Source organism: Phyllobates terribilis, unplaced genomic scaffold (genome assembly GCF_046119375.1).
Source record: "Phyllobates terribilis strain yellow unplaced genomic scaffold, ASM4611937v1 Scaffold_5__5_contigs__length_657084704, whole genome shotgun sequence".
Lineage (NCBI taxonomy): Eukaryota > Metazoa > Chordata > Amphibia > Anura > Dendrobatidae > Phyllobates > Phyllobates terribilis.
In genome coordinates, this window is record NW_027362765.1 from 96,823,800 (window position 1) to 96,895,888 (window position 72,089).

The 72,089-nt window shown below is 46.8% G+C and overlaps 2 protein-coding genes across 3 annotated transcripts in view; both read left to right on the forward strand.

The window, feature by feature from the left end:
• The first annotated feature begins 25,375 nt into the window (after positions 1-25,375).
• SLC38A10 (solute carrier family 38 member 10) lies at positions 25,376-60,104 on the forward strand. 2 transcript variants are annotated; one of them, XM_073682574.1, is made up of 17 exons: positions 25,376-26,662; positions 27,336-27,453; positions 28,126-28,171; positions 28,478-28,571; positions 28,830-28,973; positions 31,525-31,649; positions 35,385-35,487; positions 36,287-36,469; positions 37,960-38,071; positions 39,281-39,387; positions 42,381-42,534; positions 53,422-53,589; positions 53,845-54,297; positions 55,118-55,207; positions 56,930-56,953; positions 58,676-58,825; positions 59,075-60,104. In XM_073682574.1, the coding sequence occupies exons 1-17, from the start codon at positions 26,567-26,569 to the stop codon at positions 60,061-60,063; spliced, it is 3,156 nt and encodes a 1,051-aa protein (XP_073538675.1). In that variant the 5' UTR covers positions 25,376-26,566; the 3' UTR covers positions 60,064-60,104. The 2 variants fall into 2 exon arrangements, with proteins under 2 accessions (XP_073538675.1, XP_073538676.1); XM_073682575.1 differs by lacking the exon at positions 56,930-56,953 and having other exon boundaries at positions 25,377-26,662.
• Positions 60,105-64,493: 4,389 nt separating this feature from the next.
• TEPSIN (TEPSIN adaptor related protein complex 4 accessory protein) overlaps positions 64,494-72,089 on the forward strand; it is a 10,943-nt gene continuing 3,347 nt past the window's right edge. The window contains exons 1-9 of the mRNA XM_073680998.1: positions 64,494-64,601; positions 65,106-65,178; positions 65,878-65,969; positions 66,050-66,143; positions 69,495-69,562; positions 69,656-69,734; positions 69,822-69,884; positions 70,557-70,751; positions 70,821-70,998. Of these exons, the coding sequence (XP_073537099.1) occupies positions 64,494-64,601; positions 65,106-65,178; positions 65,878-65,969; positions 66,050-66,143; positions 69,495-69,562; positions 69,656-69,734; positions 69,822-69,884; positions 70,557-70,751; positions 70,821-70,998 (950 nt within the window). The remainder of the gene's footprint in view (positions 64,602-65,105; positions 65,179-65,877; positions 65,970-66,049; positions 66,144-69,494; positions 69,563-69,655; positions 69,735-69,821; positions 69,885-70,556; positions 70,752-70,820; positions 70,999-72,089) is intronic.

Sequence of the window (72,089 nt, forward strand, 5' to 3'; positions counted from 1 at the left end):
AATTATTAAAGTCAGGCATAGAGAACCAAAGGACTCTTTTCAAAAAACTGCGGGATCAGTTTAATCATGCATATAGTAAATTTTATTGAAAATATATACATTTGTGGCCTGCTGGAGGTCATTTTGCAGGGCTCTGGCAGTGCTCCTCCTGTTCCTCCTTGCACAAAGGAGGAGGTAGCGGTCCTGCTGATGGGTTGTTGCCCTCCTACGGCCCCCTCCACGTCTCCTAGTGTACTGACCTGTCTCCTGGTAACGCCTCCTTCCACTATGCTGACAGACACAGCAAACCTTCTTGCCACAGCTCGCATTGATGTGCCATCCTGGATGAGCTGTACTACCTGAGCAACTTCTGTGGGTTATAGAGTCTGTCTCATGCTACCAATAGTGTGAAAGCACAACCAAAGTGACCAAAACATCAGCCAGAAAGCATTGGTACTGAGATGTGGTCTGTGGTCCCCACCTGCAGAAACACTCCTTTATTGAGTGAGTCTTGATAATTGCCAATAATTTCCATCTATTGTCTATTCCATTTTTACAATTTTGTTTCCTCCAATTGGCCACATACAGTAATATTGTTTTACTATTAGCACCATATAGTAATTCTGGCAAACATCTAGTAATGTGCTCCATCCTGGTGGTCCCAATCTTGTAGTAATGTGCCCCATCCTGGTGCTCCCAATCTTGCAATAATGTGCCCCATCCTGGTGGTCCCCATCTTGCAGTAATGTGCCCCATCCTGGTGGTCCCCATCTTGCAGTAATGTGCCCCATCCTGGTGGTCCCCATCTTGCAGTAATGTGCCCCATCCTGGTGGTCCCAATCTTGCAGTAATAAGCCCCATCCTGGTGGTCCCCATCTTGGAGTGATGTGCCGCATCCTGGTGGTCCCCATCTTGTAGTAATGTGCTCCATCCTGGTCCCCACGTTGTAGTAATATGCCCCATCCTGGTGGTCCCCATCTTGTAGTAATGTGCCCCATCCTGGTCCTCGTCTTGGAGTAATGTCCCATCCAGGTCCCCATCCTGTAGAATTGTCCCCTGCGCTGTTCACATACATAAAAAGAAAAAAAAAAAAAAAAAAAGATTCCTCTCATCTGTCCTCCGTTCCCTCGGTATCCTTTGTGCACATGCGGTTCAGGAGGAGCCGCCGACAGCAGCGCTGCATTGCCTCGCAGAGACCGGCTCTCTGCACAGCATATCCAATGTCAGCCGCCAGCCAATCAGAAGCCAGCAGCTGATATCTGCGCATGGCAGTGACGTCATACGCCGCTGCGCTGGGACGCAGATATCAACTGCTGGCTTCTGATTGGCCGGCGGCTGGCATTGGAAATGCTGTGCAGAGAGCCGGTCTTTAAGCGGCAATGCAGCGCTGCTGTCGGCGGCTCCTCCTGGATCAGGTCGGGATCGTCAAGGGGTCTGTGCCTGCGGGCCGCATGCGGCCCACGTGTTTGAGACCTCTGCTTTAAATGATGCAGCTCTCTCTTCCCCTACCACAGCATCAAGTCACAGCAAAATATGCAGATGAAGTTTCACAATTTACAACATATTACTTAAAGCACCACTCTGGCGTATTTATTTTTTATTTCTCTAGCCCTAATAATATACTTACCAGCCACAGTCTTCTACTATTCCGGGAGCTGCTCTGTTCCCTCTCCATTTGTGACTGCAACTTCTGACTGACCAGGAATCCGAGGTAAAAGTCATAAGTAGTGATGACCGCAAGTGTCTGTTACTTGACTTTGCCTAGGGTGCTCGGGTATGCACCGAGTATCACGGGTGCTTGAATGACATGTTTGATTCCCCACGGCCGCATGTTTAGCGGCTTTGAGACAGCCACAAAACATGTGGGTTTGCCTGACAAACATGGGCAATTCCCGCATGTTTTCTGGCTGTTTAAGAATCAAACATATCACTCGAGCACCCGCGATACTTGGTGCGAACCCGAGGACCCTAGGCAAAGTCCAGTAACGAGCACTTGCACTCATCACTAGTAACAAGCTCTCAATGTAGGTCTATGAGACCCTCGTTGGAGCTCTCATACTGTAGGTTTATATTGAGAAGTGACCTCCGGTTCGCCCAGCAAACACTGGAGTGATGTGGCAGGTCACAACCAGCAGAAGACGACTGCAGCAGCACCGATAACAGCAGAAAATGGCGTATGGCAAGTATATTACTAATGGGCAGGAAACATGTATTAGTAATAGCAGTCAGAGTGTGAGATTAAAAAAAAATTGTGCCCAGCTGTTTTTATGTCTGAATTCAAATAGTCCCCCACCAGGCTAATCCATGTTATACAAGCCTTGTAAGCAGCATGTATTTTTACATTGAAAGGGGTCAGGGATTCCAATTTTGTATTGAATTATGTATTTGCAGAATTACAAAAGTTGTCATCTAGGGTCGTTGTAATATAACATTTTACCACAGGTAAGAAGCATACTACAATAACTTCCATATTATTTCACTGTATCTAGAACTTCCAATGCTGTCTCCCAAAAATCCAAATATTTTAAATACCTTCCCAAGAATCGAGATCAGATTGCTCCCCAAGCCCCTCTCACAGCTCCAGGGTCAGATGATCCTCAAGAGTTGTCAAGCACTACGAATTGGATCATCCATCATGTCTCCTACAAACCTTCTGAACATTCTCCATGTCCCCAGTCACCATCAAAACCAGATCGTCTTCCAAAAACAAATAATTTTCCAAGTCTTCTGCTGCCCCCAGGATTTATCATTCATCGTCCCCAGTACCAGGTCATTTTAGGTCTACACCGAGACCAAAAGATGACATTGTTCTTCAGATCTGCTAAAGCCTGGGGGTCACATCATTCAATAGAAACACTTATCTGACCATAGTAGGGGTAAAGGTAAACTCTGCAGCCATGGGACTGCTTACATGACCTATGTGTTGCCTATGAGAGGACATTTGTGCTTCGTCAGTAAATCCAAGCGGAATCATCCTACATTCTTTCGCCCTGTAGTTCACATTTTTTAATTTGAGCGTGCCTCAACATGTGGTCATATACTTAATAGATGTCCTGTCAAGGATTTGGCAGACATTCCTCACTGCCATAACATAAAAGCAGTATCCTTGATTCTGACCATGGATGGATTGAACTTCAGCTGTCTGTTTGTTCTTTCTGTAAAGGTCATACCTTTATAGATGAGAATGACACAGTAAACATAGAAATTTGCTACCAATAAGAAAAACCAAGACCTCATTGTATGACGTAGACACCTGAACATCCGATCAATATGTGTTTGTACTGACCAACCAATGCCAAAACAATGAGCAGCAATTTTAAATGGTGTCCACATACAATAACGAGGTCTACCAGAGATGTGGATTCCCTTGCTAGCAGAGCCCCAAGTCCGGTCTAATTAGTGCATACTGGAAGCCAACATTAGTACGTGACCTACAGCCAGATTGGATTGCTACAGCAGCAGAGTAGTGCCTGAAAGCAGGCGTCCATGCACCACCATAGAAGAGCCAGTGAAATGTTACATGTCCTTTTAAAGGTGTAGTAAGTGATGTGTTACGGGCTCAAGTGGTGAGGTGGATTCTTTAAGCAATAGGTCTGGATGAGCAGCATTGACTGAAGGAGATGGTGCAGTGAAACGGATCTTAATGGACGACATGGGGATCAACAAAACCCAGGACAATGGGGTATGGAGGATGGCAGACAAACAAAGCAGGTAGCTCAAATGAAGCAAAGCCATCTTTGAGGATACACATGGGTACAATACCTGTGTAGGAAAATTGGTATCTTCCAGCTGGGATACAGTTAATCACAGGAATCCAGTATAGAATCTTTCAGCTGCAAATTGGTGAATAGCAGCGATGCATGCAAACTTCAAATGAGGATATGGTTAACCTCAGGGACAACCGGATATGTATCACGGGAAACAAAAAAGCAAAGCAGGAAGCACAAATGAAGCAGAGCCAGGTTTGCGGATACACATGGTAACTGCGTAGGAAATTGGTATCTTCCAGCAGGAATGCTGTTAATCACAGGAATCTAGTCTGGAATCTTCCAGCAGGGAAATGGTGAATAAGAGCGATGCAAGTAAGCTTGAACTTGTAATGAGGAAATGGTAAACCTCAGGAGAGCAATGTAGTATAGGCTAACTGGAGTCTCCCTTGAAGAGATGTGCTACCTTGATTGCAGCGGCCACGTGTGAACAGCACTGAGAACAGTTGAGAGAAATTGGTAGATTGCGTGGTGAGAGGTTGGTGTGGACAAAACCTGGTAAGGTGGACTGAGCCTGGAAATAATGCTGGTTGTAGGATGGCAATCAGGAGTAGAAGTGATGATAGACTTCAGGCTGGAGCTCAGCCAAGTGATGTAGCAGCAAACTCCTGACCGACTTAAGGCAACTGTGGACAATGCTACCTAATACCCAAGCACTTAGTCTCTGCATGCTGTGGACTTAAAAGGGTTGTCCAGTACTTTTAAAAATATGCCAATGTGTTTTAATGATAAATAGAAGCTTCTTTCTAATTACCTCCTGGTGCTGTTTCTGCCTGTGAGAGGCGCTATCGGTGGCCCCCCGCTGACTGAGGCGTGACTCAGCGCTGGGGTCCCCGCGGTGGCTGCTGGGTTGTGGGCGAGGTTGTTCCCCGCGTCACACCCAGCATCCACAGTGCGCTTTCCCAATGAATGGGGCCACAGGGAGAGCGCGCGGTGGATGCCAGGTGTGACGCACGGGGTAACCCCACCCACAACCCAGCAGCCACCCGTGGAACGCGGAAGAGGGACCCTTGGCTGTTGCCTGGACTTGTTGTGACATCAGCGGATGTCAGAGCCGGCTGCAGCCGGGGGTCACGTGCTGACTGAGTGGCCACCGATAGCGCCGCTCACAGGCAGAAACAGCACCAGGAGGTAATTACAAAGAAGCTTCTATTTATCATTACAACACATTGGCATATTTTTAAAAGTACTGGACAACCCCTTTAAAAGATAAAGGGTGATGATGTCAGAGAAGTTTGCTGGGTTACCTTCCAATGACTACTGCAAAGGGAGGGGGGCATAGGAGATGGGAGCAGGACCCGGCGCTGAGTAACACAATGATTCAAAGAACCATTTGGTAGTTGCGTATGGTAGATTGGATAACGGGATTGAGGGACAAATACCCCTTTTACCTTTTCTTATTTTTCTATCATCCTTCTACTATACTGAAATTCTAATAATCCAGAACTAAGAAGGACCGGCCCTTTAGAGCTTCTGTTATAGAAATATAAGACTTACACAGAGGATGAAATGGCTGATGCAAAACTTAAAAAGGCAGTTCTTAAAGGTTTGCTATGTGAACCAGCATTTTCTAATTACATTTGTGACAGTGGTATATATCCCTTGGAAAATGGTTAGCCTTTTATGACCATTTAAGCGAGAAGAGGTAGAAATACGGAGATGGCAATTTGGCTCCTGTTCTCATACACTTCAGTGGATAGTTCCACCACCACCTCACCTATATGTGATTGCTATAGGGGTCATGGAAGGTCAGGGATGCCTGAGGTAGAGTAGGGGTCTCCACCACATTTTTTGCCCAGGAACTGTCTACCTTAACCTTAATCTAGCCCTGATTGTATGCAAGGGTTGACCAAGGGCGTCTGTGGCTGGTGTTAATGGGTGGTAAAAAAAAGTTACCAGGAAATGTCCTTCTGTTATTTTTTTGTGTGCTCCTACCCCCTGTGATATACAAATCCTTAGCTGACATTCTACAGATTTTAAAAATACCAGACGCGTTTTACTGGAGAATGACGCATAAACATTAATCCAAGCAAAACACTTTGCTAAATTTCACTTAAACTGAGTAAACATTGTTCTTACACAAAACACACAGGATTTTTTTTTCAGCCTGACTTTAATTGTGGGAAGGGAACAGCGTAGAAACCATGTCTCCAGTGTGGGCTGCGGCTTTCATACCAAGCTGCTGTATGAGTGATTTGTTCATTGCAATGAAATCAATCACGTGTTGCAAGGCTCAGCACATCACTGATGTCCTTGTGGACTCACTCCCTTCTTCTTATGAATCCTGAACACTGCTAGAATTAATGATTTCTCCACTGGCAAGGAACGGCTTAAAAGTGTTGATGTATTACACATGTGGAGCACACTTATCTGGATGTGGATAGTGAATACACAATTGGACTTGTATCCATCATACAGTTTGGCTTTTGTAGACCCCTATGGAATCTGTTTCGAGATCCAGTAGAATTCTCCTGGGAGGTGAAGGATGATTAGTAGAGGATTGATCATGGTGGATTTGTTCTCACACCAAAAAATGTAGTGCCAGCTTTCTATGGCTGTGATTATGCATTGTTTTTACAAGAGTTCGATCTTGGTGGTCTAGCCAAGAATTGTTTCTTGTATTTTTTCCATCCAACAGTTGACTCCAGATTGTTCCTCCAAGAACTAACTCCAGATGATCTTTCCAAGAGTTTAGTTTGGATGGTACCTCTGAATAGTATCAGCAATAGCTTCCTCTTGATGGTCTCTCCAAAGTAACCTTTGGATGGTCTCTCCTAGATTTGACTCTGGATGATCTCTCTAACAGCTCATTTTGCAAGTCTCTCCATGAGTCGCATCTTGATAATATCTCCTGAAGTGACTTCTGGATAGCCTCAGACTGATCAGCCTCTGACAAATCTGTCCAAAAGCTGCCTCTGTATGGTCTTTCTAAGAACAGCCTCTGGATAATCTTGCAAGGAGTTACCTTCATATAGTCTTACCAAAAGCGGCCTCTGAATAATCTCTTGAAGAGCTTCCTTTTGACGTTCTGTTTAAGAATTGCTTCTGAATAGTCTCTGGAAGAGTTGCCTCTAGATAGTCTGTCAAAGAGCTTCCTTTGGATAGTCTCTCCAAAAAATACCTCAAGATGGGTTTGTCCAAGAGTTACCTCTGCCGTTGTCTCTCCAATGAGCTGCCTCCAAATGGTGTCAGCAAGAGCTGCTTTTGGGCTATCTCTCCAAAAGCTGACACTGGATTTTCTCTCTAAGAGCTACCTCTAGGTTCTCCCTCCGAGAGGTGATTCTGTGTTACCTCTACAAAAACTACCACCTGATGATTTCCGAAAAATTTAACTCTGGGTTATCTCTTTGAGGCTTACTCTGGGTAACCGCTCCGATTACTGGATTGGATAAACTTGATATAATCAGGATATAAATGATCTTGCTTGTATAGAAGCAGTAAACCATGAAACACTATAGTATAAGCACAACTGACCATTGCATTGTACTTGTATGAATTTGTTGGACATCCTACTTTAAAACCAGTGGCCACTATTGCAATTCTACTTTTCTTTTGGAACAAGTCTGTGGGAATTCGTGACCATTTAGACAAAAGAATGTTTGCAAGGTCAGACCATTTAATTTGGATGAAAAGGTCTGTCTAGCAATTGGCATTTTAATTTAGCCCAAAGGGTTTGTGTTAGCCACTTTAGTTCCTCCATACCAAACCTATTGCCTCCTATCTTTATGAAGGTCTCTTGGTGCATAGTCACACTAGAAGTGACAATCGTATTAAAATGTCTTTGTAGGCTGATTTCTCCAGAAGTCGGTTGGCATTGTGCATGATGATTGCAGGCTTAACTAGACTTTCGTTAGCTGAACTTGTCAACAGGTTTCGCCTGTAGTCTTATGTGTTTGGTGGCCACAGACAGATGATTGTCGGGAGAGGTAAGGATCCAGCATGTCCAATTTCGGATTGCTGATCCTTTTGTTCTCCCTCAGATAGGCTGTTAGAGATATCCAACAGCGGAGAACACAGGATCGCTTGGAACAGAGAGTCGTTCTGTGTATGGGATAGGCAGTCGTGATAGCTGCCGGCCAAATAATGGGCTGAAGCATTGTTCGTCTGACAGCCATCAAAGGTGTATGAGGGCTTTAGTTGCAGCTGTTAAGCCATGTAGGCTGAGTTGTTACCGTAGGTTCTTCCACTTTACAATAATAGCACTTACAGGGGCAAGTCCAACAAGCCTTAAATTTAATTATACTTATGGTGCAACTTATCACAGTGCCATGTTTATCACTAAACTTTTCAGTGCAATCTATACTACTACTAATGTTTGTCTGCGGAGATTATAGGGCTGATCCAAATTTTAGATGCCCACCCAATCCTAACACCAGTCACGATTCACTGTACTCTGCCTACATCTCCACGACGCACTCTAAGTAACATGTACGCTCCAATGTTCACATCCTGATTCCTTCATCCAGATGGCATTTTCCTTAGCTCAATGATCCAAGTCTAATACGCACAGGTCCAGGGATGTCTCCTTATGCTCAACTTGCTAAACTATATCAGTCCTTCACAAAATATCTTTACTTGCAGTCTTATAAAAAGTTTAATCACTGTATAATAAAAAAAGTTATTACTTTGTACAAAAGTTTAACTTCCAGGTTAGTCTGTTATGGGGCCTCTCGATGTAGAACAAGCAGCCCAGTCAGCCAATGCAGTGAAGGAATTAATATCAATATCCCTGGGACAGAAAAATATTAATGGCAGTAATCCTGGTGGTCTAGGGCAGAGAAGGAATTAATTCCTGAAGTTCAGCAGACAGTAAGGGGTTCATGTCAGTATGTCTTGTGGCTTAGTACAGAGAAAAACCTATTAGTATCACTGGTAAACTAGGGTAGTGAAGGGGCAAATATAAGTATCCTTGTTGGTCTAGGGTAGTAAAAGGGTTAATGTCAGTATCCCTGCTGGTCTAGTGCAGAGAAATTGTTAAAGTTGCATTGCATACCTGGTGTCCACTGGGTTTACTTGCTGCTTTAGGCTCTAGTGTTGTCCCTGTAGCAGGAAGGGTATGACTAAAATGGGCGAACATAATTCCTTCTCCCACAGATGGCCCCTTATGCTCCCATTTCTTACACAGACAGCTCCTCGAACCTCCTTTTTCAAACAAAATACTTCCCAGGCCCCCACTGTCCCACAGACTGCTCCCTCCCCATGCCCCCTTCTTTCACAGATTGATCCCTTGGATTTATCTCTCCCAAGCTGACTGCTCTACATGACCTCTTTGTTGCATAGAATGCTCACTCCTCTATACAGACTTTTCCCCCTGCAAACAAATTTAGTTTCACAAGGATTGTTCCCTCCTCCTACACACAGACTGCCCCTCCTCCATGCACACTGCTCCTCCTCCATAGACTGCTCCTCCTCCATGCAGACTGCCCCTCCTCCATGCAGACTGCCCTTCCTCCATAGACTGCTCCTCCTCCACAGACTGCTCCTCCTCCACATTCATTCTGCCCCTCTACAAAAACCACTTTCCCTTTACATCAGAGGCCTCAAACACGTGGGCCGCATGCGGCCCCTGAGGCTGCTTTATGCGGCCCACAGGTACAGACCCATTGACGATCCCGACCTGGTCCAGGAGGAGCCGCCGATAGCAGCGCTGCATTGCCACGCAGAGACCGTCTCCCAGCACAGCATTTCCAATGCCAGCCGCCGGCCTATCAGACGCCAGCAGCTGATATCTGCGTTCCAGCGCAGCGGCGTATGACGTCACTGCCATGCGCAGATGTCAGCTGCTGGCCTCGGATAGGACATCCTGGTTCTTTCTTTCAGTCTGTCCATTCGACTCAGGATGATAACCAGACGAGAATGACAAATGGACTCCCAACCGGTCACAAAAAGCACGCCAAAAGAGAGCCACAAACTGAGGACCTCTATCAGAAACAATATCCGTGGGAACGCCATGAAGCTTGACAATCTCTTTAACAAACGCCTTAGCGAATGGAACCAAATGATACATCTTACTAAAATGGTCCACGACCACCCAGATGACAGTAAAACCCTCGGACACAGGAAGATCAGTAATAAAATCCATAGTGAGATGCGTCCAAGGCGCACTAGGAACCTCCAGAGGGCAAAGCAAAGCAACCAAGCAGCAGGAGTATGTGAAGCCTTTGACCTAGCACACACCGTACACTGATGCACCCACTTGATGACTTCCTTCTGCCATCCAGGCCACCAAAAACTGCGACTGATAAGTCTCTTAGTCTCCGAAACTCCTGGATGACCTACCAACTGAGATTCATCACACTCCACAAACAAATCTCTCCTAAAGGCTCTAGGCACAAACAACCTCCCATGGGGAGTGTTAGATGGAGCATCATCTTGAGCATTCAGAATCCCATTCTCCAAAACGGAGTCCAAAGCCGCCACCACAACTCCTTTCTGTAAAATGCTCTCCTCTTCCTCGGCACCGACCATAGGAGAGAAGCTGCGAGATAAAGCATCGGCTTTAACATTCTTAGTACCAGGGATATAGGTAACAGAAAAATTAAACCGAGAAAAAAAAGTGCCCACCTAGCTTGACAGGCATTCAAGCGCTTGCCAGCATCCAGATAGATCAAATTCTTATGATCTGTGAAAACCTGAATAGGAAATCTAGCGCCTTCCAAAAAATGACGCCAATGTTCAAATGCAAGTTTAATAGCCAGCAACTCCCGATTTCCAACATCATAATTCACTTCGGTTTCCGATTTTTTCTTTCGAAAAGAAGGCACAAGGATGTACTCCACCCTTGTTCTCCTGAGACAAAACTGCTCCGACCCCCACCGATGAAGCATCGACCTCGACCAAAAAAGGCTTGGTCTCATCAGGTTGCATAAGGATAGGGGCAGAACTGAACCTCTCTTTGAGATACTCAAACGCTTCAATGGCCTCAGTAGTCTACTGGGCCGTATTCGCACCTTTCCTAGTGAGATCGGTTAGAGGTTTAACAATTACAGAAAAATTCTTAATGAATTTCCTGTAATAATTGGCAAAACCCAAAAATCTCTGTATAGATTCAAACCAATAGGCCTAGGCCATTCCTGCACAGCCTGAACCTTCACAGGGTCCATCTCAAAGCCCTCGCTGGAGACAATGTAGCCCAAAAAACGAATTTTCTGCACAGCAAACTCACATTTCTCCAGCTTAGCAAAGAGTGAATTATCACTCAATGACTGCAAAACTTCACGTACACTCTGCCAATGGGACTCTAGATCTGGTGAATAAATCAAAATGTCACCCAAATACACAACCACATTCTTACCAATCAAAGGTCTCAGGATGTCATTAATAAGGTTCTGAAAAAATACAGGTGCACTGGTAAGACCAAAAGGCATCACCAAATTGTCAAAATGACCTACCGGAGTGTTAAAGGCAGTTTTCCATTCATCACCCTCCTTCACACGTAACAAATTGTATGCCCCCCGGAGATCAATTTTAGAGAACCACTTGGCTCCGTTTAACTGGTTAAACAAGTCAGGAATTAACGGCAATGGGTAAGAATTGCGTATGGTAATCTTATTAATTTCATGAAAATCCAGACATGGACGTAAACCGCCGTCCTTTTTTTTTAACAAAGAAGAATCCAACTGCCACAGGCGACTTAGAAGGTCTAATGTGACCAGAAGCCAGGCTAGTCTGTATGTACTCCTCCAAGGCCTTTCTTTCAGGGATAGTCAGATTAAACAAGCGACTCTTGGGAAGAGAAGCACCCGGAACAAACTCAATGGCGCAATCATAATCCCTATCAGAAGGTAAAACTTGCGACTCCTCCTCCGAAAAAAACCTCCAAAAATCTTGAATAGGTACAGGTAATTCCACTTTTTCCACAGCCGCAATGCGACCATTACAACATTTATCATAGCACTTCGGACTCCAAGACTTAATCATATTAATAGACCAGTCCAGAAAAGGATTGTGCAGTCTTAACCAAGGCAATCCTAGAACAACGGGAGAGGGCAAATTATCCAAAACAACCAAGTCCAAAATTTCTTGGTGAACTCCATTGATAGTGAGTGGAAATGCAGCAGTCTTGTGAGTAATACATTTCAAGGGAGTGTTATCAATTGCAACCACAGAAATAGGTGATGACAAAGGTTTGGATTTCAATTTAAGGTTTTCCAAAAACCCTTTATCAATCACATTAAGTGTTGAACCACAATCCACAAATACCTGAAATTCAATCAAATCTCCCTGCAGAGTTTTACTCCCAGAAAGAAACACTCCTGCATAGCGTAAACAAGCTATACGGGCGTAACTGACTTTTTTTTTTTTCTTTACTTAAACGACGCTCACAATACTTAATCAAATAGTCAGCTTTACCACAATAAAGACACAATCCCTCGGCGAATCTCCGATCTCTTTCTTGAGAGCGGAGTGACATCGTCCCAACCTCCATCGGTTCCCCGCCGTCAGAGCAGATTTTCTGGGGACTAGGACCTGACATTATAGGAGTCTTTACCTCATTGAGCCTGCACCTCAATCTCCTGTCTATACGAACAGCTAACTGCATAGCTTCCTGCAGAGTCTCAGGTGCAGGGAATGCAATTAGCAAATCCTTAACCCTTTCACTCAGACCAGCAAGAAATAAACATCTCAGCGCCGAATCATTCCACTTAACTTCTGAAGCCCATCTCCTGAAGTGTGTGCAAGAATTTTCAACATCATCTGACCCCTGATTCAAACGTCTAAGTTCTGATTCAGCAGATGAGACTCGATCAGGATGGTCATATAATAGCCCCATAGCAGAAAAAAATTCTTCAACAGACCTTAAACACAGATCATTAGGCTGGAGAGAAAAGGCCCAACCCTGTGGTTCATTGCGCAAAAGTGACATAATAAAACCAATGCGCTGTTGTAGCGCCGGCGTCCCTGACCTCTGCTAGGCAGGGACGCTGTTCCCCTCACCCCTCTGCTCCGAGCCCGGCGTCCTCCTCCCGCTCTGCTGGCAGCGCGCGCTCCTTCCCGGCCACTGTGCTTAGGGCGCGCGCGCGCTCCCTCCCTCTTAAAGGGGCCGCGCGCGCCGTCCTAAGGAGTCCCCGGCCAATGGCCGGAGGACTTCACCATATATAAGGCACCTCCTCCAAAATGGAGGTGCCCGAGCAATGTTGTTGCACTGTTCACTACTCTGCTTCAGCTCTCAGGTCCCGTTGCCAGTTACCTGCCAGAAACCTGCCAGTTTGCTGTCTGTTTCCTGCCTGACATTCCTCCTACCTGCTTGCTAGCCTGAGGTCCGACGGTCTGCCTTCCTACCCCTGTCAGTCTGTCTATGGACCAGCTTGCCCGCTCACCTGGGAGCGCTCATCTGCTACCTGTCTGCCTACCTGGAGGCTCCGCCGTCACATGCTGTGACCACCTGCTTATCCAGAGACTCTCGCCTGCTCACCTGGGAGCACTCATCTGCATCCGCCTGTTAGCCTACCTGGAGGCTCCGCCGTCACATGCTGTGACCACCTGCTTATCCAGAGACTCTCGCCTGCTCACCTGGGAGCACTCATCTGCATCCGCCTGTTAGCCTACCTGGAGGCTCCACCGTCACATGCTGTGACCACCTGCTTTTCCAGAGACTCTCGCCTGCTCACCTGGGAGCACTCATCTGTCATCCGCCTGCTAGCCTACCTGGAGGCTCAGCCGTCACAGGTCGTACCTACCCTATACCCAGAGACCGTCCCGGTCACTTGCTGTGACCTCCTGCCCGTTCACCCAGAGACTGCCCCGGTCACTTGCTGTGACCTCCTGCCCGTTTACCCAGAGACTGTCCCGGTCACTTGCCGTGACCACCTGCCCGTTTACCCAGAGACTGTCCCGGTCACCTGCTGTGACTACCTGCCCGTCTTCCCTGGTCACCACCCGCTTCCTTACAAGGACCGCCCCCTTGTATAGTAGCTCAGAGGTTCCGCCTCCCAGACCCGTTACAGTTTGCTCGGGCCATGGAACCCGGTGGTACCCAAGCTCCCTCGCTCTCGGACCTATGTCATGAACTGTCCCGTCAGAGGTCCCAACAGGAGTCCATCCTGGGTCACCTACGGAATGTCAACTCACGCCTGGACACTGACTGCTCCACCAGCAACCACCACTAGAGTCATGACTCGCAACCCGGCAGCGCCGATGCCCACCAATACCATGGTATCCTGCTCCGGACCCCGGCTTTCTGCACCTCCTCGCTTCGGAGGCGACTCCGCTCAGGCTCGGGGCTTCATAAACCAGTGCACCCTGCACTTTGAACTCCTGTCCCACCAGTTTAATTCCGACCGGGCCAAAGTAGCCTTCATCATGTCCCATCTCACGGGGGAGGCACTGGCTTGGCTGAATCCTCTATGGGAGAGAGGAGACCCCCTGGTGTCCGACTTGCCTGCCTTTCTCACGGCTTTCCGGAAAGTCTTCGACGAACCTGGACGGAAGACCTCATCCGCATCGTCTCTGATACGCCTCCGTCAGGGAAGTCTCACCGTGGGCCAATATGCCATACGGTTCCGTACCCTTGCCTTGGAGCTGGCCTGGGATAACGACGCTCTGGTATCTGTCTTCTGGGAGGGTCTGTCCGGCCGTATTAAAGATGAACTCGCCGGTCGGGACATTCCTACCACTCTCGATGATTTAATAACTCTTGCCACCCGGATTGACCTACGGTTCCAGGAGCGTGCCAAAGAGGTCACCCGTGAGAGGAGGTTTCCACGTCTAGCTCCTTCCTTCCAGAAACCGTCACTCCCTCCGTGTCTCCCCAGGAACACCCTCCTGAGCCTATGCAGATCGACCAGACCAAGATGGTCAAAACCCGTCAGGACTTACGCCGTGCCGAGGGGAGCTGCTTCTACTGTGGCAGTAAGGAGCACCGGATCCGTACCTGCCCGGAGAGGTCGGGAAACGCCTGTGTCTAGGTTCGCTCAGAGAGGTCGACCTAGACAAGAATAAATCCTCTCCATCTCTGCTGCTGTCAGTCTCAATCGTCTGCGGGGAGAACCGTTATTTCGTACTAGCCCAACTTGACTCTGGAGCAGCCGGGAATCTTATTTCACAGTCCCTGGTAGAGAAATACCGCATCCCCACCAAACCTCTGGCTGTACCCTTGTCTGTTGCTGCCGTGGATGGGGGCCTCTTACCACGTCCCATCCAACTCATCACCGAATCCATTACTCTACAGGTGGGAATGCTGCATTCTGAGAGTATCTCCTTTCATGTTCTGCCTGGACTCTCTCACGCCCTCTTGCTAGGCCTACCTTGGCTCCAGAGACATGCACCCGTGCTTGACTGGCAGACCGGAGAAGTCCTTCGCTGGGGGCAGGACAGTCATAAGTCTTGTCTGGTTCCCGTTCATCCCGTCCGTCCTTCTCCTACCCCAGCTAATCTACCTGGACTTCCGATTCCTTATTGGTCATATGCTGATGTCTTTAATAAAAAGGAGGCAGAGACACTACCCCCTCATAGACCATACGACTGCCCTATCGACCTGTTACCCGGTACTACTCCTCCCCGTGGGCGTATTTACCCATTATCCGCTGCTGAGACCCGGTCTATGTCCGAGTATATTGAGGAGAATTTGGCCCGGGGATTTATCCGGAAATCTACCTCCCCGGCGGGAGCAGGCTTCTTCTTTGTTAAAAAGAAGGACGGCTCTCTCCGTCCCTGCATAGACTATAGAGGCCTAAACCAGATCACGGTGAAGAATAAGTACCCCCTTCCGCTCATTCCGGAATTATTTGATCGTCTGAGGGGGGCTAGAATCTTCACCAAACTGGACCTTCGTGGGGCGTACAACCTGGTCCGTATCCGTCAGGGGGATGAATGGAAGACGGCATTCAACACCCGGGACGGCCACTACGAATATCTGGTAATGCCCTTCGGTCTCTGTAACGCTCCCGCCGTCTTTCAAGAGTTGGTCAATGACATCTTCCGGGACCTTCTCTACTCCTGCGTAGTGGTGTACCTGGATGACATCTTGGTCTTCTCTCCGGATCTCCAGACTCACCGGAGGGATGTTCGTCAGGTCCTGCTCAGGCTCAGGCAGAACCACCTCTTCGCTAAATATGAGAAGTGCCTCTTTGAGCAGACCTCGCTTCCGTTTTTGGGCTACATAATTTCTCAGACCGGCCTACGAATGGATCCTGAGAAACTGTCTGCCATCGAGAAGTGGCCTCGACCGGAGGGGTTGAAGGCCATTCAGCGGTTCCTGGGCTTCGCCAACTACTACCGCCTCTTCATACCGCACTTCTCTTCCCGGACTGCCCCAATTTCCGCGCTCACCCGTAAGGGCACTAATCCCAGAGAGTGGCCGCCCGAAGCAGAGGAGGCCTTTCTTTCCTTAAAACAGGCCTTCTCTTCCGCCCCGGTGCTGCATCGCCCTGATGGCAACAAGCAGTTCTTCCTGGAGGTTGACGCCTCCTCCTCTGGAGCCGGAGCGGTACTTACCCAAAAATCGTCCTCCGGGAGAATGGTAACTTGTGGCTTCTTCTCCAAACTCTTCTCCTCTTCTGAGCGCAACTATTCCATAGGAGATCGAGAGTTATTGGCCATCAAGCTGGCATTGGAGGAGTGGCGTTACCTGCTCGAAGGGGCTCTTCACCCGGTAATAATTTACACTGACCACAAGAACTTGGCTTACCTCCAGCATGCCCAGAGACTTAACCCGCGCCAAGCCCGGTGGTCCTTGTTTTTTGCTCGCTTTGATTTTGTTCTTCATTTTCGCCCGGCTGACAAAAACATCAAGGCGGACGCCTTATCCCGATCCTTTATGGTGTCTGATCTCGAGGAAGAACCGAAACACATCATCGATCCCGCCAGAGTAATGCAGGTGGCTCCCGTGAGTCTAAATAGTCTCCCTCCCGGTAAGACGTTCGTAGCAGTACCTGATCGGGAGAAGATCCTACACTGGGGTCACTCGTCTAAACTAGCTGGCCACGCCGGTCAGAAAAAGACCCTCCAGCTTATTACCCGGCACTACTGATGGCCTACCCTGCACAAGGACGTAATAGACTTTGTTTCTGCCTGTGTGTCCTGCGCCCGCAACAAGGTTCCGAGACATCTGCCAGCCGGTCGCCTCCTTCCGCTCCCAGTACCTGCTGCCCCCTGGCAGCATATAGCAATGGACTTTATAACTGATCTCCCCGTCTCTGCCGGTTGTACGGTCATTTGGGTGGTCGCTGACCGCTTTTCCAAGATGGCTCATTTCGTTCCCCTGCTAGGCCTCCCGTCTGCACCCGAGCTGGCTAAAGACTTTATCCGCCACATCTTCCGTCTTCATGGACTGCCCCTCCACATAGTGTCGGATCGTGGGGTACAGTTCACCTCACGCTTCTGGAGAGCCACTTGTAAACTGCTAGATGTCACCCTGGACTTCTCCTCCGCTTACCACCCACAGTCTAATGGTCAAGTGGAGCGGATCAATCAGAACCTGACCAGTTACCTCCGGCACTTCGTTAATGCCCACCATTCAGACTGGGTGGATCTCCTGCCATGGGCCGAATTTTCTTACAACAATCACGAGAGCGAATCTTCCTCCAAATCCCCGTTTTTTGTTGTCTTCGGTCAGCATCCTCGGATCCCATTTCCCGTCTCCACCTCGGTGGACAATCCGGCTGCGGAATCTCTTGTTAACAAATTTTCCTCCATATGGGAGAGCACCCGGTCCGCACTCCTTCTGTCATCCGAGCGTATGAAAAGACATGCTGACAAAAAACGTCTGGATCCTCCTCAATTCCGTCCAGGGGATAAGGTCTGGCTCTCGTCCAAATATGTCCGGCTCAAGATTCCTTCCTATAAGTTAGGGCCTCGGTTCATCGGTCCTCTGGAGGTCATCAGCCAGATCAACCCGGTGGCCTATAAATTGAAACTCCCGGCCAACTTGCGGATCCCTAACTCCTTCCATGTATCTCTCCTCAAACCTGTGGTACTTAACTCTTTTTCCAAGTCTACAGGTACGCCTCCTGCTCCGGTTTCCGCTGAAAACGAATTTGAGGTAGAGAACATTCTGGCCACCAAAAGGGTAAGAGGGAAGACCTTTTTTCTGGTAGATTGGAAGGGGTTTGGTCCTGAAGAGAGAACGTGGGAGCCCCGGGAGAACATCCATGCCCCTCTCATCCTAGCTAAATTTCTCTCTGGCCTAAAAAAGGGGGGGCCTAAAGGGGGGGGGGGTACTGTAGCGCCGGCGTCCCTGCCCTCTGCTAGGCAGGGACGCTGTTCCCCTCACCCCTGTGCTCCGAGCCCGGCGTCCTCCTCCGGCTCTGCTGGCAGCGCGCGCTCCTTCCCGGCCACTGTGCTTAGGGCGCACGCGCGCGCGCTCCCTCCCTCTTAAAGGGGCCGCGCGCGCCGTCCTAAGGAGTCCCCGGCCAATGGCCGGAGGACTTCACCATATATAAGGCACCTCCTCCAAAATGGAGGTGCCCGAGCAATGTTGTTGCACTGTTCACTACTCTGCTTCAGCTCTCAGGTCCCGTTGCCAGTTACCTGCCAGAAACCTGCCAGTTTGCTGTCTGTTTCCTGCCTGACATTCCTCCTACCTGCTTGCTAGCCTGAGGTCCGACGGTCTGCCTTCCTACCCCTGTCAGTCTGTCTATGGACCAGCTTGCCCGCTCACCTGGGAGCGCTCATCTGCTACCTGTCTGCCTACCTGGAGGCTCCGCCGTCACATGCTGTGACCACCTGCTTATCCAGAGACTCTCGCCTGCTCACCTGGGAGCACTCATCTGCATCCGTCTGTTAGCCTACCTGGAGGCTCTGCCGTCACATGCTGTGACCACCTGCTTATCCAGAGACTCTCGCCTGCTCACCTGGGAGCACTCATCTGCATCCGCCTGTTAGCCTACCTGGAGGCTCCGCCGTCACATGCTGTGACCACCTGCTTTTCCAGAGACTCTCGCCTGCTCACCTGGGAGCACTCATCTGTCATCCGCCTGCTAGCCTACCTGGAGGCTCAGCCGTCACAGGTCGTACCTACCCTATACCCAGAGACTGTCCCGGTCACTTGCTGTGACCTCCTGCCCGTTCACCCAGAGACTGCCCCGGTCACTTGCTGTGACCTCCTGCCCGTTTACCCAGAGACTGTCCCGGTCACTTGCCGTGACCACCTGCCCGTTTACCCAGAGACTGTCCCGGTCACCTGCTGTGACTACCTGCCCGTCTTCCCTGGTCACCACCCGCTTCCTTACAAGGACCGCCCCCTTGTATAGTAGCTCAGAGGTTCCGCCTCCCAGACCCGTTACAGCTGTGATTCATTCCCAGAGGACCTTGGTCTCAAACGAAAATATAACAAACAAGCATTTTTAAAGGAAAAAAAATCTTGCTGTTTACCATAAAAAACATCAGGCAGTCCTACCTTGGGTTCGACAAAATGCGCTCCAGGACAGCTACTCACGTGTTGCTGAAGCTCGGCCACCTTCAGAGACAATCCCTGCAGGCGTTGAGCCAAATCCTGGACGGAAACCATACTGATCCCCGAATTTCTTTCCTTTTAGTTTTTTGGGCTGGACTTCCTGTTATGATCTGCAACATGTACTAAGGAAAGATAGGGGAAAGCTGTCCCTACAGTAAGACTAAGCTGAATGCCTACGATGTAGCGGGCTGCCTGTTCCTAGTGAACAGACCCACCTTAGTCCTCGGCTAGTCTGAACGAAGACCTATAGAATTAAGGGGAGGGGTCCCTAAAAGAACTAAGGACTGGGACAAAAAGGAACACCTCCTAAACAGAAGTTGTTGCAGAACACAAAAAGACAAACTGACAAAAAGTACTAGAGGTCCCAGAGGACCAAGCGAACTTGACAGAGAAAGGCACAGAAGCACCAGGCTAGAGAGACAGTAGAACACTGAAGTCCAGCACAGCCAGAAGGGCGGAGCTGGAATATAAAGGCAGATGGTCACGTGACCGCAAAACACAAGATAGAAAAAACTAACAGGAGGGTTCTAACACTGTCCTCTTCCATGGAGACTGCTCCATCTCTATGCAGACTGCTCCTCCTCCATTCAGACTGCTCCTCCTCCACCAGACAGATTGCTTCTACTCAACCCAGGCTGCTCTTCCACTATAGAGACTGCTCCTCCTCCACGCAGACTGCTCCTTCTCCACACAGACTGCTCCTCCTCCACGCAGACTGCTCCTCCTCCACGCAGACTGCTCCTCCTCCACGCAGACTGCTCCTCCTCCATGCAGACAGCTCCTCCTCCATGCAGACAGCTCCTTCTCCATGCAGACAGCTCCTTCTCCATGCAGACAGACTGCTTCTACTCAACCCAGGCTGCTCTTCCACTATAGAGACTGCTCCTCCTCCATGCAGACTGCTCCTTCTCCACACAGACTGCTCCTCCTCCACGCAGACTGCTCCTCCTCCATGCAGACTGCTCCTCCTCCATGCAGACTGCTCCTCCTCCATGCAGACTGCTCCTCCTCCATGCAGACTGCTCCTCCTCCATCTAAGCTGCTCCTTCTCTATGTCGACTACTCCTCCTCCATACAAACTACCCCTCCTCTACATATACTGTTCCAAGGACCTTCAGAAAATCTGCTCCTCCACCACACAAACCTCATTCCCCCATCACAATACCTTCCAGTTTAGCAGAAAGCCGAACACCGATTTCTCAGCTTCCTCAGCTCTCTCCAATCATTAGGGAAGAGTTCAGAGACATGACTTTCCCTCAATTGGGGGAGGTTTCTAAGCTAAGAAACCATGCTGCCATGACACTTAAAAGGGGACACTGGTGGTGTTTTAATATCTGACTAGATCTCGGCTTGCTGTCAGTCAGTTGGGACTTTCCAGTTTACCTCTAGATGCTGAAAACCTGTACTGACTTAATACATCTCATAGCTGAGAGTTTGTTCCACCTGTATCTAGTCTACACAATCATCTGTGAGCTAAACAGCCCGGACAGATGCATTTTACAAGCACTGACACATTCACCCTTAGGATAGGAGATAGATTTATGCTACTGATGTATTTAGGTCACAGACAATCCCTTTCTATCTGAAGGGTCCCTTCGCAATCAAATCTGAGATCTCCAGCGATCAGCTATAATTTGTAAAAATGCCTGGGAGCAAGTGTTTAATTATTCGGCAGCACCTCCGCAGGGGAAGCTAAGCATTACACGGTTTTTATGTAAATAAATGGGCTATGGATGCAATTAATGCATGTACTTGGTCCTCCAGATCAAGACCTGGTCAGTCTTCTCTGGGTCTCCATCCTGGAGGGCCATTACCAATCTCAATATGGTCTGAGTGATGCTTCGAGGGGAGGCCACTTGTCTCTAGACTTTCTAGCTTGGAGGATTGGGGAATTGGTCTCTTTTTGGAAAGGCTTTACCATATGGGAATTTCCCACCAAACCTCATGGGCCCCATCCAGTATTCCTGGCCCTCCAGAAGGCCGATACAGCCCTAAGGCACGGTGGCGTCCCATCCCTTGTACGATTGCCCTCCGCCGGCTCGGCTATACACCGGGGGGACCCAAGAGACTGGATTTCCCGCAGAATCTGGGAAATTCAGGGAGAGGCCCTGAGCGCGCCATTAGCAGGAGCTCAATTTCACACTGAACAAATAATTTTATGCAGGGAAATAGCTGCAAGTTGATGTCGGAGCGATGTGAAGTGAAATCTTTGGGGGAGAGAAAGCCTTTTGAGAAACATAATTGAGTAAATGAAGTCTAAGTGTTCATTATACAGATGACTGCTTTTGTCACCGTGTCATTTGCATACATGCAATTTCAGTCTCCTATTGATTTCTCCTCTGAAGTCGGATCATTCCGAGGCAATTTCTGAAAGCACCGATGATTAATAATAAAACTGTGTTATCTGGCTCATTAGAGATCAGGAATTTGGAAAACTTGCAGGACTGGTGATCTGCTTGACCCCTCCCGTGCCAACTAAACCTGGGAAAAAAGAAGATTATTACGGTCACTGGAGCAAGAGGCGATTGTAAAATGCACCTTAGAGAACCAGAAAAATCAGATATGACATGAATACTGAGATATGGGAAGCTGTGGGGGTCAGAAAAGGGAACATATTTTTAAATATATACATTTAAAGGGGTTGTCCATTTTTTTTTATTTTGAAAAAAAATAAATAAAAATTTAACCCATGGTGGTCTTAAAAAAAAAGAATACTCAGTTCCCGGACACTGCTGTTTCTCCCACTGGGCTCCTTATTTCATCTTCAGCACAGAGGCCATGTAGTCAAGGACATAACATGACCGCTGTAGTCAATCAGTGGCCAATAATTGGCTGCAGCAGTCACAAGACATCTGAGACCAAAGAACCAGTCTGTTAGTTGTCACTTTTGGCTCAGAATGGACGTGACCGATCAGTGCAGCATTCAAGTGACATCCCCTGCCAGAAGAGGAAGAGACCGGCAGGTGGAGAGGGGAAAAGATGGGCCGGAGGAAAGGGTAAAAGATCGGCTGAGGAAGGAGAAGAGATCGGCGGGGAGAGAAAAGAGATCGGCGGGGAGAGAAAAGAGATCGGCGGGGAGAGAAAAGAGATCGGCGGGGAGAGAAAAGAGGCCGGCGGGGAGAGAAAAGAGGCCGGCGGGGAGAGAAAAGAGGCCGGCGGGGAGAGAAAAGAGGCCGGCGGGGAGAGAAAAGAGGCCGGCGGGGAGAGAAAAGAGACCGGCGGGGAGAGAAAAGAGACCGGCGGGGAGAGAAAAGAGACCGGCGGGGAGAGAGAAGAGACGATCGGTGCAACTGAACGGCAGGAGTCCAGGAAGTTGCTATGTGTGCTTTTTTCTTTTTTTAGACCACCGTATTTTTTTTAAATAGAAAATGGAGTGGATACCCCTTTAAGGCTGGGGTTACACGGCGACTGTCTACGACACAGCTTGAGAGGACAAAGATTGCTCTGTGCTGTTACATCACAGTGTAACGCAGATGCATGGGGCCACACTGACAGCGCAACATACCGTGACAATGCAAGTCGGAACCAGTTGGATAATTTCGTGACTTGCTTGTCACATGTAGTAATGGCACACAGAGCTAGTGGCCAAAGTTTCTAAAAAGATCCCAGCCTCCAGGATAAAATTTCATGGACCCTATTAAGAAAGTTTTGAGGTAACAGAGAGGGGTCCTCTGGTCGGGATCCTCATCTCTTGGCCAGGATGGAGAGTGGTTAAAAAGATCGTCTCCCGCTCTGGAGGACCTGTCCTTTCCGGCATTTCATAGATAACTCAGTGATTAAATGGGCAATTTGTAATACCTAATTTCACCTGAAGTGGTGCTGTAGGGAAATTGAACACTTACTGCAAACATTCTGCACAGATTATAGATGATCGCTGGGGGGGGGGTCCCAGCAAGGGGAAACTTTGTGTTCACATTATTGTGCAACAAGTCAGGAAAGTAAAGAGGGGAAGGGAGCAGGGCAGCAACAGGGAGAGCAAACATTGTGTTAGTGGGGAACTGCTCTGAAGGTGGCATTAAGCCCTTTAAACTGTTGGCCACTGTGCAGGTCACACATATGATATGTCTGCCCATGATTATGTCCTTAAAAAAACGCGCACCGAGCAGTTGGGGACAACAAATTGGGGCAGATTTAGTAGGAGAAGCATTTTATATTCCAGTCCAAAACAATCTGCATTGCTGTAATAGTTTGTGACATTATTAGGGGCAGTTTAGGGAGAAAATGGGCCTCAATACACAGATAAATACCGGATATTCATTTAAAGAAAAGGCGTTCTGCCAGCTGCCACAAGAGGGAGCTCACTGTATGCCGCTGTATTACTGAGTTCAATAGGAACAGTATAAATTCCTATGAAGAGCTCCCTCTGGTGGTGACAGCAGGAATACATTTGTTATCCCTGAATAGCATTGTGCAGGGGGTTTGGAGCTTTGTATCAGAAGAACCGACCTCTGACCCATAACATTAAATGATAGAAACGCTTTCTTGCCCTGGACCAACGCCATTAACCCCTTCATCACCCTAAGCCACATGTATACCCACCAATAACCCTTACACCCCCACTGATGCCCCCTAGGAGTGGGGAAATGGTTATGAAGCGTGTATATTAAATACCAGGTGAATATTAATATGATATATAAACACACTGAGGACAAGGTGTATCCTATGTACATATATGACACCAGGCTGGTGCCAGTGCCAGAAGGATAGATGCCAAGAAAGAAGACAGACGTCCGGATCATTTCCTTCGGAGGCCGCACCTTTCTAATATTGAGGCCAATTAAGACTCCTCTTGGCGAGATTACCCAAGCGGCGGTATTTGCTCTTTGGCGTTATGGCATTTATCACCGTGAGCAAATATTCACATGATGTGATCTAATGTGGACAGGGTCATATGACCAATCCTCAGAATAATAAGGAGGGCCAGAGCAGATTAGCAGCTACTTATCCCACATGGATAGATGTGTGACAGGAGGAGCAGGGGGAGGAGTACAGTCAAATAGAAAAAAAGCCAGCTCACCTCTTGCGGTTCTGTGTGCAGGAGCACAGAGAGGTTGTCTCGACCAGACGTGATATGTACCAAAAAGGGGAGTATCCAGCTCAGTCAAGACAAAGGACGCCGGAGAGAGTTTGAAACGCGTAACTTTTTGTCTGTCATTGACAATGATCTCCGCGGTCATGGAGCTACTATTTTAATTTAAAGTTTCCAATAAAGGCAATTTTTAACTGGATTCGGAGCTGGATACTTACCTTTTTGCAGCTGGAGGGATACCTGTGGGACAAGAGGGGTAGTGGGAGGGATACGTGTGACAGGCGGGGCAGGTGAAGGGATACGTGTGACAGGAGGGGCAGTGAGAGGGATACGTGTGACAGGAGGGGCAAGTGGAGGGATACGTGTGACAGGAGGGGCAAGTGGAGGGATACGTGTGACAGGAGGGGCAGTTGGAGGGCTACGTGTGACAGGAGGGGCAGTGAGAGGGATATGTGTCACAGGAGGGGCAGTGAGAGGGATACGTGTGACAGGAGGGGCAAGTGGAGGGATACGTGTGACAGGAGGGGCAAGTGGAGGGATACGTGTGACAAGAGGGGCAAGTGGAGGGATACGTGTGACAGGAGGGGCAGTGAGAGGGATACGTGTGACAGGAGGGGCAGTGAGAGGGATACGTGTGACAGGAGGGGCAGTGAGAGGGATACGTGTGACAGGAGGGGCAGTGAGAGGGATACGTGTGACAGGAGGGGCAGTTGGAGGGCTACGTGGGACAGGAGGGGCAAGTGGAGGGATACGTGTGACAGGAGAGGCAAGTGGGGGGATACGTGTGACAGGAGGGGCAGTTGGAGGCCTACGTGGGACAGGTGATATTTGTGTGACAGGAGGAGCTGTTGGAGGGATTCATGTGGTATTAATAGTATCTGTAGCGCCCTCCACTGATTATTTTAGGAAGCTACAACTCCCAGAAAAACGTGTGACCCGTTTGTCGCAGGGACATATGGGAGGTGCGGTTGTCTCCAATTTCAGGCTTTCTCAGCTGCTACAAAACTACAACTCCCAGCATGCAGTGCAAGCAGGTCCCTGCCGGGATGTACAGCCCTCAGCGCAGAGCTCCGCCGGCGACTACAGCTCCATCCAGGACGCAACGCTATTTATCAGTCACACTTACTGACGTGTCTCCTCCCTGACGCCAGATGTCGCTCCTCCTGCTCCTCTAGCCTTATGGCGCTCTAGCTCCGCTCCTCCACCTCGCTGGTGTCACACATTTCCTGGATACAGTCAGCGCTGGAAACCCCGGAAACGGAGCGAGCAGACGCCAGCGTCATAACGGGGGACCCCGCATGGTGACCTGAGGACGGACAGGGGTCTCCGGGTGTAGAGTCGGGGAGCAGCACGTCGTCCCGGACACGTCACATCTGGCGCCACGTCAGTGTGTGTTCACCGTAGACACGTCATCTGCCGGCTGGTCATGTGACTGCTTGTGCCCTGCAGGGCTGCCCCACCACCAGGGGGCGCCGCCTACCTCAGCCACAGACCTGTGCACCAACCACTGCCTCGGAGGGACTTGGACCAACTCCGCTGTCTGGAGGATTTTTCAACTTTCAAAAAAAATTCCAAATTTTACAAAAATTTTCCTTTTTTTTCTTGCAACTCAATTAAACCCAATTAAGATAAATCATATTTTTGCAATTATCCTTCTTTCTCTGCCCCCGTCGGGTGTTTTTGGGTTTCCGTTTGCTCCCCAATTGTTTTTCTCTTTATTATTTAGACAGAATTTATTCTAGCAATCAAACCTAATTTTCAGCTAATTTCCGCCATTTCTCTATTTGCCCGTCTGTGGGGCATTTTTCCATTTTTTTTATTTTCTTAAATCCAAACTGCCTCCTAGAAGTAAAAAAAAATTAATTTATTTTTGGATTTCCCAATTGCATATTTTTTTGTATTTCCTGAGGATTTATTTTTGTAATTTTGAATATGCTTAAAAAAATAATAATAAACTAATTGTGACTCTGCTCTTTGCTATTTGGCTCTTTATCCCCTGTTGGGTATTTTTTTTACGTTACCTAAAAATAGTGACTTGCATTTGTAAAAAAAAAACAAACATTTTTTCCAATTTGATTTCTTCAAAGACAATGCATTGCTGCCGTGGCAGTTTTTTGGGGGTCTGATCTTTTTCCTTTTAACCCCCTTGCCGCTATCAAGCCAATAATAAGCTGTCCGGGCCGGTTCTGATTCTACCCGGCGCTGACGAGATCAATATTGCTATTTCGGACTCCTCCTCCCCATACAATTGTGCCATTTTTTTTGCAGTGTGTGTTTTATTCTTAGTCATTTTTTTTCAGTAAACTTTTTTTTTTTGGTCTGAAAATCTAAAAAAAATATAAATATATTTGAAATCTCTATTATAAATAATTGCTGTATCTAGATATATTTTTGGTAATGGACATGGCGGCTTCTAATTGGGGACTGATCATGAACATTGTGAACAGCATTGTGGGAGTGAGCGTGCTGACCATGCCCTTCTGCTTCAAGCAGGTGAGTGTACGGCGCGGCCTGGGGTCGTATCTGCGTAGAACATGTTCCCATTATCTGCTTGCTGTCAGTGAATAGGAACACATCTGTCCTGCTCACACAGCGGCTCTGGACAGCACTGTATAACCCCTTAAGTTACCTCTGGGATCCTAAGATTAGTGGGGGCACAGAGCTGCTCCCCTTTTTTTTTTTTTTTTTTTACCATTTTCCTTGCACCGCAACGCCTCTCCTGGTTGTGCAGGGAACTGTAGCCAACTCATTCTTTAAATAGAGCAGCGGCGCCCAGGAACACTATGAGGAGACCTCTTATGTCTCAGGATCAGAGGACTGAAGTCTTGGCAAATCCTAACAATGTATCATCTCTTACTGACACCATTAACCGTCCATTCATGACCACGTGTTGCAAGATTTCAATTTGTGGGATTAAAGATCGCACCCCTCTGTTTATTTTCTATAGAGCATCTAATACAGTGGTACCCAACCTGTGGCATGCTGGGAGTTGTAGTCTTGGTAGAGAGCAATAGGTTGGTGATCAATGACCTAATGAGTGATCTTGATCTCCATGGACATGATCTCCCCAATGAACCACTGTGGGATCCGCTGTGATCAGCTGATAGTCAGGCAATGATGGCCGTGCCCTGTGATGACACTAATGCCCCTACGTCTTTTCTTACAGTGTGGCTTTGTGCTGGGCACCCTACTCCTCATGTTGTGTTGCTGGATGACCCATCAGTCCTGCATGTTCCTTGTGAAGACAGCCAGTATGAGCAAGCGGCGGACCTATGCGGGTCTCGGTAAGAACCAGCACAAGCTGCGACCATCACTACTATTGACCCCCACCACCACATTAGACCCCCAAGTCTAAAGCCCAGTATAGATGGGTCTTTGCATTCAGACCGACATTTGCCTCCCTTTATACAGACCGTCCTGAGATTATTTTTCCTCTGTCACCTCTGCATGATTTCTGCTCCTGCAATAAGTATGGGATGAAGACATATCCTGTCCGGCCAGACGTCTCCTTTTCAGGAGGGGATTTTCCAATCTCGTATGAATGAACCATAACCACTTAATGATGAAACCTTCTCTTAATTTCCCCTATACCATGGCCCCTATTTTAACAGTTTTGGCCTACAACTCGTCTAAATGCCACAAAATGTGAGCTCAACTTATATTGGGCCGTTTAGAGATAAGCAAAAACATTATCAGGACCCTCATCTAGCCACCACTTCATTACACCATGGCAGCTGGACCAGTGCAAAAATTTTCCTTCAGCACTCGAATGGCAGGCGTCCTGGACCCCATGATGTCACTAGGGTTTAGTAATCGAAAGAGGCGCCCAGGATCCCGGCTGAGAATTTCCACAAAGCGGACGCCAAACCAATCTTATTACTCTTCTCTAATGCCCTTGTTGATATTTCCCCTTGCTGTTCTGTAAGGTTATAATTCTCCTCTTCTATTTTCTGCAGCATTTCACGCCTATGGAAAAGCAGGGAAGATGCTGGTGGAAACAAGGTGAGCAGAGATGATGTGTTACTTTCTATGGGTTGCACAGTTGCTTTGTGAAAATTCTACAACAATCAGCAGGGGAACCTGCCAGCAAGTGTTCAGTTTCCCTACAGCACCTCCAGAGGGAAAATGAGGTATTACAAAGAGCCTGTATAACTCAATGGTCTTGCTGTGCAATGTGCACACTTGGCAGTTTCTCCGGTGATGAGGCACAAGGCTGCGTGTATTAGCCCAGAATTTCCTAATAAGAACATAGATGATATGCTCTTACTCTTGTTCAGGTCTCACCTTGCTATCTTTTCTTTTTCACAGTATGATTGGACTCATGTTGGGGACCTGCATCGCGTTCTATGTTGTGATCGGAGACCTCGGTTCCACCTTCTTCGCCCGGTTGCTTGGACTGCAGGTAAATTGGGCCTTATCAGTTTAGTAATGCCCAGGACCATGCTGAGTGCATCAGATAAATGGTGACCACCGCACCGCTCCACTATCCCGAGCGATTTGTCACTAGGGCATCCACCAGGACTGTGACTCGGTGACACAAAATCTTGCTATTTTTCACTGCCATTTCTTAAAGTGATATGGCGGGCAGAAGCCATTTTCTAATATTTAACGTTGGGCTATTCATTATCTTTCTGCATTTGCTTTCTTTTTGTTTTTGCAGGCAACGGAAAGTTTTCGCATATTCCTTTTGTTTGCGGTTTCACTGTGCATCGTCCTTCCACTCAGCCTGCAACGCAACATGATGGCTTCCATCCAGTCTTTTAGTGCTATGGCACTTATGTTTTACACGGTTTTCATGTTTGTGGTATGTATTACTTGACTCTACTGAGAAAAAACTACTATAATACTGCCTCCTATGTACAAGAATATAATTACTATAATACTGCTCCTATGTACAAGAATATATCTACTATAATACTGCCCCTATATACAAGAATATAATTACTATAACACTGCCCCTCTGTACAAGAATATAACTACAATAATACTGCCTCCTACGTACAAGAATATAACTACAATAATACTGCCTCCTACGTACAAGAATATAACTACTATAATACTGCCCCCTATGTACAAGAATATAACTACTATAATACTGCCCCCTATGTACAAGAATATAACTACTATAATACTGCCCCTATGTACACGAATATAATTACTATAACACTGCCCCTATTTACAGGAATATAACTACTATAATACTGCCCCTATTTACAGGAATATAACTACTATAATACTGCCTCCTACGTACAAGAATATAATTACTATAATACTGCCTCCTACGTACAAGAATATAATTACTATAATACTGCCTCCTACGTACAAGAATATAACTACTATAATACTGCCTCCTACATACAAGAATATAACTACTATAATACTGCCTCCTACATACAAGAATATAACTACTATAATACTGCTCCTATGTACAAGAATATAACTACTATAATACTGCTCCTATGTACAAGAATATAACTACTATAATACTGCCTCCTGCATACAAGAATATAATTACTATAATACTGCCTCCTACGTACAAGAATATAATTACTATAATACTGCCTCCTACGTACAAGAATATAACTACTATAATACTGCCTCCTACATACAAGAATATAACTACTATAATACTGCTCCTATGTACAAGAATATAACTACTATAATACTGCTCCTATGTACAAGAATATAACTACTATAATACTGCCTCCTGCATACAAGAATATAATTACTATAATACTGCCTCCTACGTACAAGAATATAATTACTATAATACTGCCTCCTACGTACAAGAATATAATTACTATAATACTGCCCCCTATGTACAAGAATATAACTACTATAATACTGCCTCCTACATACAAGAATATAACTACTATAATACTGCTCCTATGTACAAGAATATAACTACTATAATACTGCCTCCTGCATACAAGAATATAACTACTATAATACTGCTCCTATGTACAAGAATATAACTACTATAATACTGCCCCTATGTACAAGAATATAACTACTATAATACTGCCCCTATGTACAAGAATATAACTACTATAGTACTGCCCCTATGTACACGAATATAATTATTATAACACTGCCCCTATGTACAGGAATATAACTACTATAATACTGCCTCCTACGTACAAGAATATAATTACTATAATACTGCCCCCTATGTACAAGAATATAACTACTATAATACTGCCTCCTACATACAAGAATATAACTACTATAATACTGCTCCTATGTACAAGAATATAACTACTATAATACTGCCTCCTGCATACAAGAATATAATTACTATAATACTGCCTCCTACGTACAAGAATATAATTACTATAATACTGCCTCCTACGTACAAGAATATAATTACTATAATACTGCCCCATATGTAGAAGAATATAACTACTATAATACTGCCCCTATGTACAAGAATATAACTACTATAATACTGCTCCTATGTACAAGAATATAACTACTATAATACTGCCCCTATGTACAAGAATATAACTACTATAATACTGCCCCCTATGTACAAAAATATAACTACTATAATACTGCCCCTATGTACAAGAATATAACTACTATAATACTGCTCCTATGTACAAGAATATAACTACTATAATACTGCCCCTATGTACAAGAATATAACTGCTGTAATACTGCCCCCTATTCACTAATATACATGTATATTCTGGCTGATGTGATCAGGAGTTGTGCATCTTTGCCTCCTGCTTTAGTATACCATCTGCGTTAGTCCTATCTATACCGCCATGGTGCGCAATGTGCTGACCCCAAGGGTTGATACTAATGATCCCATGACACTGCCAAGAATCGCTATTGGAAAACATAACGGGTGCAAATAAAATCAATATCAGAGGTCGTTATGATGAAGAATGGGTCCAAAGTTTAGTTTAACCTGCACCTTTCAATATCAGGACAAATATTTGAGGCTAAATATAGAAGATCGGTGTTTATAATGAGCCTGATGCTGGGATCACAGATGTTCCCATTCACCTGTGGTTACTGGTCAGATATCGTTACTGGGAAAGATAGGAGGGAGGCAAATATCCCATCGCGGTGTTACAGGCATTATTGCTATGGTGTGTTTTATGCTTGGCATCTAGCTGGAAAGGACTGCTTCCTGTTGTCTTTTTCAGCTGGATGACCGGCACAGTACATAGCAATCTAGTTCTGTGTGTCAGGAAGTTTTTTCTCTGCTCTTTTTGATGTATGGGTCTGTATTTTGAGTATTCCACTAGTGCAGTAATCTATTGGAAATTTACAGTATGGGGGGAGGGGGAGTACATTATTCTGATGTCTTTCTGCAGTCTCATCTCCTATCTCTCTGCGCACAGATTGTGCTCTCCTCTTTCAAGCATGGCCTGTTTGGTGGTGAGTGGACAAAGGAGGTCAGTTACGTCCGCTTCGAGGGTGTCTTCCGCTGCATTCCCATCTTTGGCATGTCCTTTGCCTGCCAATCGTAAGTAGCTTTGTTTTCCTGGATATGTATATATTATATATCTACCTCAATATTTCATGTGAGGGAACAGGTCGGACTAAAGCCATGATCACATTGGATCCAGGTCATGATGGAAGCCGTGCTGCTGTGCTAGATCCGTCATACAATGCATTCGAATGATACCCCTCTCACTTATTATGGGGTCTGTCAAGAATAATTATGGTGAACCCCCAACCTACGTCTATATAACATAGGACATGTGCTGAGTCACCTCATACGTACAGGTTTTGTAACCTGCATCACGCTACCCGGGTATATAAAGCTGCCCATACCCCCTAGATAGTTGAATATCCTGACCGCTCTTGCTCCTGACTCTCACCTATCATGTCATGGATGTGTGGAGCAAGGGAAGTGCACCAGCAGTCACCCGTCCCACATGAGAATGAAGGATTGGGCATGTTGATGATCAATATGCCTAATCTAGTTGTCGGTAGATTCTCCAATACACATCAGTCATCGGGTCTTTGGTCGAAGCGAGGAGCGTAATTTTATTAACAATATTACATACAAGTACAGGTAAGTGCATGACCCAGGTCACACATTGCTGGGAGTAGGGTCCCATCACACAATGTGTTATCTGATCCCATAAGCCCATGGATACTGTACATGGGACTGACCCATGGCGTGCATCATATGACTCTGGCAAGGGGCCACTAGGTCTAAATTAAACCATCTTCCCAACGCAGCCAGTTTTCATTTTTGTGCTTCTGTCTTCTTCTTCCAAGAGCCATAACTTTTTTTTGAGGAGGAGGTGCAGCGACTTAAAAATTGCACTTTTAGCGCCTTGGTGTTTTTTTGACACGTGCCACGTGTGGAGCAGAGTCTGCTTTTCAACCAGCTTTATATATGGCGATCGCAGCACGGATGTACAGGTACGTCCTTGTGCTCTAGGGGGGCTAAGAGTGGTGGCTTTGGTCACACTGTCTAGCTTTAGAAGACCTATTGCAGGTGACTGAATTCACTGTAGCCCGAACCTATTGGTGACGTCACACATCAGCTCACAGGCCAGAACAGTAAGACCCACGTTCCTGAAGCCAAGGCCATAAAGAGATTAGAAAGTTTTCCAGAGTGATAGCTTTATGGGGTCTCCCGGTGGCACCGCCGTGGGCGTGCTTCCCGTTTGGTGTCACCAAGATCGGATTTCACGGCCAGGCTTGTAGATCTCCATCCTGTTCCAGGGGCTTTGATTGTAAAAGGGATCAGGGCTTTACGATGGTGGGGTTGGTGGATGCCGTATGTCTCTCAGCACCTTCACTAAGTGTTCGCAATCCTGGAAGTCCCGCTGACAGCCCCCCACCACATGTACATGTACTGGCCGTCCTGCCCCCGCATATTCAGCACTTGATTTCTGATATTAGCCCAGCTGTGGTTGGACTCATTCCTCCATAGGTGGTAAGTCTGTGCCGAGGGCTCTGAGAAAATTGGCCGATAACTTTGGTGGTTCCCATCATAGGAGTTGTCACTCAGCTTTCTCATCTCCTGAATGGCAAATCTGCCTCTATCCCGGTAATGGGACATCACGGTAAGATTCCTCCTAAATGATCACTGGGGGGTCCCTGCTCGTTGTTATGGGGTAATCCCTTCTTCTCTTACTGCCAGTGACATTTTTTTTTTAAGCCGGGATCTGATAATCTAACAGCATATTGAGCAAAGGATACGCTTTTACGCAGCAATACCTCGTACAGCCTCTAAGATAAGGGGGCTGCTGAGTTTCTGACCACCACCAATCTAATGTTATTGATAGGCCATCACTTTTAAAGGGCTGGATAACATCTATATTAATCCTCTATAACGTACAGTCGCATCTCATGGGAATTATTACCCCTGCAGAGTCTGTAATCTTCGGTGCCGTATTGCTGCCCTGTCCGGGGTAGCTGCTCATTCCTCTGGCGTTCCATGCAGCCGTCATCTGTCAGCGCCTGCCCCAGCCCCTCGCATCCAGCGGCAGCTCGTACATTTTCTCACACGTTGATAATGAAATGTTAACATTGCACAGTCACTCCAAATCTCCGGAGAAGAAGAGGGAGCGAACGCGGAGCTACGGGGGAGTGATACTAGTAATGGGGGAGGGGGACACTGCTAGATCTGAGTTATAGGGGTTTCCAGCAACGTATGATGAAAATGCTTCGACTTTCTAATATGTGCTTCAATTGCTATTTTCAAGACCTGCTTCCCAGGTGAATGGGGACTTTTCTACATATAGGTGCATGTAAAATGTCGCAGTCCAGGCAGTGTGTTTCAAAGAGGATTGTCTATACTGGATAAACTGCAGCAAATGCTCAGCTCTTGGAAGTATTAGGTCTATAAGAGGTAAACCAGTAATATTTCCCTTCACTGGCTGCAAGTGGAGATATTAAAATTGGTAATAAATTTCAAAGCTAATTAAAAAGTTGCAGAACAAAAAATGGAACACCCCACTTAGATTTAAAAGGATAGGCTTGATCTAGGAGTAGAGAGAACTTAGTAGTAGTGTTTCCAAAATCTGATCTGCCTCTCTAATTTCCCTAATTTCTGTGCCTGTAAAAAACATAGAATTGAGCAAAAGGTTTCAAGGTGCTCTGGTCCGGTGTCCAGTCCAAACCTCCCGGGCAGCCAGATCAAGGCAGATTTCTTCTGCGTCTGGGATCATGGGTGCCACATGCTCTTACTAGGCCCTGCAACGCCATGACGTCGCAGACGCTAATGAGCGTAAGGCTTAGTGCCCACGATGCAGAAATTTTCCTGAGCATTTCTGCATCTCCTTGGCTGAAAAACGTATGTTGTATTTGCCATGCATTTTTCCAAGAATTGGTCATGTCCGTATTTTTTCTGCGAGTAAAATCGGCGCAGAGAAAATCCTGACCATGTGCACAGAACTTGCAGAATGTCATAGGAAGTCATAGGATGAGGTATGCAATGCGTTTCTGGAGCGTTTCCGCGCTGCAAAAACGCACCAAAAACGCATTGTGTGCACAGAGCCTACTGGGCACCAAGAATGCGGGACTCGGAATGGAAGAAGACTGCCTTGGAGGTTTGGACTGGACGCCGGATCATGGCTCAACTCTGAATTGTCATAGACATGAACTACCAATAATTCACCAACCAGACTAAAGCAGCACAAAGTGAAGGTAAAGGCGGGAGGGAAGGGACGAATGATCCTGTAGACAATGAGGAGTCCTAATCAGATCTTTCCATTTACGCATATAATCACCAACCGCAGAACAATTCCTTATCAGTCTAAGATATTGTCCTTTGGGAATCCCTCTTCTCACTGATTCGGGATGATAACTTTTCCAGGACAGAAGACTAGTTATTGAGGTTGGCTTGCGATGCAGAATAGTCTTCAAGTCTCCCATATCGGTCTTAACAATCGAGATATCCAAAAAGTTAATTCGTTCAGCTTGAATCTCACTTGTAAAATACAGACCAAGGTCATTTTGATTGAAGCGACTGACAAATCCCATAAATCTGGAATCAGACGAAAGGATCAGGACGTTGTCTATTTATCTTACCCATAGACTAATAGACTAGGTATATTGATCAATCTCGTTGGTAAAGTACACCAGCCAAGATAAGGAAATAGATCGATCTCCTCTTACACTAGATATTACTTTTATGGGATATATAGTTTATATAGCTTTTGGCATTAATATGGAAAGTCCAGTGTAAAATTTTTTGGGAAACTTTAACTAATCGCCTCCTATTTGTTTCCTGTAGACAAGTCCTTCCAACATACGACAGCCTGGACGAGCCCGCTGTCAAGACCATGAGCTCTATCTTTGCCTTGTCTTTGAATGTGGTGACTGGCTTCTACGTCCTGGTAAGATCATGTAGTGCGGAGTGATGTGCAGGCCTACGATGGTGCTGCCATGTCAGCCATACTCCTCAGCACAGCACACATGCACATGAGGTATAGCCTTTCATCAGTGCTGCTTTTAGCTGTAGCTATGTCCAGATGAAGGAAAATGACATGTCACAGCATACAAAGGGAGACACTAGGTGGGGAAGCCCTTAGATGTGATCCCTGTGATGTCATCAGAGAATACCTTATATGGGCCGACCTATAAGGACCTCTCCTCCAGTACTCACAACCCAGGAGGAGGTAAATGGAGTGCATATATAGACAAAGGAGCAGGAATGATGTCAACTGAATGAGAGTTTGGCAGGTTTAGCCAAGGGACTACTTTTCTGAGAGCTGTCACTGCTCTCAGGCTGCACTACAGGGAAAATATAATATTATATGGCACCCATTCAAATAAATGGCAGTACGTGATCACTGCACGCTCTCCTAGTGACCGATCATCAGGGGTGTCCCCACCTTCATTACTGGCTGTTATCTAGGGTATCCTATGGAACTCCTTAAATTTATGGGCTTCCCGTGCAGTGGCATATTTGCTCTAGTGATCATTAACAAATGGGCAAACATCTTCTCACTGATGTCACCATTTACCAGGACATAATTTTCATGCGTTTCTGAAATGACAACAGCACCCCCTTTAGTAAATATCGTGATACTGCAAGATCTACATGAAATGCTGGATTTATACTTCAGACTGAGAGATAAATGGACTTTTTCTTCTTCCCATCCACATATTAATGCCCTCTGCTCCCGTTCACAGGTTGGTTTCTTTGGCTATGTCAGTTTTACGGAAACCATTGCCGGTAATGTACTTGTGAACTTTCCCTCAAACCTGGTGACGGAGATGATCCGGGTGGGATTCATGATGTCCGTAGCTGTCGGGTTTCCTATGATGATCCTGCCTTGCAGACAAGCCCTGAACACATTGTTGTTCGAGCAGCAAGTGAGTACAAGAGACATCCCAAGATGTACCCAGCATTTCTAGGACCCCCGCCTAGCTTCTGAGCCCCATATGCTGATGCTAATTGGCCGCCAATTTTATGGACTTCAAGACTGCGGGCTGCCAATGTATCGCGATGACAGCTGGGGGCCTGCTGAAGACCACCCCACCCCATCGCCACCATGTTTTTCCTCCTTTAGAGCTCAACTATATGCTGAGCTTCACAGGAGACTGCCATTTTCACTCTATGAAAAAACAGTGGCCCACATTATAATAAACTCTCATTGAAAAACAGGTCCCAAATGCCCGACCCCAACGCAGTATGCCTACTCAAAAAGTAGTATGAAACTGGAGAATACTTGAGTAGCATGGCATAAAACCGATTTTATTGGTACAAAATAGTAAAAATCACATACAAAAAGTAATAGATCAAAGTGACGTATCAATAGGGACATAAGGTGCAGAGAACCGGGTACTGTGACATCCCATGATGACAAAGGAACCTGAATCAAATCCTCTCTGGTGAAAAAAGGTCAATGGTGTATATGTTTTATGATGATAGTAACAGCTATAATACCCCCCTGGATCAGGTCCACAATATTTGATCCAGTGGAAGTTCAAAAGTGCTCACCTGAGAAGGGGGTCCTAAGGACAGCGTGGGGCGTCACACAAATAGCAGTGGCCTCAACGCACGTTTCGCCTAACTGCACAAGGGCTTTCTCAGGAGGTGATCTTCTGGTTCCTTTGTCATTATGGGATGTCACAGTACCCTGTTCTCTGCACCTTATGTCCCTATTGATACGTCACTTTGATCTGTTATTTTTTGCATGTGATTTTTACTATTTTGTATATCGCCGTAATCATACTGACCTGAAGGAGCACGGTTCAGTAATTTTTACTGCATAGAAAACCCAAAAAACAATATCTGAATTGCATGTTTTTCACCACATTTAGATTTTTTTTCCCCGTTATTTATTATATGATATGGTAAAATGTAAAATAGAACTCGTTCCACAAAAAACATGCCTTCATACAGCTATGGCTACAGAAACCATACAAAAGTTATGTTTTTTTTGGAAGTAGAGGAGGGGAAAAAAAGAAAGCAGAAAAAAAAAAAATTGCCCTGTCCTGAAAGTGTTCAAGGTGGCCATCCAGCTTCTGTCCCCTTCACATTCTGCCATGAGACTCACTGCTGAGCTTGCGTCCGCAGCCACTTGCCAGGTATCGTGCGATGGATGCCACAACTGCGGCGCCTCCCGATACAGAAGTGAGAGGCGCTGGATCAACTCGGCCTAGACGCCGAAGGTCATCCCACGATCAGATTCCCTGTGATCACTGCAGATTTATACTTCTTTATCTGCAAAATGTCACCACATTCAGTGCAGCCCTAGTCTAAAAGAGACGGGCAAGCTATTGTTCCCTGCTATCAGCCATTATCGGTAATGTGTCTGCTGCTCAAACGTGTTTTTTTTTTTTTTTTTTTCACCCTACAGCAAAAAGATGGCACCTTTGCTGCTGGAGGATATATGCCCCCATTACGATTCAAAGTCTTGACCCTGGTCGTCGTGTTTGGTACCATGATGGGTGGAATTCTGATACCAAATGGTAAGTCCCCTGTCCCTTGTAACTAAGAGTCGGTATGGTGATGAAGCGGCCATATGTTTAGCCTTCTTGACAAATAGGGGGTCTTAATCTCGGGGGTCTTAATCTCGTCAGGGCAGCCGTTGCTCCCATACACAAGCACTAATGGGCATCGGGTAGTCAGCAGCCGCAAGACACCTCTGACATTAGATTATTTTTCATAAGAACGAAATTGAAATCCAGCTTTTTGATCTTTCTTTATCCTGTCACAGGGGAAGAGTCTCTCTGCCCTCATCCATATTATATGGTTGGTCGGTCCTTCCCGATTCGGCCGGGTCAGCCGACTATGACCTAATGTGTATGGCCGGCTCATTTGTAAGAAGTGGTCCTAAATTTCAGCCCTTAAGTGTTCTCAGGGGCCACTCACTTTCTCCCCGGGAGGTATTGAGGATGATACCTTGTCAGATGTCTGCCAGCAGGGGCTCACGATCGGCAGGTATCATGCATACACCAGCTGACATTACGTCCTTAACGCCGCTGTCTTACTGATGCAAAAGCATATGACAACAGACCTTACGGCACGATGGACTTCATTTGCACCTCGAACTGTTTAAAGTTAGTTTTTACAGCCAAAGATGAGTTGGCTCAGTAATAAATGGTGCCCCCTAGGAGGATCTTCCAGGTATTGCACCAAAGAATGGCTGCAAAGTTTAAGTAAATTATCTAGTGTGTCCACATCTCTTTCTACACTGTGCACAGGGGTGAGAGCATGAGCGTACTCCTGCCGGTGCCAGCGCTCAGGGAATCTGAACTGTGAGGTTACAACACGCGCCTGGCACAAACATTACTTGGCTGGACAGACTTGGATAGTCAGGATGTGTCAACTTTGGCCCAACTTAGGTATAAGAAAAATACCCAGAGTCATTGATGTCAGTGGGGACGGGTGGAGCGGGTCTAAAAACCGCGATTGCTAAAAGACAGGGGGCGATTAGCCAATTCGATCCATCGTTTGACACAATCCCTCCCCCTCTTTATGGCAATCTGTGGGGTTCTCACAGCGGTCACCTATCCAGTGCATATGTGATGACTTGCTTACACCATAATACCACTGCATTTATGAGGCACTGCTGCTTCCGCCCCACCGAGTCTGCTGTTCAAAAGGATCTAATACTTCTGTCTCTACATGCGTAATATATCTGTGTATGCACAATGACCCCGCTCCTTCACTTTCAGTGGAGACCATCCTCGGACTGACTGGAGCCACAATGGGGAGCCTGATCTGCTTCATCTGCCCCGCCATCATCTATAAGAAGATCCACAAGAACGGCCTCATATCCCAGGTCTGTGCCCCGGGAGCAGATAGGAGATTGTGTACCTACAGCCAATAAGACTGTGAGCTCTCGCAGCGCCCCAGACCCCGCGCGGTGTCCTGTGAGCTTGCTCAGCGCCCCAGACCCCGCGTGGCGTCCTGTGAGCTCGCTCAGCGCCCCAGATCCCGCGCGGCGTCCTGTGAGCTCGCTCAGCGCCCCAGACCCCGCGCGGCGTCCTGTGAGCTCGCTCAGCGCCCCAGACCCCGCGCGGCGTCCTGTGAGCTCGCTCAGCGCCCCAGACCCCGCGCGGCGTCCTGTGAGCTCGCTCAGCGCCCCAGACCCCGCGCGGCGTCCTGTGAGCTCGCTCAGCGCCCCAGACCCCGCGCGGCGTCCTGTGAGCTCGCGCAGCGCCCCAGACCCCGCGCGGCGTCCTGTGAGCTCGCGCAGCGCCCCAGACCCCGCGCGGCGTCCTGTGAGCTCGCGCTGCGCCCCAGACCCCGCGCGGCGTCCTGTGAGCTCGCGCTGCGCCCCAGACCCCGCGCGGCGTCCTGTGAGCTCGCGCTGCGCCCCAGACCCCGCGCGGCGTCCTGTGAGCTCGCGCTGCGCCCCAGACCCCGCGCGGCGTCCTGTGAGCTCGCGCTGCGCCCCAGACCCCGCGCGGCGTCCTGTGAGCTCGCGCTGCGCCCCAGACCCCGCGCGGCGTCCTGTGAGCTCGCGCTGCGCCCCAGACCCCGCGCGGCGTCCTGTGAGCTCGCGCTGCGCCCCAGACCCCGCGCGGCGTCCTGTGAGCTCGCGCTGCGCCCCAGACCCCGCGCGGCGTCCTGTGAGCTCGCGCTGCGCCCCAGACCCCGCGCGGCGTCCTGTGAGCTCGCGCTGCGCCCCAGACCCCGCGCGGCGTCCTGTGAGCTCGCGCTGCGCCCCAGACCCCGCGCGGCGTCCTGTGAGCTCGCGCTGCGCCCCAGACCCCGCGCGGCGTCCTGTGAGCTCGCGCTGCGCCCCAGACCCCGCGCGGCGTCCTGTGAGCTCGCGCTGCGCCCCAGACCCCGCGCGGCGTCCTGTGAGCTCGCGCTGCGCCCCAGACCCCGCGCGGCGTCCTGTGAGCTCGCGCAGCGCCCCAGACCCCGCGCGGCGTCCTGTGAGCTCGCTCAGCGCCCCAGACCCCGCGCGGCGTCCTGTGAGCTCGCTCAGCGCCCCAGACCCCGCGCGGCGTCCTGTGAGCTCGCTCAGCGCCCCAGACCCCGCGCGGCGTCCTGTGAGCTCGCTCAGCGCCCCAGACCCCGCGCGGCGTCCTGTGAGCTCGCTCAGCGCCCCAGACCCCGCGCGGCGTCCTGTGAGCTCGCTCAGCGCCCCAGACCCCGCGCGGCGTCCTGTGAGCTCGCTCAGCGCCCCAGACCCCGCGCGGCGTCCTGTGAGCTCGCTCAGCGCCCCAGACCCCGTGCAGTACAGATGTTACCGCCAACGCCTTATAATTCTGCCAACAAGTAGTTAATTACGGCATTCAGGAAGCCCTCGGCTCTGACTGGCTTAGTTAAGAGGCAGAGCACCCACGCAGGCAAGCGGAAGTTGAAAAGGGCAAATTATCAGGACTGTGAGGAGATGAGAACTTGCGATTGTCCTTTTCCTTTTCAGTAGACCTCATTTCCAGCTGACAGCATTAGTGACCCCCGAAGGCCGACAACAACAGGATCCTGGTCTAAATCCTGATGAGGAACCCTGCAATGTGAAAAGCAGTCATTAAAGGGATTGTCAGCTTTGGACAATTCTACGTTAGATGGAGGTCTTGTTAATAAGCTTATCACAAAGTGTCTCCTTGCTGGGACCCCCAGTGATCAGCTGCAGCTATGGGGAATCCTAATAGTAAATGTTCCCTTTTCCTGCAGCGCCACCACATAGTAAATGGCGGTATTACAGCTGACATATGTGTGTAATACAGGACAGTTCCTCTCTCCACTCTGGCCAATAGATAAGGGTCCTAAAGAATAGAAACGCACTATTCATATACCCCGAAATGCTAAGCCAGATGCTTCCTTTAATAGTGGGGGGTGATGTTGCCCCTTTTTGGCTTCTCATCAAGATCAGATGGCAGCATCTCTCGGTGGAGGACATGACAAGTCTGTCCATTACAAGGGCAGTCTATTCATTTCAAGGGGCATCATGAAATACTTCATATTGCCCCGCGGTGGCGCTGCAGGGAAACAACCCTTGCATGTCGGGTAGTCTGCAATCCACTGATCACGGGGAACATTTCTAAAAACAATCTATATAAATAGTTTAGTCAGTCCATTGCTAGCATGATCGATTCATCGTGGTTGAAATGGAAATGATCCTGTCCGTCTGTGGGGCAATTGCACAAATAGCACTTCCCGAAATCGTATCTCCTAAACGGCTGCCTGTACTCTGCTGATGGAAAAGTAAAAACTGGCGTCCATCGGCCACTTGACAGGCATCGTGCATGAGATGTGGCCCGCGGCCGTCAGATGCACCATCCAATGCTGAATAAACCCCTTTAAGTAGCTTTCTGCCTTATTACTTTCCTATGCCTTTTGCCTCCTGTGAAACTTATGGCAGCGGCTCAGCTAAGTCTGCAGTCTTGCACCACAACTCCCAGCAGGCGCCGGCTGAAGTTCCTATGTGCCCCAGTGACCTTATTTTACCTCCACATCCCATTTGCAGCTGAACAGGGTAAAGGGAAAACCACAGCCGCAGTCTTTGGAAATTTAGGTCAGGGCACTAATAGCGCTGGGGCCAGATTACACCATAGCAGAGCGGACCAACTTAACACGTGGCAAGAATAGGCATCCCTAAGGAAAAGCTATAGGCGAGGGTTAACCCTTCAGGGCTGGGATGCATACATGATGGTGAGGTGAGTAGCTGCTTCCTTTGGCGTCAGGTCAGCCATGTAAATTCATATGGGCCCCAGGCTCCAAAAACACGCAGATTAGTGAATCAGGGTGACATATTCGACTATGCATCCTGCGGCCTGCGGATGGCGCCATGTCTCACATTCTGTTTTTCCTTTACAGTTTATCTTTGGAGTCGGCCTGGTGATTCTCGTGATCAGCACTTATGCAACTTTGACCGTCCCGGGGGAGCCGTCCATACAAGTCAAATCCGATCTGCAGGGAAGAGAAGGGTTTAAAGAAGCAGAGCTGGAGGAGACCATTCCCAAAATATCAGGTGAGGTTACCCGAGGGTACGTCTTAGATTATGTGTTGCCCTATTTGCTTTGACGGTCGCTCCTGGCCCCATTCAGCTATCTTTGTGACACTTTACATGTATGAAAAAACCTGAAATATATAAATCATGACCTAGACAACCACAAAAAAACATACTGACACTTCCCTGGTGGTCTAGGGCAGTGAAAGGTTTAATGTCTTTAGGTCTTGAGGCCTAGGATGGAAGAATAGGTATATAACTTGTTTTCTGGTGCTATTGGGTAGAAGAAGGGTTAATATTGAACAGTGATGTAGGGTAAATGGTAGGGTTCATATTTTATTACCTGGTGGTCTAGGGAAGTTCTTATTCCACGGTGGTCTAGGATAAATGGTAAAGGCTCATTTTATTTTATTCCAAAGTGCTCTAGGGTATATGGTGGGGGTTCATATTTCCCCGATGGTCCTATTGCATATGGTTGGGGTTCATGTTTTATTCCCTGGTGGTCTGGGGTAAAGAGTGGGAGTTTATATTAAATCCCGCCATGGTCTTAGAGAATATGATTGGGATTAGTATTTTATTCCCTAGCGGTCGAGGGTATATGGTAGTGCTTCATGTTCCCTGGTGTATAGGGTATATGCAGAGGGTTCATGTTTTTATTCCCTGGTGGACTAGAGTATAATCCTATGAGTTGATATTTTATTCTGCAATGCTCTTGGGGTATATGATTGGTGTTCATATTTTATTCATTACCTGGTGGTCTAGGGTATATGGTAGTGATTCACCCTGGAGATCTTAAGCTACATGATAGGGGTTCATACTCTCTGGAATTCTAGGATGTGTTTGGGGTCTATATTTGATTCTCTGGTGGTCTTCGGGTATGTGGTGAGGGCTCATATTCCCTGATGGGGTTCATATTTTATTTCTAAATGTTCTAGGGAATACGGTGGGGGTTCATATTCCCTGGTGGTCTAGGGTATATGGTAGTGTTTCATGTACCATATACCACAGCTGTATGTATGGTGCTGTTCTTGGATAAACCACGGGGGGATGGGGTGCAAAGAGTCAGTAATATCCTATTGTATGCGGAGGCCTTCAGCCCCTTTAAACTACAAGGCAATCCCCAAACTCTGACAGGTTTTATTATGTGATCTTACAGAATGCATTATACATGTTTATGTCTTGCACACATTGCCTGTTTATGTCGGGTTGTCAGGCGATCGCCATGGGAAGGGGACGTCGTTTCATTGTTTGTGTCCACAGGTCTTAAAATATCCCGATCTGATCTATACCGTGGTTCGTGTGCGACTAGAGCAGGACACAAGGACACGGCATTGATGTAAGGAGCTCTGGGGATTCTTCTGCTTTCAGATCAGTGTTTATGATCAGGGCTTTCCAGCTGCTTCCTGAGATTGTGCAGAATACAGTGAGGAAACGGAGGTCAGAGTGGCTACCTGGATATCCTCAAATAATCCCAGGGAAAATCACTGGTGTCCTGTTTACCCCCTATAGTTTATCTGAGGCTGACGAATAATTAATATATCAAATCAATGCAGACCAAACGATTAGTGATTCCTTTCCTAATAAGGAATCCCCATTTTCCAATTATAGGATATACAAGTGCATCTCACAAAATTAGAATATCATCAAAAAGTTAATTTATTTCAGTTCTTCAATACAAAAAGTGAAACTCATATATTATATAGAGTCATTACAAGCAGAGTGATCTATTTCAAGTGTTTATTTCTGTTAATGTTGATGATTATGGCTTACAGCCAATGAAAACACAAAAGTCATTCTCTCAGTAAATTAAAATAATTAACAAAAACTCCTGCAAAGGCTTCCTAAGTGTTTAAAAAGGTCCCTTAGTCTGTTTCAGTAGGCTCCACAATCATGGGGAAGACTGCTGACTTGACAGATGTCCAGAAGGCAGTCATTGACACACTCTACAAGGGCCCAGAGTTCCAATTTTAATTTGGAAATCAAGGTCCCAGAGTCTAGGGCAGTGTTTCCCAAACCCCATCCTCACGGCCCCCCACAGGTCATGTTTTCAGGATCTCCTTAGTATTACACAGGTGATTGAAGTATCATCAAGGCATCAGGAATTCTCTCACCTGTGCAATACTAAGGAGATCCTGAAAACATGACATGTGGGGGGCTGTGAGGATGGGGTTTGGGAAACACTGGTCTAGAGGAAGAGTGGAGAGGCCACAATCCAAGCTGCTTGAGGTCTAGTGTGAAGTTTCCACAATCAGTGATGGTTTGAGGAGCCATGTCATCTGCTGGTGTAGGTCCACTGTGTTTTATCAAGACCAAAGTCAGCGCAGCCATCTACCAGGAAATTTTAGAGTACTTTGTGCTTCCCTCTACCGACAAGCTTATTGGAGGTGGAAATTTCATGGAGGACTTGGCACCTGTCCACACTGCCAAAAGTACCAATACCTGGTTTACAAACAACAGTATCACTGTGCTTGATTGGCCAGCAAACTCGCCTGACCTTAATCCCATAGAGAATCTATGGGGTATTGTCAAGAGGAAGATGAGGACACCAGACCCTACAATGCGGACGAGCTGAAGGCTGCTATCAAAGCAACCTGGGCTTCCATAACACCTCAGCAGTGCCACAGGCTGATCGCCTCCATGCCACGCCGCATTGATGCAGTAAGTGATGCAAAAGGAGCCCCGACCAATTATTGAGCGCATTTACTGAACATACATTTCAGTAGGACAACATTTCTGATTTTATAAACATTTTTCAAGCTGTTGTTATAAGGTATTCTAATTTACTGAGATAATGACTTTTGTGTTTTCATTGGCTATAAGCCATAATCATCAACATTAACAGAAATAAACACTTGAAATAGATCACTCTGTTTGTAATGACTCTATATAATGAGTTTCACTTTTTGTATTGAAGAACTAAAATAAATAAACTTTTTGATGATATTCTAATTTAGTGAAATGCACCTGTACACATATACACACGTGGTCATGATTGTTTAATGAAAGAAAAACCCACAATGGTCGCAGAAATGACTCGAATCTGACAAAAGTAATAATAAATTAAAAATCTATGAAAATGAACAAATGAAAGTCAGACATTGCTTTTCAACCCTGCTTCCACAGAATTAAAAAAAATTAAACACATGAAATAGGCCTGGACAGAAATAATGGTACTTTTAACTTTAATATTTTGTTGAACAATCTTTTGAGGCAATCACTGCAATCAAACGATTCCTGTAACTGTCAATGAGACTTCTGCACCTCTCGACAGGTATTTTGGCCCACTCCTCATGAGCAAACTGCTCCACTTGTCTCGTGTTTGAAGGTTGCCTTTTCCAGACGGCATGTTTCAGCTCTTTCCAAAGATGCTCAATAGGATTTAGATCAGGGCTCATAGAAGGCCACTTCAGAATAGTCCAATGTTTTCCTTTTAGCCATTCTTGGGTGTTTTTAGCTGTGTGTTTTGGGTCATTATCCTGTTGCAAGACCCATGACCTGCGACTGAGACCAAGCTTTCTGACACTGGGCAGCACATTTCTCTCTAGAATCCCTTGATAGTCTTGAGATTTCATTGTACCCTGCTCAGATTCAAGACACCCTGTGCCAGATGCAGCAAAGCAGCCCCAGAACATAACAGAGCCTCCTCCATGTTTCACAGTAGGGACAGTGTTCTTCTCTTGATATGCTTCATTTTTCCATCTGTGAACATAGAGCTGATGTGCCTTGCCAAAAACTTCCATTTTTGTCTCAATTGTCCATAGGACATTCTCCCAGAAGCTTTGTGACTTGTCAACATGTAGTTTGGCAAATTCCAGGCTGGCTTTTTTATGATTTTTTTTTTTTTCAACAATGGTGTTCTCCTTGGTCATCTCCCATGAAGTCCACTTTGGATCAAACAACGACGGATGGTGCGATCTGACATTGATGTTCCTTGAGCTTTAATCTCTTTAGAAGTTTTCCTGGGCTCTTTTGTTACCATTTGTATTATCCGTCTCTTTGATTTGTCATCAATTTTCCTCCGGTGGCCAAGTCCAGGGAGGTTGGCTACAGTCCCATTTCTGAATAATATGTGCACCTGTAGTCACGGGAACATCAAGCTGCTTGGAGATGGTCTTATAACCTTTACCTTTAACATGCTTATCTATAATTTTCTTTCTAATCTCCTGAGACAACTCTTTCCTTTGCTTCCTCTGGTCCATGTTGAGTGTGGTACACACCATGTCACCAAACAGCACAGTAAGTATCTGTAGCCCTATATACAGGCCCACTGACTGATTACAAGATTGTAGACACCTGTGATGCTAATTAGTGGACACAACTTGATTTAACATGTCCCTTTTGTCACATTATTTTCAGGGGTACCATCATTTCTGTCCAGGCCTATTTCATGAGTTTAATTTTTTTTACATTTCTGTGGAAGCAGGGTTGAAAAGCAATGTCTGACTTTCATTTGTTCATTTTCATAGATTTTTAATTCATTATTGCTTTTGTCAGATTCAAGTTATTTCTGTGACCATTGTTGGTTTTTCTTTCATTAAACGAGGGGTACCAACAATTTTGACCGTGTGTGTGTGTGTGTGTGTGTGTGTGTGTGTGTGTGTGTGTGTGTGTGTGTGTGTGTGTGTATATAGATATTATAGTGGTATGAAAAAGTGTTTGCCCCCTTCCTGATTTCTTATTCTTTTTCATGTTTGTCACAAAAAAATGTAAATATTAGGCAAAGATATCACAAGTAAACACAAAATACAGTTTTTAAATGGAGGTCTTTATTAAGGGGAAAAGAAATCCAAACCTACAGGGCCCTGTGTGAAAAAGTGATTGCCCCTCCCCCCCTTAAAACATAAATTAACTGTGATTTATCACATCTTTGGAAAGCTGAGTTAAATTTCCCTAGTCACACCCAGGCCTGATTACTGCCACACCTGTTCTCAATTAAGAGATCACTTAAATAGGACCTGCCTGACAAAGTGAAGTAGACTAAAAGATCCTCAAAAGCTAGACATCATGCTGCGATCCAAAGACATTCAGGAACAAATGAGAAGCAAAGTAATTGAGATCTATCAGTTTGGAAAAGGTTATAAAGCCATTTCTAAAGCTTTGGGACTCCAGCAAACCACAGTGAGAGCCATTATCCACAAATGGTGAAAACATGGGACAGTGGGGAACGTTCCCAGTAGTGGCCGGCCGACCAAAATTACCCCAAGAGCGCAGCGAAGACTCATCCAAGAGGTCCCAAAAGACCCCACAACAATATGCAAACAACTGCAGGCCTCACTTGCCTCATAAGGTCCGTGTTCATGACTCCACCATAAGAAAGAGACTGGGCAAAAATGGCATTCATGGCAGAGTTCCAAGACGAGAACCACTGCTGAGCAAAATGAACATAAAGGCTCGTCTTAGTTTCGCCAGAAAACATCTTGATGATCGCCAAGACTTTTGGGAGAATACTTTGTTGACTGACAAGACAAAAGTTGAACTTTTTGGAAGGTGTATGTCCCATTACATCTGGCACAGAAGTAACACAGCATTTCAGAAAAGGAACATCATACTAACTGTAAAATATGGTGGTGGTAGTGTGATGGTCTGGGGCTGTTTTGCTGCTTCAGGACCTGGAAGACTTGCTGTGGAACCATGAATTCTGCTGTCTACTAAAACATCCTGAAGAAAATGTACGGCCATTTGTTCGTGACCTCAAGCTGAAGTGCATTTGGGTTATGCAGCTGGACAATGATCCAAAACACACCAGCAAGTCCACCTCTGAATGGTTTAAGAAAAACAAAATTAAGACTTTGGAGTGGCCTAGTTTAAGTCCTGACCTTAATCCGATTGAGATGCTGTGGCATATGACCTTAAAAAAAGCTGTTCATGCTCTGAAACCCTCCAATGTGGCTGAAGTACAACAATTTTGCACAGATGAGTGGCCAAAATTCCTCCAGAGCGTTGTAAAAGACTCATTGCTGGTTATCGCAAACTCTTGATTGTAGTTTTTGCTTCTAAAGGTGGCCCAACCAGTTATTAGGTTTGGGGGGCAATCACTTTTTCACACAGGGCCCTGTAGATTTGGATTTCTTTTTCCCCTAATAATAAAGACCTTCAATTAAAAACTGAATTCTGTGTTTACTTCTGTTATCTTTATCTAATATTTAAATTTATTATGTGATCTGAAACATGTAAGTGTGACATATACTGTACATATATATGTATATGCGCATATTGAGCTATACATCAGGTATTATTCCTGGAAATTAAGGAATAAATTGATAACTTGTGTTACTATTTGTTAAAGCACCACTCCAGCGTTTAGTTGTTTTTATTTTACCGCTGGAGTGGTGCTATCAATCTAAGGTCCCTGTACTTAGTCTGATACTTGCCTGCCGCTGTCTTAACCTTCTTTTATTTCCACTTTCGCTGGTCTCTGGAAGTTTGTGACTTGCCGGATCGCTCCAGTGTTTCATGGTGCGAGTCGGAGGTCACAACTCAATACAAGTCTATGGGAGTCTCGTTCTAGCCTCATTCTGACTTTAATAGACTTGCATTGAGAGCTTATGACTTCCGGCCAGTCAGAAGTTGCGGTCACAAGAGGGTGCTGTGGGACCGGAGCTGCGCTGAAAAAAGGTGAAGACGCAGGAGGGTGAGTATATGACCGGGGGCAAGGGGCTTACATTAGAAACATCACTCGAGGGCTGAAAAAAACAAACGCTAGAGTGTTGCTTTAATAGAAAATGTCCTTGTACCCTCTGACACTGTGAAAGCAACGCCGACATTGTTGTACTGTATATAGAATACCTTCTCTGTAGACACAGCAGATTGATAGGATCTGCCATCACTTTATGATTTTGGGGGCAAAATCATTGATTTCCCTTGCTCTATTCCGCTGTTGCAGTCACTGTGTACATACATTACATTACTTATCCTGTACTGATCCTGAGTTACATCCTGTATTATACTCCAGAGCTGCACTCACTATTCTGCTGGTGCAGTCACTGTGTACATACATTACATTACTTATCCTGTACTGATCCTGAGTTACATCCTGTATTATACTCCAGAGCTGCACTCACTATTCTGCTGGTGGAGTCACTGTGTACATACATTACATTACTTATCCTGTATTATACTCCAGAGCTGCACTCACTATTCTGCTGGTACAGTCACTGTGTACATACATTACATTACTTATCCTGTACTGATCCTGAGTTACATCCTGTATTATACTCCAGAGCTGCACTCACTATTCTGCTGGTGCAGTCACTGTGTACATACATTACATTACTTATCCTGTACTGATCCTGAGTTACATCCTGTATTATACTCCAGAGCTGCACTCATTATTCTGCTGGTGCAGTCACTGTGTACATACATTACATTACTTATCCTGTACTGATCCTGAGTTACATCCTGTATTATACTCCAGAGCTGCACTCACTATTCTGCTGGTGGAGTCACTGTGTACATACATTACATTACTTATCCTGTATTATACTCCAGAGCTGCACTCACTATTCTGCTGGTGCAGTCACTGTGTACATACATTACTTATCCTGTACTAATCCTGAGTTACATCCTGTATTATACCCCAGAGCTGCACTCACTATTCTGCTGGTGCAGTCACTGTGTACATACATTACATTACTTATCCTGTACTGATCCTGAGTTACATCCTGTATTATACTCCAGAGCTGCACTCACTATTCTGCTGGTGCAGTCACTGTGTACATACATTACATTACTTATCCTGTACTGATCCTGAGTTGCATCCTGTATTATACTCCAGAGCTGCACTCACTATTCTGCTGGTGGAGTCACTGTGTACATACATTACATTACTTATCCTGTACTGATCCTGAGTTACATCCTGTATTATACTCCAGAGCTGCACTCACTATTCTGCTGGTGCAGTCACTGTGTACATACATTACATTACTTATCCTGTACTGATCCTGAGTTACATCCTGTATTATACTCCAGAGCTGCACTCATTATTCTGCTGGTGCAGTCACTGTGTACATACATTACATTACTTATCCTGTACTGATCCTGAGTTACATCCTGTATTATACTCCAGAGCTGCACTCACTATTCTGCTGGTGGAGTCACTGTGTACATACATTACATTACTTATCCTGTATTATACTCCAGAGCTGCACTTACTATTCTGCTGGTGCAGTCACTGTGTACATACATTACTGATCCTGTACTGACCCTGAGTTACATCCTGTATAATACTCCAGAGCTGCACTCACTATTCTGCTGGTGCAGTCACTGTGTACATACATTACATTACTTATCCTGTACTGATCCTGAGTTACATTCTGTATAATACTCCAGAGCTGCACTCACTATTCTGCTGGTGCAGTCACTGTGTACATACATTACATTACTGATCCTGTACTGACCCTGAGTTACATCCTGTATAATACTCCAGAGCTGCACTCACTATTCTGCAGGTGCAGTCACTGTGTACATACATTACATTACTTATCCTGTACTGATCCTGAGTTACATCCTGTATTATACTCCAGAGCTGCACTCACTATTCTGCTGGTGCAGTCACTGTGTACATACATTACATTACTTATCCTGTACTGATCCTGAGTTACATCCTGTATTATACTCCAGAGCTGCACTCACTATTCTGCAGGTGCAGTCACTGTGTACATACATTACATTACTTATCCTGTACTGATCCTGAGTTACATCCTGTATTATACTCCAGAGCTGCACTCACTATTCTGCTGGTGCAGTCACTGTGTACATACATTACATTACTTATCCTGTACTGATCCTGAGTTACATCCTGTATTATACTCCAGAGCTGCACTCACTATTCTGCTGGTGCAGTCACTGTGTACATACATTACATTACTTATCCTGTACTGATCCTGAGTTACCTCCTGTATTATACTCCAGAGCTGCACTCACTATTCTGCTGGTGTAGTCACTGTGTACATACATTACATTATTTATCCTGTACTGATCTGAGTTACATCCTGTATTATACTCCAGAGCTGCACTCACTATTCTGCTGGTGCAGTCACTGTGTACATACATTACTGATCCTGTACTGACCCTGAGTTACATCCTGTATAATACTCCAGAGCTGCACTCACTATTCTGCTGGTGCAGTCACTGTGTACATACATTACATTACTTATCCTGTACTGATCCTGAGTTACATCCTGTATTATACTCCAGAGCTGCACTCACTATTCTGCAGGTGCAGTCACTGTGTACATACATTACATTACTTATCCTGCACTGATCCTGAGTTACATCCTGTATTATACTCCAGAGCTGCACTCACTATTCTGCAGGTGCAGTCACTGTGTACATACATTACATTACTTATCCTGTACTGATCCTGAGTTACATCCTGTATTATACTCCAGAGCTGCACTCACTATTCTGCTGGTGCAGTCACTGTGTACATACATTACTGATCCTGTACTGACCCTGAGTTACATCCTGTATAATACTCCAGAGCTGCACTCACTGTTCTGCAGGTGCAGTCACTGTGTACATACATTACATTACTTATCCTGTACTGATCCTGAGTTACATCCTGTATTATACCCCAGAGCTGCACTCACTATTCTGCTGGTGCAGTCACTGTGTACATACATTACATTACTTATCCTGTACTGATCCTGAGTTACATCCTGTATTATACTCCAGAGCTGCACTCACTATTCTGCTGGTGGAGTCACTGTGTACATACATTACATTACTTATCCTGTACTGATCCTGAGTTACATCCTGTATTATACCCCAGAGCTGCACTCACTATTCTGCTGGTGCAGTCACTGTGTACATACATTACATTACTGATCCTGTACTGATCCTGAGTTACATCCTGTATTATACTCCAGAGCTGCACTCACTATTCTGCAGGTGCAGTCACTGTGTACATACATTACATTACTTATCCTGTACTGATCCTGAGTTACATCCTGTATTATACTCCAGAGCTGCACTCACTATTCTGCTGGTGCAATCACTGTGTACATACATTACATTACTTATCCTGTACTCATCCTGAGTTACATTCTGTATTATACTGCAGAGCTGCACTCACTATTCTGCTGGTGGAGTCACTATGTGCATACATTACATTACTTATCCTGCACTGATCCTGAGTTACATCCTGTATTATACTGCAGAGCTGCACTCACTATTCTGCTGGTGGAGTCACTATGTGCATACATTACATTACTTATCCTGTACTGATCCTGAGTTACATCCTGTATTATACTCCAGAGCTGCACTCACTATTCTGCTGGTGGAGTCACTGTGTACATACATTACATTACTTATCCTGTACTGATCCTGAGTTATTTCCTGTTTTATACTCCAGAGCTGCACTCACTATTCTGCTGGTGGAGTCACTGTGTACATACATTACATTACTTATCCTGTACTGATCCTGAGTTACATCCTGTATTATACCCCAGAGCTGCACTCACTATTCTGCTGGTGCAGTCACTGTGTACATACATTACATTACTTATCCTGTACTGATCCTGAGTTACATCCTGTATTATACTCCAGAGCTGCACTCACTATTCTGCTGGTGCAGTCACTGTGTACATACATTATATTCCTTATCCTATACTGATCCTGAGTTACATCCTGTATTATACTCCAGAGCTGCACTCACTATTCTGCTGGTGCAGTCACTGTGTACATACATTACATTACTTATCCTGTACTGATCCTGAGTTACATCCTGTATTATACTCCAGAGCTGCACTCACTATTCTGCTGGTGCAGTCACTGTGTACATACATTACATTACTTATCCTGTACTGATCCTGAGTTACATCCTGTATTATACTCCAGAGCTGCACTCACTCTTCTGCTGCATTCACAGCTGGAATCACAAAAAATGTCCCTTTCTCGTGTCTGCAGTTCCAAAACCAATTGTAGAAGAAGCAGCAGATGACCGAGACAAACCTAAGCTTCCTCCAAAGCAGGTAGAGGTGGAGCAGCCTCAGATTAAAGGACCTATTGATGTTCCACAAAAGGAGGAAGGAAAAAGGAAACAGCAAGAAGTACAACTGGACAGACCTGACCAAGGTACCATTCATACAAGGAGACTCCTCTGCTCTCCTGACAGGTCGGTTTTTAGTAAATACTTGTATTCACCCCATTAAATAAGGGCATCTTTTCACTTTTTATAGTGCGGTTCCCCTGTTATTCCTCCAGGAAATGTGTGTGTATATATAGACAGTAACCATTTCCCTTTTTAATGTGTCCTGTGAGTGTGTGACCAGGTAGGGACACATCAGTGGTGTCACCCTGATCATTGTCTCATCATCTTCTCTCGGTTAGCTGGCATTGCCGTCCCAGTTGGTGAAGCACATAGGCATGAACCTCCTGTCCCACGAGATGAAGTCCCTGTAGATGAACAGAAGGACCAGGAGGAGTCTCAGCAGAAGAACCTGCTGGATGCCGAGGTAGCCGTCGCTCCAAAGGATGGAAAACAGACTGCAAATAAAGAAGGTAATCCTGAATTAAAAGAGCAGCCTCCAGTAGAAATGGTGGAGAAAGACCACGCCGCGGTCCCCCAGCAGCCCCCACAGCAGGAGGGCTTACCTAATAAGGAACCAGAGAGGGACCCTGTAAAAGATGATCTGGGTGTCCAGCCAGCGGACAGAGATCAGCAGCCAGCAAAGAAAGCCGACGACGCTGATGACCTCAAGAACCTAGAAATTGTAGCAGGAGAGCCACCAAAAATCGATCTTGCCTTGGCCGAGAAAGTCCTTGAGAAGCAGCTCAGAGAAGGTAAGAAGTGCTGTTGTCCTCATTTTCCACCTTTTGAAAAATAAAGAACTTAACTTTTTTTTTTTTAAGAAAAAAAAAATAAAACATATATATATTTATTTCCCCATCTGCGAAAGTCCAGTCTAGAGAAGAAAAGATCAAAACTTCAGATTTTTTGGTCACTGCATCTCCCTAAAAAAGGCAATGCATTAAGAAGTGATCCCATCCTTGTATCTACCCCATAATGGTACCAATAAATATGTCAGGTCACCCTGCAAAAAACAAGTCTTCACACAGCAACATCATTGGAATAGTAAGTCAGAAAATAGCGACACAAACCAATGTATTTTTTTTCCCCCATAAATTTCAGGGATTTGGATTTTTTTTCACCACTTGTGCAATAACCAGAGTTATAGTTTTATATTGCTTAATTGTACTGATCTAAAGGATTATATTGCCAGGTGATTTTTTTACTGCACAAAGAGCCCAGTAAAAACAAAATCTCCCCCCAAAAATTGGTGGAATTGCTTTTTTTTTAACTTGCAATTTTTTCCTGTTTTTCAGTACATTATATGGTAAAATGACAACTCCAAACATAAAAAGAAAACAAAGTTAAGGATCTTACAAGGAGAGTAGAAAACAAAAGCGCAAAAAAGAAAATTGTCTGGAAAGGGGTTAAAAGGAAATGCATTTGCGCTTTTTCTTCAGTAGGGGGAGCTCTATATCATGACGGTCTGCCCGGTTTCCTCCCTCGCTGCACATTCTGCTCCCTTTAATAAGATTAGATGTGCATGGAGAAGAGCCGGCTGCTCTGATTGTGACCTTTTCACTGCCTTTCCAGATGAGAAGAAAGAGCAGGCAGCTGGTGACACCGGACCGGAGCAGCGTGATGTGAGAAATGTCGACATGAAGGCTGTGGAAAACCAAGAAGGTTGGTGCTTTTCTCTACGTTTACACTGCCATGAAACATTCAGCCCTGTGAGAATGTTTCCGCATTGCCGAGTATGACTCCTGGTCACACAGTTCTTCTCTGGCCACTGTCATGACATTCCAAAGTCAAGTTCATTCTTTTACTCCCCGAGTTTTACTTTTTTTGTCAAACTATTAAAAAGGCAAAGTTGCTGACGCAATTATTACAGCTTCCTAAGTGACTGGCACTCAGCTCTTCTACACTCCTGAATATTATATTCTTGTACATAGGAGCAGTATTATAGTATACAAAAAAGTTAATTTCTACTCACCACCTCCTGGAGCGCACGGATCCTGCTGTGTGGCAAGTTTTCAGAACTTAGAAAGAAATAAGTCCAGCGCTATAAGTCCATAAAAAATCCATTCTTCATTTATTTCATAGCTTCAAATAGTATAAAATCCATTAAGTCACAGTCCAGACATTAAAAACATACGCGTTTTGACGCAATGCAGTCAGTCCCCACTCACCAGATCCGGCCACTAGATGGGAACAGCTGTGCAGAGAAACCTGGCAGGGGATTAACCCCTTACAGACTGAAAACACACATTACATCAACTATGCATTTCTCTATTCATAATGGTAAATGAGATCCTGCTTGATATTGATACCATGTGGTGCCCTAGTGTTCAGCTGGTAGATCCAAGAAAACTAATAAGCCGCGAAACCTGGTGGATCTACCAGCTGAACACTAGGGCACCACATGGTATCAATATCAAGCAGGATCTCATTTACCATTATGAATAGAGAAATGCATAGTTGATGTAATGTGTGTTTTCAGTCTGTAAGGGGTTAATCCCCTGCCAGGTTTCTCTGCACAGCTGTTCCCATCTAGTGGCCGGATCTGGTGAGTGGGGACTGACTGCATTGCGTCAAAACGCGTATGTTTTTAATGTCTGGACTGTGACTTAATGGATTTTATACTATTTGAAGCTATGAAATAAATGAAGAATGGATATTTTATGGACTTATAGCGCTGGATTTCTTTCTCAGTATTATAGTAGTTATATTCTTGTACATAGGAGCAGTATTATAGTAGTTATATTCTTGTACATAGGGAGCAGTATTATAGTAGTTATATTCTTGTACATAGGGAGCAGTATTATAGTAGTTATAACTACTATAATACTGCTCCCTAAGTACTATAATTCTGCCCGCTATGTACAAGAATATAACTACTATAATACTGCCCCATGTACAAGAATATAACTACTATAATACTGCCCCATATGTACAATAATACAACTACTATAATACTGCCCCCTATGTACAAGAATATAACTACTATAATACTGCTCCTATGTACAAGAATATAACTACTATAATACTGCTCCCTATGTACAAGAATATAACTACTATAATACTGCTCCCTATGTACAAGAATATAACTACTATAATACTGCTCCCTATGTACAAGAATATAACTACTATAATACTGCCCCCTGTGTACAAGAATATAACTACTATAATACTGCTCCTATGTACAAGAATATAACTACTATAATACTGCCTCTATGTACAAGAATATAACTACTATAATACTCCCCTATGTACAATAATACAACTACTATAATACTGCCCCCTATGTACAAGAATATTAATCTGAATGAGCTTAGATTTGCTTCTTCCTTGCTTTGATGCCTTTTCTCTGTCTCTTTCCTCCTTGCTCTCCTGGATCCCTCACAGCTGATCTGAGGAGGCTAGCAGAACGTAAGCATGGCCGCGCGATACATGTGTAGCGTAGGGCCGCGCGATCCTTCTTCCTAGTATATATAGTTGACCTCTTCTAGGACTAATCTCCGTGACTTCATGTTCTTGTGCCTATGATTTATTGTTCAAATCCCCTTGTGGTTTGTGTTACTGTAGATTTTCTCTTTCACCCTCGGATCCTTTTAACATGGGCATTTTAATATTAAGAAACAAAATTTAATGCTTTACTCAAAGTTTTCTCTTCTCTTTCTCTCACGTACGACCATAGTAAGTTATGGCATATTCTTGTATGTACTACACCTACTGACGGATGGGAGTTCCACCACTCGCACAGGGGCACGCTGAGCCGTTGTGGAGTGGCTGGGGGGGCATGCCCGGCCGTTATGGGGAGGACTGTCACGCTCAGCCGTTGTAGAGAGGCTGGGGGTGAGGGGGGGCCACGCTTGCCCGTTGTGGCGGGGGGGGCCACGCTTGCCCGTTGTGGCGGGGGGGGGGCCACGCTTGCCCGTTGTGGCGGGGGGGGGGCCACGCTCGCCCGTTGTGGCGGGGGGGGGGCCACGCTCGCCCGTTGTGGCGGGGGGGGGGCCACGCTCGCCCGTTGTGGCGGGGGGGGGGCCACGCTCGCCCGTTGTGGCGGGGGGGGGGCCCACGCTCGCCCGTTGTGGCGGGGGGGGCCCACGCTCGCCCGTTGTGGCGGGGGGGGGCCCACGCTCGCCCGTTGTGGCGGGGGGGGGCCCACGCTCGCCCGTTGGCGGGGGGGGCCACGCTCGCCCGTTGTGGCGGGGGGGGGCCACGCTCGCCCGTTGTGGCGGGGGGGGGCACGCTCGCCCGTTGTGGCGGGGGCACGCTCGCCCGTTGTGGCGGGGGGGGGGCCACGCTCGCCCGTTGTGGCGGGGGGGGGCCACGCTCGCCCGTTGTGGCGGGGGGGGGCCCACGCTCGCCCGTTGTGGCGGGGGGGGGCCCACGCTCGCCCGTTGTGGCGGGGGGGGGCCACGCTAGCCCGTTGTGGCGGGGGGGGGGCCACGCTCGCCCGTTGTGGAGTGGCGGGGGTGGGCCACGCTCGCCCGTTGTGGAGTGGCGGGGGGGGGCCACGCTCGCCCGTTGTGGAGTGGCGGGGGGGGGCCACGCTCGCCCGTTGTGGAGTGGCGGGGGGGGCCACGCTCGCCCGTTGTGGTGTGTGGGGGGGGCCACGCTCGCCCGTTGTGGTGTGTGGGGGGGGCCACGCTCGCCCGTTGTGGTGTGTGGGGGGGGCCACGCTCGCCCGTTGTGGCGGGGGGGGGCACGCTCGCCCGTTGTGGAGTGGCTGGGGGAGGGGGGCCAAGCTTGCCGTTGTGGAGTGGTGGTGGGGGGCACGCCCGCCCGTTGTGGCGGGGGGGGGGGCCACGCTCGCCCGTTGTGGAGTGGCGGGCACGCTCAGCCGTGTGGAGTGCCTGGGGGAGGCATGCTTGAAGTATCATTAGGTAATGGCTAATCAGAAGTTGGGGTGTAGTGACATGTCTGGCCAATTGGTTGAGCAGGGCGCGGCAAGGGGGCATGCTGGAGCAGGCCTGCTCAGCGTAGATCTGTTATTTAGCAGGATTGTGATTCTGCTCTGGATCTGCAGAGGTCTGGTGATGGCTTTTCTTGTCTGAAGCCCTATAACCTCCTGACACAATACCAGACAGATATTCGCCTCGTATTGTTTTACCTTCCATTTTCGAATGTTCTGTGTTCGGATTACAGATGCAGGTAAAGCGGAGATGTTGGACCACGCCATCCTGCTACAGGTCATCAAGGAGCAGCAGGTGCAGCAGAAGAGACTTCTGGACCAGCAGGAAAAGCTGCTGGAGGTGATCAAGGAGCAGCACATGGAGATTCACCAGGAGCAGCAAGGTGAGACGCATCCAAGGGCAAGCAGGTCATTGCTATGTACAGATAATCGCTCACCAGTGCAGCATCCAATCTTATCCATTGTCTAGAACAATACGTTTAAGAAAAGGTAGGGACCCAGGACATTAGTCCTGAGTTCTCTCCTCTGGGTGGAAGCTGCTATAATATAAGCATTTTTACTCAAAGGAAGAATTGGGGTGAAATAATTGTTCATTTTTTGTACTAATTACTGTAACTGAATTTTTGTTCTAGGTGACAAACCAGAAGGACGAGCCATGGACCATTCGAAGAACGTGGAGGATGTTAAGACTGGAGAAGCAGACGAAGACTTAGACATGAAGAAGGTGCCACCAGTAGATGTACAACCAGAAGCACCTAAAAAGGAGGCAGATAAAGTTGCCAACCCAGTACCTGAAAAACCTGAACTGAAGGGTAATGGTCTGGATATCGCTGTGAAGGCCCAAAAGCCTGAGGTTAAAAAAAGTGATGATAACCTGGTCCGTCAGAAAGTTGAGCAGCAGAAGAATGAAGGCCATGTCCTGGATCAGGTGGCTGTGCCAGTCGTAAAGCAATCTCTGGAGAAATTCAAAGTACAGAAACCCGCACAGCAAGAGAAGGAAGTGCCGAAGATCCACGACCAGGTTCATGCGCAAGACCGAGACCAAGTGGAGGTATTGAAAGCTAAGGAGAACAGTGTTGTGCTGGCCTCTCCCGACAAGGAAGTCAAGATGAAGGAACATCCTCCTCCTATGGAGAAAGTCGTAAAAACAGGAGCCGACCCCTTAGACCAGCAGAAGGGACAACTTCAAGTCGGACCAGGGGATGGACCTGAACAAATTCAGCATTCGCATCAGGACCTACAGAATCAAGGCCAAAACGTCAACCTGGAAAAAGAAGTGGCCAGACCAGGAGAGTACATGCACCATGTTGGGGAGACCAAACTAGGAGCTGGTCCAGAAGATGGTGCTGCACCAGAAAACGAACAAGGGAAGCAGAACAGGGACCTGAAACTACAAGACGACTTGGAACTTAGAAGAAAGAAGAGAGACCTCGGGGATGAAGAATATATGGAGAAAGATGGAACTCATATAATAGGGTTCAACCACGCTCCCAACCCAAGAATTAACGACCTTCATGCCGCTATGGAGACTCATCTTAACGCCGCAGCGGCTGAGGCTGGTCTGCAAGCGGTGTACAGCCGGCAGATCAAGCAGGTCGCAGAACAAGAGAAAAAAAGATGATGATGGAAGGTGGCTCCACATTAGGCGCGGTTCACCGGGAACTTGGTTGTGATGGGACTTTTACAAGAAGGGGTGGTGAATGTAATGGTGGTCAGAACTGGTAATTATGCTGCAAACTCAACCAATATTGTACGTCTCAGGTATTATTACTCCACAGGTCGCATCTTGAGAAAAGCACATGAACAGAAGCAGCATGGCTCTCCGGTGACTGGATGTGACCAGTGTCCTACCTTCTGTTCATTCCAGTCGTGATCTTATCCGTCAGGACATTGTCACCTGTGGAGTGACGCCTCCAGAACTGACTTGTATTTTCCAGGATGAGGCGATCACTTCCTAACCTTGTGCCTTTACCTTTGTGTCTGCCTGTGCCGTGTTTCAACCTTTTGTCCTTCTTACTCCATATATTAAACAGGGCCTCATGATTTCTGCTTGTCGGTCAGTGGAAGCGTTCGCTGCAGGCTGAGGATAGATGCAGTACGGTAGTGTCCATGTCGCCAACTGCACCAGTCTTGGATCATGATAGTGTTCTATGTACTGGCACCTCGTGTAGTTTCCTGGAGCTCTACTATGAGCGTTCAATAATAATGATCCAAACCATCACCAACTTGGGTCCAGCACAGGCCACTCTGTAGACTGCGTGGAGGCAGAAAGGGGGTTTGGCACTGTTCCACCAGCAGCAGGACCACCACTGTGGCGTGTGATTGGCTGCGACGGTCAGATGACTTGAGCAGCATGTCATCGGATGCTTTTAAATGACACTCTACTCAAGATTGTTTAGATTTCTGTTTGCTGACCGCTGTAGCCAATCACAGGTTGCAGCTGTCCTGGTGTGGGGAAACTGACATGTCCTGTACCTGTATCTCCTGTACCTAGTTTAGCACAAATCAACGTGGATCTTCATAGTAGCTGGTAGATGACTATTAATTTATTTTTCATAGATCCAGATTCCTAGAGGTTTTTTTTTTCCCAGACAACCCCTTTTTAAAATCTACACTGCTCTATACTACAAAGAATATTGACTTCTTTGCGCTAGACCACCAGGGATACAGACATTAATCCTTTCCCTGCTTTTAGAGCATTGGTGATATTAATACTAGGCTCCCTCTTTGCTACTGATGCTGACAATATTTTCACTGCCCTAGCCCATCAGGGAGACTGGCAGAAATCCCCCTCTCTGCACTAGCCTGTCAAGGCAGACTGGCGGAAACCCCCCTCTCTGCGCTAGCCCACCAAGTCTGCACTAGCCCATCAAGGCAGATTGGCGGATATCCCCCTCTCTGCGCTAGCCCACCAAGGAAGACTGGCGGAAATCCCCCTCTTTGCACTAGACCAGCAGGATTTCTGAAATGAGTTAGGTTCAGTAGATCCAGACCGGGTTGTTATAATTCTGCTCTGGGTATTAGGGAAGCTGTACAATATGGCGGTATGACCTCACATGTGAAAGTGCTGGCAGCAAAAACTTTCTAATCAAGATGTTACAGATAATGGTTTTCTCACTCAAATATACAAATATAGAACACCCAGACTAGTAAAACTACCCTGCGTGTCACCCCCCACCACCAATACTCCCAGAATAGTAAATCTGGGTCTCTGGCCCTTTAAAAAGACATTTCCCTCCTCCAACTTTTTGAAAAAAAAAACCTGAATATCCGCTTGTTTGATATACAAAGAAATGTTAGTTTCCTTGACTAGCGTCAAGCACAGGGTGACGACCGCTTCTGAGGCAATGACCATGTCGATTTGGCCAACTGCAGCCTGACGAATTTATCAGTGTGCAGAAATAGCGGCCAAATTACACATTGTGGCACATGGATGGGTTTCCCCAACCTGCGGCTCCTCAGCTGTTGCAAAACTGCAACTCAAATCATACCTGCGGCTCTGAGGGCATGATGGGAGTTGTAGTTTTGAACCTGCTCGAGAGCCACAGGTTTGGGTGCGCTGACTTAGGAAGTGTTAAAGTTGTGCATTTTTGGCGCATCAGATTCCAGTGGGCTTCTGTTAAATAGCTCAGGCAGGATAACTACCACCACCACCATCATCATGGAGCAAAAAAATAATCTACAATCAGAAAAATACCTACTAGTTTTAATTAATATAAATGAAATTTTCCATTTTAAAATTGATGTCTTATGGCGGTTTTACATACTTTATACACTTGTTTGTTTTTTTTTCTACATTGAGATTATTAAAACCCCGGGTATACATGGCGTGTACGGGATGTGTGGGGAAGGCTGGAGTCCTTACGTGATGGGGGTACATAATCGATTGAAATTACACAAATCCCTTTTGAGGAAAGATGGTATTTTAGTAAATCAGCTGCAGAGAGGGAAGTGTCTGTCGGCAGAGCTGGAGGCCGGGAACATGGAAAGTTCGGTCACCTCGTGCTGCGCCTGGCCTGTAATAAGAGATAATGTTGTCATTAATATTAGTCACATGACCATGGTTGCCAGATTCGTCACTTTCAGCCACAAAGTCCCGCCCTCGTCAACGTACCGCAGAATGCCGCATAGTGTGCCTGCCCCCCCCCCGCTGCGGCCCACGTCACCATGCCACCGCAGAGTACCCCCTCCCCCCCCCCCCCACCGGTGCGGCCCCTCGTCACCATGCCGCAGAGTCGAACGCCCCCCCCACACCTGGTGCAGCCCTTTTCACCGTGCCGCAGAGTCGTCCCTCCCTCTCACCGTGCTGCAGAATCGTCCAGCAGATCCCCCGGTGTGGCCCTCATCACCGTGCCCCAGAGTCGTCCCTCCCTCTCACCGTGCTGCAGAATCGTCCAGCAGATCCCCCGGTGTGGCCCTCGTCACCGTGCCGCAGAGTCGTCCCTCCCTCTCACCGTGCTGCAGAATCGTCCAGCAGATCCCCCGGTGTGGCCCTCGTCACCGTGCCGCAGAGTCGTCCCTCCCTCTCACCATGCTGCAGAATCGTCCAGCAGATCCCCCGGTGTGGCCCTCATCACCGTGCCCCAGAGTCGTCCCTCCCTCTCACCGTGCTGCAGAATCGTCCAGCAGATCCCCCGGTGTGGCCCTCGTCACCGTGCCGCAGAGTCGTCCCTCCCTCTCACCATGCTGCAGAATCGTCCAGCAGATCCCCCGGTGTGGCCCTCGTCACCGTGCCGCAGAGTCGTCCCTCCCTCTCACCGTGCTGCAGAATCGTCCAGCAGATCCCCCGGTGTGGCCCTCGTCACCGTGCCGCAGAGTCTAACCCCCTCCCCCTCCCCTGTTTGCCCCTCGTCACCGTGCCACAGAGTCGTACCCCCCCCCCGGTGCTGAACTCTGTGAAGATACAAAATAGTCCTCTGAGGTGGACAATCCCTTTAACACAGACTAAAAATCCCTACAGCGCTGAAACTGCTCCCAGCTGAGGGTTTGCTACTAGGGGTGAATCTTCTGATGAGATTAGGGGAGGGCAGATTTGATTCAGTCCACATAATATCGATCTAAAAACGGATGGATTCGCTCCTCTCTATTCATTGCTACAACGGTGTTTCCGTTCACTGACAGCCATCAGAGATAGTGAAGACATTATGACGAACACATGACAGCAGACGATTATTCCACCAGCAACAATTGTGCTGCCACAGTCCCTCCTTCACAAAGGATGGTCTATAGCGGCTGCAAAGGTAACAAACCCTCAGCTGTGAGTAGCAGGTGTAGACAGAATGACTGGACCACTCACCGCCTTACTGATGCACTGCTTTAACTCCTCGAACTCCTTCGCACACGTCCCTTTCCGCAGCTCTGCTTTTCTGGTGGTGTCCGCTGACACACATCGCCCATAGGCCACTACCTGTAAACGAAAGGTTAATTTTTGTTTTTAGAGGATGTACCCCCATGTAACAATACTGATGCCTCTGACTTGGGCTGACCCTCAGTTATTCCTCCTGATAATGTATGAATAATTAGTTGGGTCTGACTCTTGACATATTCCCTAATAAACAGGGTGGGTTAAACACGCCCATTGACGAGGATTGGCAACGCCCAGTTGTCCATTTAGTCCTCAATTTCCAGGAGAAGTAACTGATGAATTGCACACAACTTTGAAATTTTACCAGAAACTGCTGAAATAAGGAGGAAAAGGCCATTTTAAGCCAGGAAATGACTGCTGGGACGTGTAGTGCAACGCTGCAACCTATGAAACTACAACTCCCAGCAGGGCTTCCTTCAGCGTCGTTGTTTTTGTTCGTTTTTTCGCTTTCTTACTTGCACCCTGCACTCCACCAAGAACCGGGGAATCGTCTCAAGCTTCCATTTGCCCGGAGTCACCGACCTCGCACTCATTACGGCTCCTGCAGCTATTTTTCTATGGGCGCAGCCATATTGACGTCCTAGCCAATGAGCACAGCTGAAACGCCTGGTCTGCGTTGCAGTTGGTGTTTCTCTTAACGTGGCGGTTATTGGCTGTGCTCTTGGTAATTGCGCGCTGATTGGCTGATGGGGAGGAGGCTGCGCTGGGATTGGAGGACGCCGCTTCCGGCTGTCAGTGAGGTCCCGGCGGCTGGGAGGATGGCGGTGCTGGGCAGGTTGACGTTCCTGCAGCAGGTGAGCGCTGGCCACCGAGCTGACACTTCTCCCCGCTGCATCTGTTCTTTACAGCGTGTCTGCTTGTTGTTGACTATCTCTGGGTGAAATCATTGGAACGCTCCTTTAAAGGGATCTTCCATGTCTTTAATGTTTTCTATTTAGATCATTAACATTTTTTTTTTAAATAATTAATTCACATTTTTTTACTTTTTTGAAGTGGACCCAGTGGTTCTGCTGTACTTACACTAGAAGCTTAGGACTTTTTACAAAACTGTGTTTACGCTGACCTCAGTTACAATTCTAGTCTGTTCCTCAGATCTCTGTCAGGAATCTGACCCAACACACTTAGAAAATTAATTTGCTGGCGCTCCCTGTGATTCATATTCTTACCCTCTAAATGACTCTCCTTTAATTGCCTGTTTTGTTTTGCATTTACTACAGCGCCCCCTGGTGTTGTATATAGAGTGTTGTTAATGGGACTGGAGTTCCTTTTTAATGCATCCTCTCCTTTTTTTTCCCCAGCTTCCACTGCTATTAAAGGGGACCTCCGATGATGACACCCCCTGCCCTGGATACCTGTATGAGGAAATAGCCAGTATCCTTTACTGCCTCTGTCCAGGGGTGCGGCTGAATATGTCCATAGGTGCTATTAATTTAAATTTGTACCCTATAATACCTATATAATGCAGAGGTTGCACGTCTCGGGGGTTCCACAGTCCTAAATAGGTTCTTCAGATTGACAAAAGATGTCTGAGTCTAGTGTTCTATGTATGTGGCTCAGTGGACAAGAGCTCCATCAATAGACAGATCAAAGAATTTCATGTCTATTTAGTAAACACCTTAAAGGCAAAGACTACAGATTGATACAAAGCCGTGTGAATGTGTGGCGCACTTCAACCCTCATCTGGCCATGTGTCTGTGGATGGTTCCCTTTTCCTTCTCCTACTCGCCGCTTCCCTTCCCCCCCCCCCCCCCCCCCCCCTCACCGGTTCCCTCGCTCCCCCCCCCCCCCTCGCCGGTTCCCTTTTCCTTTCTCCCCTCACCGGTTCCCTTTTCCTTTCTCCCCTCGCCGGTTCCCTTTTCCTTTCTCCCCTCGCCCCTCGCCCGTTCCCTTTTCCTTCCCCAGGACCATCCGAGCAGACCTATTGTAATTTGGGGGTGACCTGCTTAGCTATACAATGCTGGGTTCAAATCCCACTAGGGATAAGTTATATGTTCCTCCTCACCTGCTCTCATGAATCTCCTCCTTATAATAAGTCCCTTGGATGATGTTGACCCCTAACCCGATATTCAGAGATCTCCCACGAGTCTTCCTGGAGCTGCCAGTGCCTCTTGGAGTATCTTCTGAACAGTCTGCAGAACAACTCGTGTCACGTGAAGCTGAAGGTGGGTGCAGTGTAGTGGGGTCAGGTAGATGGGCGCAGCACGGTGACGTCCGATCATCCTCCTAAAGTTGTCATTTCCAGGTGCTGAAGATCCTGCTCTATCTCTGCTCTCATGGCTCCGATCAGATCATCCAAGATCTCAGACGTAACGCGGTGTACATACAGGAGGCGTCAGGTAGGAGAATCCTTTATATACGCCCCCTGTCATTATTACACTTCCCGTCAGTGATCTGGGCTCGCTCTGCTCGCTTATAGGGACTATGACTGAATCCAAGTCACAAGCCGTATCGGTGATTGAGCCTGACCTAAGTGTTGTCATGGTCAGATCTGTTAAAGGGGTTTTCTAGGCCCTAATAGGCTATCATTGTTAGTCTGTTTACTGTAAGTCGTATCTGTATTTTGTATGTAACCCTCATGTACAGCACCATGGAATCAATGGCGTTATATATATAATACTGATGGCCTGTCCTGATCTGACTCCTCTGTGATCAGCTGACTGAAGGGGTGAAGCGGTTAGGGCGCGCCACACTGCCGTCCACCGTGGAGTGGCCGTGACTGGTACTGCAAGTTCTCTCCTATTCATTTGTATGTGACAGATTTGCAGTACCATTCATGGCCATTAACCAATAAGTGTGCTATGCCACTTCAGTCAGCTTATGGTAAAGATGGTGGTAGTCAGACCTGACTAATTAGTAACAGAGGGCTTATATTCTCATGATATGCAATAACTTACTGAGAGTCGGGGGTCCGACCGCTGGGACCTGCACTGATTTTTCAGAATAGGAAATGTTTTTCCCCAACATAAGATGTCATGGAAGATCGGACTACCGACCAACACTCCATTCATTCTCTTCATTCAGCCCCATAGGGAATGAATGTAGCTGCGGTTGAGCTTACGCAGTGCCGCTCCATTATAACAGGGATGACAATGCCCCATTCTGGCTATCAGTGCTGGTCTCTGAGGTTGGGCCCCCACAGATATCGACCGGGGACAAGTGATAACTTTTTTTTACCAGACAACCCCTTTAAGTCAATTTTCTGATTTTGCACTTTGGTTTTCTTCCTCTCCTTCTTCCAAAAACCAGAACTTTTTTTTAGTTTACTTTACCTATGAGGTTTTGTTTTTGCTTTTATTTTTTTAAATAAAACTGCCTTGTTTCACCATTCTTTGAGAATCTTTCTGCTGATGGAGCTGTGTGAGCGCTTGTTTTTTGCATTGGCGAGTTGTGGCTTTTATTGAGACATATAGCGGTTGAAATAAGTATTGAACACGTCCCCAATTTTCTAAGTATATATATATATATTATTTCTAAAGGTGCTATTGACATGAAATTCTCACCAGATGTCGGTAATAACCCATCCAATACATACAGGCAAAGTAATCATCCATAGATGTCCATGTAATAATGAGAAATGACACTGGGAAAAGTATTGCACACACTTATTGAAATCTAATTAATACTTCGTACAAAAGCCTTTGTCGGTGATGAGCTTAAAGATGCCTCCTGTATGGAGAAACTAGTCGCATGCATTGCTCAGGTGAGATTTTGGTACATTCTTCATATCTTGAAGGTCTTGTGGGCTCCTTCTATGAACTCTGAGCTTTAGTTCCTTCCATACATTTTCTATTGGATTCAGGTCAGGTGATCGGTTGGGCGTTTCTAGCAGCTTTATTTTCTTTTTCTGAAACTAATTGAGATTTTCCTTGGCTGTGTGTTTGGGGTCAGTCGTGCTGAAATGTTCAACCTTGCTTCATCATCATCCTGGTAGATTGGCAGCTGATTTTTATCAAGAATGTCTCTGTACATTTGTCCATTCATCCTTCAGTTACAGTATATGAAGTTTACCAGTGCCGTATGCTTAAAAACAGCCCCACACCATGTTGTTCCCACCTCCTAACTTGACTGTTGGTATGGTGTTTTTAGGGTGATATGCAGTGCCTTTTGGCCTCCAATCATAGTGTGTATTATGGCATCCAAAGAGTTCAATTTTGTTCTCATCTGACTATATTCTCCCAGTATTTTACAGGCTTGCCTAAATGTTGTTGAGCAAACTGTAAACGCGCTTGAACATGTTTTTTGTTCAGCTATTGTGTGGTGTGTGCATACAGGCCATGAAGGTTGAGTGCATTACTTGGGGTGCTTTCACGCTGCGTTTTGGCACCAATTCGTTGGTCCCATTGGGGCTTGCGTCCGAACCCCCACACAAAACGGGATTCGGCGTATGCACAGACGGGTTCATAAACAATAATGGTGCCTACAGAGTGAACATGTGCTCTGTTGTGCATCATTTTAGGGCGTGTACGCCAACTGGAGACAGACACCCACACAATTGTTTTCTTTGAAACAATTGTACCTGCTCATTCCAGGTCTTTCTGTAGCTCTCCACAGGTGGTCCTTTGCTCTTGAACAACTCTTCTGATAATTCTTTTCACTCCTCTGTCTGAAATCTTGCAGGGAGCACTTGGTCATGGCCGGTTTATGGTGAAATGATTTTCTTTACACATCTGGATTATGACCCCAAAAGCGCTCACTGGAACCTTCAGTAGTTTAGAAATTCTTCTGTAACCAATGCCATCAGCATGTTTTACAACAATAAGGTTGTGAAGGTCTTGAGACAGCTCACTGGTTTTACCCATCATGAGATATTTTTTTGTCTGGCACATTGGTGAGGAGACACCTTTTTATAGACGATCAGATGAACCAGTTATTTTTCACTAAGTGGCAGGATTGCTTTCTAATTACTGATAGATTTCAGCTGGTGTCATGACTTTTCATGGCTTTTTGCATCTCTATTTCTTCATGTGTTAAATCCTTTTTCCCTGTGTAATTTCTCATTATTACACATAACTTAATTTATGGACGCAGTATTACACTATATAGTATATTGTCGTACTCCTGTGAAGAATGCTTCGTAGAAGGACAAACATGGCACCTCCCAGGGGACCCCAGCTGCTGGCACCCTGCGATCGCTTTATAGGGGTTGGGGCAATGGGTGCAGGTGCACGAGTCTTTTAAATGCAGCCGTCTTTAGCTGTTGGCGCTGCTTTTAGGCAGCTATATTACTTATGACACAGCTTGCGTCTGCCAGGCATGGTGCGGGCTCAGCCTGAGCCTTTCCTTATACATGTACCCAGACTGACGTACAGTTATGTCAGGGTGCGCAAAAGGGTTAATGACCTATTTCAAGGTTATCCGCGTTTAAAGTCTTATAAGACCCCTTTTAAAGAATGAAATCCCTGAAGCCATCTTGTAGAGCTGGAGTCTGGTCCCCCTTCTCAGCCCACACTTTTGTGTGATTACTATGAGGGTTCCCTTTATCAGGTGCAGAGAGAGACTGGCTGAGACCGCACTACAAGATTGGCCGTGTTCCCCACCAAAGCAGTCAAGGGCATGTATTTGTATGGTGATATCAGGAAGTAAGGTCCAGGCAGGGCTCTACCTATATTCCCATTATTAGCACACATCCTGCCATTTTTTCTGTGATCACTGGACATGTGTCTTAGCTTTCATGTTTCTCTTCACAGCTGTTAGCGGACCCCCAGACCCTCTGCATGGTATCAGCCTGTACCAGAGGGTGCGATCGGCCGGTCAGGTAAGTCTGCACACTTTACTGTACATAGGGGATATTCCAGGAGGACGTACAGATCAGTCACAGGTGCTGTTTTGCTTTTGTCTTCTTGTCCAGGAACTCGTGGGCAGCTTATATACAGATCCCGCACCGCATAATCCCAATATGGTGCCAAACAAGGAGAGGTGCCAGCCCGGTAATGTGCCAGGACCGCTAGTATTTGTTTTATCCCCTTTTTAATTAAGTGGCTCCATTTGCTAATTGCTCTATCACTTTTTTACAGGAATGGGGTCTCAGCTCTCCCGCTCACAAGGGTTTGGCTATACCCAGGAGAAGCAGAATTTAGGTAATTTCTTGCTCATTGTATTAATATATCTACAGATTAAAGGAGAGTCCTTCTTCTACTTGAGAATTAGAGGGCCGCAGTCCATCATATTGGGAGTCATGGGACCTCCATACGTTCTCGGCCTGTAACTTCTTGGACTGATTGCTGCTCCTGCGCTGTCATTTGTTTCCTTCACTATTTCTAACACTAGATGGTGCCATTGTCTAGGATAATTTCCCCAGATGCAAATAATGAGTCGTCTGATCCCTGTCCACGGATTGGATGTGGACTATCTTGTGCCGCTATCCAGACAGCCATCTTTTGGGAAGAGCTACCATAGTTCTGTATTTTGGATTTCCAAAAATATGCTTTTAAAAGAGGATTCCAGCCAGGATCATGACCTAAGTGATAAATGCAAGATCATAGAGCTGGGATCCAAAACGAGGGACCCTGGAAACTTGTTTTTCCCCATCTGCTCAGTCCGTGACTGAGTCGGACCCCCAGTGCATAGCTAATGAAGTTAAAGGGGTATTCCCACCAGGAGCAGTGAGGGTCCCGTAAGCTACTTAGTTTAGAGGACTGTTCACACAAGATAAACTCTCCGCTGTGAGAAGTTAATGTTCTCAAGATTTCCCTTTCTACTGACAGCAAGCAGTGGAGGCTTTATAGGCGGTGACAGTCTTCCTCATACAGGTACCCCGAGTGAAGCCCTGCTGAGCGGCATACAGAGAGCAGCCTTCGCTGTGACGCAGAAAGTGCTGGTCGGAGCAGGGTCGCCGTCCCCTTGTGTCTGGGATCAGACGGATGACACCTACAAGCCGGTGGCGGTGCCCGTGGGCGAGCAGCATCCATCCACAGGAAAGCCGATGCCTCCCGGGACTCACAGAGGTGAAGCACATCTGATCGGCATGGGGGTCAGTCTTACACGCTTATATACTCATGTAGATTTCCTTCCAGGCAGTCATCGCTCCGGGGTACCCGGGGGGGGATGGGACGACAGCGACAGTGGTCACAGCTCCCAGGACTCCTTCCATAACAAGTCTCCACGCAGCCAGTCCTCGGATGCTGGGAGCAAAACGGGCAGCGATGGGCAGTCCCGCAGCAGCAACCGAGAGAGCACAGAGATTTCTGAAAGGTAAACTGATCGCACTGACTGTGCATGTAAATATGGCGCCTCCATTCACTGACAGCAAGCAGACATTCGGAAATAGTGAGAAATTGAAACACAATATTTTTTAGAATATAGTGACAGATAGATAGGTTTTGATTGGTGGGGGTCTGCAGGCTTGGACCCCCCCCCATGATCACTGACACAGAGGGACAGCAGCCTGTTGAGGTGAGTTAGCCAAAGATGGGTTCAATAAAAAGTCTATAATCCTGGCTTTGGCTAATGAGAAGAGACAGATGAGTTTTTACCCCTTGCTTTAGCTATCACTGGGGGTCTCAGCCCCTGCCCCCCCACTGATAAAAACTTCCTGTCCTTAAAGGGGTATTTCAATCTCCAAGATCCTATCCCAATATGTAGTAGGTATAATAGCAAATACATCCAATTAGAGATGTAGTATAGTTCTTCTGATTCGCTATGTCTCTTTCCTCTCTTGTGCAGGCATTGCAGGACCTTAGGTATCCATGACTATGACCACTAATATAGTGACAGTTAGCTAGTTGCTAGTGGTCGTAACCATGGATACCTAAAGCCCTGGAATGCCTGCACATGAGGAAAGAGACATAGCGAATCAGAAAAACTATACTACATCTCTAATTGGAGGTATTTGCTAATATTTATTATTATTATTATTATTATTATTATTACACCTATTACATACTGGGATAGGATCTTGGAGATGGGAATACCTCTTTAAGACTTGTCAAGTTCTGTGAACGTGCAGGTACATTTTAAATTGCCAAAAAATGAAAAGTTCTGCAACTTTCTAATATACTTTGTCAATTTTTCACAATTTCTGATTTCTGCTTAATGTCAGTGAATGAAAACAGCCACAGAACCAAGAACCTATTCAGACCTAATACTTCTCACACCTGAGGGGTTTTTTTAAACAAAATGGTCTGGTACATTGTAGCAAACTATCAGAACAAGGGAGGGATTTGTGCCGCTGATGTATTTAGCTCACAGAGGATTTTCTACAGGGGATGTGATTGTAACAAATCCTCAGCTGTGTTGGGTATCAAGTTTTCAGTTTCTAGATTTAGAGAATGTTCCCGTTTATT

Bases quoted from the DNA above. Each gene is read 5' to 3' on its own strand.
- SLC38A10 (XM_073682574.1), top strand. From the start codon at position 26,567: ATGGACATGGCGGCTTCTAATTGGGGACTGATCATGAACATTGTGAAC. The intron at 28,974-31,524 runs GTATGTATTACT...CTCTGCGCACAG, and splicing joins ACACGGTTTTCATGTTTGTG to ATTGTGCTCTCCTCTTTCAA. The intron at 54,298-55,117 runs GTAAGAAGTGCT...CTGCCTTTCCAG, and splicing joins TGAGAAGCAGCTCAGAGAAG to ATGAGAAGAAAGAGCAGGCA.